This window comes from Rousettus aegyptiacus, unplaced genomic scaffold (genome assembly GCF_014176215.1).
Source record: "Rousettus aegyptiacus isolate mRouAeg1 unplaced genomic scaffold, mRouAeg1.p scaffold_m13_p_9, whole genome shotgun sequence".
Taxonomy (NCBI): Eukaryota; Metazoa; Chordata; class Mammalia; order Chiroptera; family Pteropodidae; genus Rousettus; species Rousettus aegyptiacus.
The window spans coordinates 30,651,966-30,723,281 of NW_023416312.1; the positions used below are offsets into that span (position 1 = coordinate 30,651,966).

The following is a 71,316-nucleotide window of genomic DNA, read 5'->3' on the forward strand; positions in this document are numbered from 1 at the left end:
GGGACTACATCAAACTAAAAAGCTTCTGCTCAGTAAAAGAAATTGTAACAATGTAAAGAGACAACTATCGGAATGGGAAAATATATTTGCAAGCAATGCCTCCGATAAGGGCTTAATATCCAAAATATACAAAGAACTCATACAACTCCACAACAACAAATAAACCAACGATCCAATCAAAGAATGAACAGAGGGCCTGAACAGACACTTCTCCCAAGAAGATATACAAATAGCCAACAAACATGTGAAAAGATGCTCAACATTGCTAGCTATTAGAGAAATGCAAATCAAAACCACAATGAGATATCATTGTACCCTTTGAAACCTGTATAATTTAATGATCTAATGTCACACAAATAAAATTAATAAAGAAATCTTTATCAAAATAAAGAAGACGATAAGTAGGCCACCCAGTTGGAAAGAAGTTGAGGTAACTTCCCAATTGGGAATACTAAACTGAGTCTTGAAGGGTAAGCAGGAATTAGCAAAAGAGAAGGACAGGCCTGAGCAAAAGCTCATAATGTAGAAGCCCATGCTGGATTGACAAGTGAGTTAATATCCAGGATGCCCTAAGTGTTCAACACCTGGAAGGCCTGGGAAGGGTACTTGTCTGTCATAGGAAATTAGGGCCCTTTTCATGGACAACTTTGAATGATATAACGTAGAGTGGAGGACTGATTCTGAACACCTTGGGTTTCCAAGGAAAATTCCCAAGGAGGATGGTGGACATATTCCTTCATCTGTGGCCCTTTGAGATAACAACCCTGGAGCAAAATTGATTGGCCAGCCACATTTCTGTGGCAGGAGTTCATTATAATGTAAAATATGGGAAACTTAAACTAAGGATGTGGAATTGGGAATAAAAGAAAACAGCAGTAAAGAGACATGAGACATTGGAGAAGTAGGTCTGAATACTGAGGTAAAAAAAAAAGCAAAAAGCTGTCCAATACTCATTTGGTTGGGCCACAGTGATGAAAAATAATTCAAAGGGAAGTTAAAACATTATCTTGGACACCACAAGTAGTAATTATAAACTTTCATGGCCATAGAGAGATAATGCTTTTTTTTAGAATTCACAGACTACCTCTGAGTTGAGCTTGGATTTCTCACCTCCCGCCTCAATCCCTAAACTGGATTTGATATAAACTGTGAGGATTCAGCTAGGGAGATTGTCATTAGATGCCAGGTTTGAATCAGGGAAAGCAGCTTCCTAACAGGAAGATCTTAACATTTTTTTTTTACTTTGCTTTTCTCGTCAACGATTAGTTAAATGTAACTAATGTAAATTACAGCATATATTTGCATTTATCTTCAAGAACTAATATGGAGCCAGATATGGTACCATAATTTGCCGTTTTGCAACAACACCAGAGGGGCAGGGTCCCTGATGTATTCTTTTGATCACCAGTGGCTACTGGACACCCGTGTGTGTTTGGGAGTAAACTGGCATTAGGAAACCAGCAGTGACCAAGACCATTATTGTCTCTGTCTTTATTTCTAGTGCATAAGATAGATACAAAGCATGTGTGAGGGGGTCAGACAATGTCCCCATTTCCTTCTTAATTTCAAGATTAAAGTAAAAGGAACATCCTTGCTATTATAATTATGTCCATAAGTTCATTCAGAAGAGAGACCTGTTATCCAGATAGAAAGTAAGCAGAGCAAGCTTCCCAGATGATTGCAAAGCTGAGTCTTGAAGGTTGAGTGATATTTAAAGGAGCAAGGGGATTTTAATCTTCCACAATGAAAATGTTTTTCCTATTTTAGTTTTTGTTCTAATATATTTTCTTTAGATTTTACACCATCTAATTGAGTGTAAGTTTGAAATATTTATATATTCATGATAAATCACATCATTATGGAATGACTCTTTCAATCCCAATTAATGTTTTTTGGTTTAGTCCTTTTAGTCTGATATTAATATAACTGACCTTGCTATATTTTGATTAGCATGCGCCTAGAAAATTTTCTTACATTCCTTTATTCCAAATGTCTCTGTATAATTATTATTTGCTGGGTTTGGCATAAACAGCATATGGCTAGACCGTCTTTAACTTTAACTGGAGGGTTTACCCCATTAACAATTTTTATCACTGATTATGTAATAAAATATGAACTTATCCTGCCGTCTTACGTTTTGCTATTTTTTCTTCCCTTTCTATAAAATTTTTCTACGTTCTTGACTTTTAAAATGGATTTATGTTGTTTTTCTCATTGCCTACCTTATGTTTAAAATAATAGCAGATAGTAAAATAGCAATAATATGAAATTATTCAAAATAATTGGAAATGATAAGAGGATCAATTTCCTATCATATTCAATAATGCGATGATCGATCACTCTAATATATAGAACAGTGAAGTGCTAACTGCAAGAGACAAGAGTACCCATGTAAGCCTTTGGTAGTGTTCTGCAAACTGGCACGAGCTTATATGGTTTCTCTGTAACCAATTTCTTTGAACTTTGGGAGAGTTCAAAGCTCTGCAGGAGGTCTTGAGCAAGCGCAAACGCAACACATTTAAGACGGGGTGGAACTAGGATTGATAGAAGAGCAGAAGTAGTTCGGCTAGCCTTTTCACAGCACTTGATACCAGGCTCTCCACAGGATAGTGCCTCCATGTTGAGAGCAGAGGTAATGTTTTTTAAATGACTTTGTCAGAGACTATGGGTTTTGTGATCAGAGGGGTGGGTGAGGAGATTTAGGTGGGGATAATGGGGGTCTTTGGAGTCAGAATAGGGACTTGTTCTAATTTGAGTCGAATGCTCAGGTCAGTAATTTCCGTCTTTCTTGTCTCATATTCTCATCTTGAAGTTCCATCTAATACCACAGTTGGGTATGCATTATTTCCATTCTTGTTACGTTCTAAGTGTTTTCAAATTTCTGTTTTCTTTTTATTGAGTTATTTAGACATGCCTTTTCAATTTTAAAGTTAAGCATTTTTTTTAAATTTCTAATGCAACTTATCTGTGCCATGTGTGATACTTATTCATTGGAATGTGTTTAGACTCCTTTAAGGCTAAGTCCATGGTTTTATTAATATTACATTTCTAGCTTGAAAATAGGATCAGCTCTTCAGTTGATAACTGTCATTGAAAATGGATATATTCTTTCGGTGTGTATGTATACACACATTTTTTAAAAATGTGTATATTTATATATTTTACTTGGTGTTATTGGGTGAGTGAGTCAGGGCAAACACAGCACAGCCTGGTATATGCAAGCGGGGAGCAGGGACAGGGCTTGGCACAGCGTAACACGGGGAGGGTAAGGCAGAACTGGCTACATGCAGGAAAGGGGGAGGGGCATCTGAGGCTGCGCATCTGAGAAGGGGGCAGGGCCTGGCACGGGGCGGGGCTGGGTATGCCCTGGTGCAGTGTATCGGTGCCACAGGGCTGGAAATGTAAGGCAAGACAGACTGTGTCCAAGAGGCACAGTCAGGCAGACGGAGCCTGGAGAGACTAGGAGCGCAAGTGGGCAGAGCATGTCTGAGCGACAGAGCCATCCATGTTTGGGTGGGCTGGGCCGAGGTGGCTTGACTGGGACCATGGTGCAGGACAAGCAGTTAGTAGGTATGTTCTGGAGGGTGGGGCAGGGCAGGCTCAGCCAAACAAGTATAAAGGGGTGGAGTCTAGCTTTTCTGGGCAGATAGGCAGGGCCATATGCATTTAGGTGGGCAAAATGGGGCCAGGTGGACCAGCCAGATGTATCTGGATAAGGTGGGAAAGCAGGGCCAGATAATGCCAGGCATTCCCAGGCAGGCAAGACCTAATGTATCCAGGCAAGTACAGTGGGCCCTCAACGCACTGGCCAGAAGGTGAAGCCAGTAGTGTTAGACAAGGGAAAGCATGTCCCCATCCACTTAGTACTGACCCAGAGCCCTCCTCCCACCGGCACAGGAATCTTACTTGTAATCTCTTGTCTCTGATGAGTCCAGGACACAGGGTAGATGGGGGAGTGGAGCTGGTGTGAGGGTCTGCCCCTCGGCACTTGCCTATAATATCTTCAGAGACCTTGCCATGGTCCCACTGGCAACTACTCACTCAACCACAGTTGCCTCAACTGCAGAAGTCCATGCTATCCCAGAAGTACAGATGGTGACAGTGCCATTGGCAGTAAAGGAAGCACCTCAGACAACAGCCACACCCCAGCTATTGTCTGAAAAGGACCTGCCTCAGGAGTGAAACCTATACCAGGACTTTTCCACAGGGGACTTTTGACAATCAAAATTTGATGAGTGTCTGGCAGGGCCCCTGGGTAGAAGGATGGAGACACTGAAGACAGAAGGATGGCCAGCAATGAGGAGAGAAGAGGTAGGGAGCATCCAAAGACCAATTAAGAAACAGGTTGAGAAGACCTGTCAGCATTTTCATGGCCTGTAGCCTTGAGTGACTGACACTGAGGAGTTCCTGTTCCTGGATCTTGCACTGCAGAAGCAGACAGGAAATGCGAAGAAAATGGAGAATTTGAAGAAAAAAGTGGAGTGGAAAGTGACATAAATGGTGGAATGGGGGGCATGGAAATAGAGGTCAGAAGCAGAATGTAGGGCAGGGATGCAGGGTTAGGGGACTGATATTGACTCCTCTACCACTGCCCTGACTACTCTTGTCCCACAGAATAAGAAGCAGAGGCAGAGGCAGAAGCAGAAGCTCATGGAAGATTGGAAACATCCAGAGCAGATGGATGCCAAAGACTCAGTCTCACTGCAGCAGTGCCTGGGACCTGGCTGTGTCTATCCTACCCGGCCAGGCTCCAAATACTGTTCAGATGACTGTGGCATGAAGCTGGCAGCTAAGTAAGTGGACCTGGGGGTTAAGTGACAAGAGTTAGAGTAGGCCATGATCCATGCCATCTGTAAATCCATCCACTCCCTACCCATTCATCCACCATTCATCCACCCACTCACTCTTACAGCCACCCACCCACTGAACCACCCATTCATATTCCATCCACCAGACCACTTATCCACCCTTAAATTTACCCACCCAGCCATCTACCTACTCATCCACCATTCAATCACCCATTTACCAGCATTCACTAATCTACCATTTATTCTGTATGTTCACCATTTGGTCACTTATCCAATTCTTCTTTTATTACTTCCACCTACCCATTCCCCTTCCAGTCGCATTTATAAGATCCTGCCCCAGCGCATCGAACAGTGGAAGAAGAGCCCCTGCATTGCTGAGGAACATGGCAAGAAAATGCTTGAGCGCATCCACCGTGAGCAGCAGGACACCCAAACCCACCTGAAGGACATGGAACGTCATTTCCATGAACTTGAGGCCATCATTCTGCGTGGCAAGCAGCAGGCTGTGTGCAATGATGAGGAGGTGAGTGGGAATAGGTGGGGTATAGTAGAAAGATATCTGCCCATCCTACTCTGCACTGCTTCACTAACTCCTCCACTGTCCTGTGCAGAGCACCAAAGGTGGCAGAGGCAGCAGCTGCCTGCAGATCTTTTGTGTCTCCTGTGGGCAACCCACCAGTATGCATGCTGCCCTGCGTCACATGGAGCGCTGCTTCACCAAGGTTGGATCATTGGCAAGGGGCAGATGGGGCAAGGATGCTTTTGGCTGGGTACAGTTCATGGCGAAAGGGCAGGTTTGGTGCTTGGGTGTTTGTTGTAGAAGGGAATAAAAGATAACATCCATGGTTCTACCCATTTGTGCTTTTATTGTATCCCAGTATGAGGGTGAAGATTGGGACATCAGCCAATGGTGGGGGGCGGGGCACTGGCTGGGCAGACAGGAGCAAAAGGTCCACAGGGGACAAATGTGTTATTTGGGGATTTATCATGGGAAGGCATGCAGCGTACACCCAGTTTCTCCCATTTGTAATCTTTTTTTCCCCCCAGTATGAGTGCAAATCGTCCTTCGGGTCCTTGTACCCCACTTGCATTGAGGGGTGAGTGTGGGTGCTAGTCAGTGTCAAAGGCATGATGTGGACAGGGTCAGGAGCAGGTGGGCAAGATCAGAGGCAGGATGTGGGTGGGCTCAGGCCAAGGTGGGTGTGTTGAGGGCATGGTATTGGTGAGGTTGGGGGGAGTGTTGGCAGGGTTCAGGGTGGGACCTCATTCCTCCTGACCCTTTGCACCTCGCTTTCAAACTCTCCCCAGGGCCACAAGGCTCTTCTGTGACATTTATGATCCACAGAGTAAGCGATACTGTAAGAGACTCCAGGTGCTGTGCCCTGAGCATTCGAGGGACCCCAAGGTGAGACTCTTCTTTCCATACCTAATTACCCTCCATTCTTTCCTTCTTTGCCTGACCACCCTATTCCTCTCTTCCTCCCTGCATGACTGTCCATTTCTTTCTTCCTTCTGCCTGACTGCCTTCATACCTCCTGATCAACCCCTATGTGTTCCCTCCACCCTTTATGACCACCCCACATTCCCTCCTCCTCACTGGCCAATCACCTTCCATTCTTTTCTTTCCTCTGCCTGACTGCTGTTTATTCATACCCTTCTTGCTTGACCCTACCCCACATTTCTCTCTCACTCTATGCCTGATCACCCTCTATTTCTCTGCTCTTCACTACATAATTATTCCCCATTCTTCTCTTTTCCTTGCTTTACCATTCTGCATTCCTTTCCCACCCCCTGACCGACTGCCCCATATTCCTCCCTTCCTTTCTGTATGGCCACCTTCAAATCCTCACTTCTTCACTCTCTGACTTCCCTCTATTCTTATTCTCCCTGCCTCATTGCCCTAATGATCTTGTCCCTGTCATCTCCTAAATCTTTTCTTCCTCCTCGTTTAACCAGCCCCCATCCTTCCCACCCCCTCTGCCTCATTCTTCACCTACTCCATACCTTACCAACCCTCATTTATCTACTTTTCTTTGTCAGACCTCCCCTACACTCTTCCTTTCCTTCTTGTTTCTCTATTCTTCTGTCCTTTCTGCCCAATCATCTCCATTCTTCCACTGCTGCTTGTTTAACTTCTTCCATTATGCTTGATCATACCTTTTTGCCCCCTCTTCTTTACTTAATCAGTGAATTCCTCTCTTCCTCCCTGCTAGGTCACTCTCCATTTCTCTCCTTCCTTCCTGACTGCCCTCCATTCCCCTATTCCTCTTATCATGACTGCCTGGTCACCCTCCATTGCTATCCTCCTCCATGCCTCATCATCATCCTTTATTTTTCCCCACAGGTACCAGATGATGAGGTATGTGGTTGCCCACTAGTGCAGAATGTCTTTGAACTCACTGATAATTTCTGTCACCTCCCCAAACGTTTGTGCAACCACCACTACTGCTGGGAGAAGCTGAGGCGTGCTGAGGTGGACCTAGAACGCGTGCGTGCGGTAGGCTACAATGCTGAGTGGGGCTGAGGGGCGGGATAGGACCCCAGAATCCTCTTTTCATGCTCATCTCCCACAGTTGCAGAAGCTGGAAGAGCTGAATGAGCAAGAGCACAAGGTACGCACATCTATGATGAACCGAGCAGGTCTGGTGGCCCTGATGCTTCATCAGACAATCCAGCATGACCCACTCACTACTGACTTGCGCTCCAGAGTAGACAGCTGAGCCATGTTCGACTGAGGTCCTATACCCAACACCCTGTGTAAGGGAGAAACTCCATGAATTCCTCACACACCTGTTTCTTTAGCCAGTTCTTTCTTAGGGCATCTCAGAGTGTCTCTGTGCTTCTCTGTTTACTATTTGGTTTCCTATATTTGCCTGCCTCTTCTTGAGAGAGAGGTCCTCAAAATTCTGTTTTCGTCTATTCCTCCCTGAGCCTGGGAGAGGCCAGGGGATCTGCTCTGCTCTCATCTCCCATTGCCCAGAGTTTTGTTAATAAATTTTGGAAGAACAAGGCTTTTAATATCCACTGATGGCCTCTAAACTCATCTTTCTGGCCGCAAATCCAATTACAAACCTCCAATAATGGCGGGTGACAATGCAATCACATTTAGGAGTAGGCTTTATTGCCCATGCAGGGGTGGCTATGAAGTGATGCCCACTCAGTGCTCCATGGACTTCTGTAAGGGATATGAGACTTTACAAAGGGGATCCAGCAGTCCTGACTCTTGTTCCTTACAGTCCCTCATCCCAGGCCATCAGGTTGGTGCTTGATTAGTGCACAGCCAACTCACCAACTTCTGTATAATTGTTAATATTCCTGAGTCCAGAGATGTTGGGAAAATGTTGGGATGGGGGATAGGGGTGTGTGGGATAGTCCTTCCTGATATTTACACTTTGGGATGCTGAGGAGAATTCAAGGTGTCATTGCAATCATGCCCTGCCTCCACCCACCTTATCCTATCCTTGACCATGAGGTCTCAGCCCTTTCTGTTAGCCTTGACCACTGCCAGTCCAGTCCTGGTCTATCTGTCTCTCCCTCATCCCTGTCCATCATATCCTGTCCTCCTCTGCCAACACCCTGCTCTGGGTATCCTTTCCAGCCTTCTCTGTCCATTGAGTCCCTGTGCGGTCATGTCCATTTCACACTTACAGAGTTGCTAGCAGGGGACTGGGACCTCTATTATATCTGCCTTTGTAAACCCTAGCCAGTTCTATTGTCAGTAGAGGTGTGTCTGGTAATGCTGCCTGTAGTACCGGTATGTCTCAATTGATAGACTTGGACTACTTTTCCTATACTCACTGGTCCCTTATGAGCTTTTACATTAATTTTCACAATTATGTTTTCCCTACTTATATATTTCACCTAAATGTTTCAGTTTGTTGCTCTAGACTTATACCTCACATTCCACTATAAGTAGTTTATATGACTAACTATCTGGTGCAACATTTCCTTTTTTATTATGAATATATAATTTTCCCTTTCAATTTGATCAGATTTCTTAGGTTGCTGATCCATGTAATGAATTATTTGAAAGAACCAGCTTTAGTTTTACTTATACTCCTTAAGTTTATTTTATGTATTTAAGCTTTCGTTTTTGTGAGTTCTCACTTCTCAATTTTTTGTTTTGTGTTTCATTTTCATGTATTTCCTTAAGTTTGCTCTTTTTCTAATTTATTTTTATTTTTATTAAATTTGTTGGGGCAACATTGGTTAATATTATATAAATTTCAGGTGTACAACATTATAATACAACATTTGTATACTCTATTGTGTGCTCAACATCCAAAGTCTAGTCCCATTCCATCACCAGATATTTGACCCCTTTTCCCTCTTCATTCTCCCCCCACCTCACCCCTCTGGTAACCACCACTCTGTTATCTCTACCTGAGTTTCTCTTTTGTTTGTTTTGTTTGTTTGATTGTTCCTTTTTGTTTTATATTCCACATATGAGTAAAATCCAAACTTCTAACTCAATTATTTTTGGTTTTCCGGTTTCTTTTATAGCAATGGATTTGGGGCTATACAATTTCCTCTAAATGTAGCTCTATCTCATAAACTCTGGAGTGAAAAAATGCAACTTTAGAATTGATTTCTCACTTTGATCCTAGCTATTGAGAAAAGTTTCTTAGTTTCTAACTGATTAAGGTAGTTTGACTGTCTTTTCTTTCTTTTTTTTTTGTAATATGGTTTTAATAAGATGAGAGAACGTAACTTGTTGAATATGAACTTGTAAACATTAGTCAAAATTTTCTTTGCAAAACCTTAATGGACACAAGAGAAGAAAGTATATGCTCTGTTAAATACAGATTACTCATCAGGACATATTATTTTTAAAAATAAAGTATTGGGGTGACATTGGTTAATAAAATTATATAGGTTTCAAGTGTACAACTCAGTATTGATTAAGGTTTCTTTACTCTGATTTTTTTTTATTTTTGTCTACTTCACCTACTGTATTATCAAAGATACAATAAATTTCTCCCTGTGGCTCTATGTTTTACAGGGGAATGGGGGCATCATAAAGTGTATTATCTTAGGCCATTTTGCACAGTGCCATTAATGAATTTTCTTTGTTCTCTCTGTTGATCTATATTTCAGGCATAGAGTAAAAAGGCACATTTGAGAATCGATAAATCTTTTCCTTTCATTTTAATTTTATTTTTTTACTAATTTATTTTTTATGGTGACATTGGTTAACAAAATTCCATACGTTTCAGCTTTACACTTTGACAGTAAGGCATATATATATTTACACTGTGTTGTTAACCTCCCATAATTAGATTTCTTTCTGTCACCACATATTTAACCCCCTTTACCCTGTCTACCTCTCCTCTCCCTCTTCCCTTTCCCCCAATCCTCTCGTAACTACTAGTCTATTGTCAATGTCCATGAGCCTTTGTTCATTTGACTGTTCATATGTTGCTTTTAGGTTTATATCCCACGTATAAGTGATATATGCATTTCAACTATTTCTCTCTGGGTTATTTTGCTTACCATGATTATCTTGAGGTTCGTCCATGTTGCCATAAATGGCAGTATTTCATCTCTTCTTATGGCTGAGTAATAGTCCATTGTATATATGTACCACAGATTCTTTACCCAGTCATCTACCATAGGAAACTTTGCTTGCTTCCATGTCCAGGCCACAATGAGTACTGCTGCTATGAACATCAGTGTGCAAATGTCTTTTTGGATATATGTTTTCAAGTCTTTGGGGTAAATACCCAGTAGATAGACTGCTGGATTAAATGGTAGATCAATTCTTAGTTTTTTGAGGAACTTCCATACTATTTTCCATAGTGGCTGTACCAATTTGCAGTCCCACCAGCAGTGTATGAGGGTTCCTTTTTCTCTGCATCCTCTGAAACATCTATTATTACTTGTCCTGCTGATAACAGCTACTCTAACAGGTGATATTGATTTGCGTTTCCCTAAGTAGCTAGTGATGTTGAGCATCTTTTCATATATTTGTTGTCCATTTGTATGTCTTCTAAGGGGAAATGTCTGTTCAGGTCCTCTGCCCATTTTTTCATTGGATCATTTGTTTGTTGTTGTTGTTGTTGTTGTTGTTGTTATTGAGTCGTATGAGTTCTTTGTATATTTTGAATATTAGGCCCTTATTGGACTCGATACTTACAAATATATTTTCCCTTCAGATGGTTGTCTCTTTACCTTGTTGACGATTTCTTTTGCTGAGCAGAAGCTTTTTAGTTTGGTATAGTCCCATTCATTTATTTTTGCTTTTATTCCTCTTGCCCTTGAAGTCAAATTCATGAAATCCTCTTAAGTCTAAGGTCCATGAAATGTGTTCTTTGGTTTTCTTCTATGCAGTTTACTGTTTCAGGTCTCATATTCAGGTCCTTAACCTATTTTGAGTTAATTTTGGTGTATGGTGATAGACAACAGTCTAGTTTCATTTTTTTGCAGGCGGCTTTCCAGTTTCCCAGCACCCTTTATTGAAATTTTTTTCCTTTCACCACTGTATGTTTTTGGATTTTGGTCTAAAATTATTTGCCCGTATAAATATGGGTTTACTTCTTGACTCTCAATTCTGTTCCACTGGTCCATGTGTCTGTTTTGCTGCTAACACCATGGTGTTTTGATTACTGTCGCTTTGTAGTATAATTCGAAGTTGGACAAAGTGATGCCTCCATCCTCATTCTTTTTTCTCAGGATGGCTTTGGCAATTCAGGGTTTTTTATGTCTCCATACAAATCTGACAAATTTTTTTTGTTCTATTTCTTTTGAAAATGCCAATGGGATTTTGATGGGGATTCCATTAAATCTGTATAATGCTTTAGGTAATATGGCCATTTTAACTATGTTGATTCTTCGAATCCAAGAACACAGAATATCTTTCCATTTCTCCGTACCTTCTTTGATTTCATTTGGTAGGGTCTTATAGTTTTCATTAATAGATCCTTCACATATTTCATTAGGTTTACTCCTAGGTATTTTATTCTTTTTGTTGCAATATCAAAAGGAATTATTTTTTCCACTTCCTTTTCTGATGCTTCATTATTAGAATATAGGAACACAAAAATCTTATGATCATATCGATAGATGCAGAAAAAGCCTTCGACAAGATACAGCATCAATTTATGATCAAAACACTTAACAAAATTGGCATAGAGGGAAAGTACCTTAACATAATAAAGGCCAAATATGACAGACCCTCAACCAACATTATACTTGATGATGAAAAACTAAAAACTTTCCCTCTAAGGTCAGGAACAAGGCAAGTCTGTCCACTATTGCCACTGTTACTCAATATAACATTGGAGGTCCTAGCAAGTGCAATTAGGCAAGAGAAAGATATAAAAGGCATCCACATAGGAAAGAAAGGTGTTAAACTGTCACTTGTGGATGACATGATTATCTATATAGCAAACCCTAAAGACTCCACAAAAACACAACTAGAAACAATAAGCAAATATAGTAAAGTCTCTGGATACAAAGTCAATGTTCAAAAATCCATACTCTATACTCTAATAATGAAGCGTCAGAAAAAGAAGTGGAAAAGAAAATTCCTTTTGCAATTGCAACAAAAAGAATAAAATACCTAGGAGTAAACATAATGAAATATGTGAAGGATCTATTAATGAAAACTATAAGACCCTACCAAATGAAATCAAAGAAGGTACGGAGAAATGGAAAGATATTCTGTGTTCTTGGATTCGAAGAATCAACATAGTTAAAATGGCCATATTACCTAAAGCATTATACAGATTTAATGGAATCCCCATCAAAATCCCATTGGCATTTTCAAAAGAAATAGAACAAAAAAAATTTGTCAGATTTGTATGGAGACATAAAAAACCCTGAATTGCCAAAGCCATCCTGAGAAAAAAGAATGAGGATGGAGGCATCACTTTGTCCAACTTCGAATTATACTACAAAGCGACAGTAATCAAAACACCATGGTGTTAGCAGCAAAACAGACACATGGACCAGTGGAACAGAATTGAGAGTCAAGAAGTAAACCCATATTTATACGGGCAAATAATTTTAGACCAAAATCCAAAAACATACAGTGGTGAAAGGAAAAAAATTTCAATAAAGGGTGCTGGGAAACTGGAAAGCCGCCTGCAAAAAAATGAAACTAGACTGTTGTCTATCACCATACACCAAAATTAACTCAAAATAGGTTAAGGACCTGAATATGAGACCTGAAACAGTAAACTGCATAGAAGAAAACCAAAGAACACATTTCATGGACCTTAGACTTAAGAGGATTTCATGAATTTGACTTCAAGGGCAAGAGGAATAAAAGCAAAAATAAATGAATGGGACTATACCAAACTAAAAAGCTTCTGCTCAGCAAAAGAAATCGTCAACAAGGTAAAGAGACAACCATCTGAAGGGAAAATATATTTGTAAGTATCGAGTCCAATAAGGGCCTAATATTCAAAATATACAAAGAACTCATACGACTCAATAACAACAACAACAACAACAACAACAACAAACAAATGATCCAATGAAAAAATGGGCAGAGGACCTGAACAGACATTTCCCCTTAGAAGACATACAAATGGACAACAAATATATGAAAAGATGCTCAACATCACTAGCTACTTAGGGAAACGCAAATCAATATCACCTGTTAGAGTAGCTGTTATCAGCAGGACAAGTAATAATAGATGTTTCAGAGGATGCAGAGAAAAAGGAACCCTCATACACTGCTGGTGGGACTGCAAATTGGTACAGCCACTATGGAAAATAGTATGGAAGTTCCTCAAAAAACTAAGAATTGATCTACCATTTAATCCAGCAGTCTATCTACTGGGTATTTACCCCAAAGACTTGAAAACATATATCCAAAAAGATATTTGCACACTGATGTTCATAGCAGCAGTACTCATTGTGGCCTGGACATGGAAGCAAGCAAAGTTTCCTATGGTAGATGACTGGGTAAAGAATCTGTGGTACATATATACAATGGACTATTACTCAGCCATAAGAAGAGATGAAATACTGCCATTTATGGCAACATGGACGAACCTCAAGATAATCATGGTAAGCAAAATAACCCAGAGAGAAATAGTTGAAATGCATATATCACTTATACGTGGGATATAAACCTAAAAGCAACACATGAACAGGACAAGTGAATTGAGACTCATGGACATGGACAATAGACTAGTGGTTACCAAAGGGTGGCAAGGAGGATGAAGGTGGAGGTAGATGGGGTATAAGAGATGAAATATATGGTGACAGAAAGAAATCTAACTTGGAAGGGGAAAACAAGATATATACATATATATATGAAAGAAATGTTTTTTAAAATAAATTACTGCTTATAATGAAATATACCCAGAAGAAAGAAAGCAGTAGACATTTCTCCAAAGAGGGTATACAGATGGCCACTAGACATATGAAAAGATGCTCAACATCACTAATCACCAGGGAAATGCAAATTAAAACCACAATAAGATATCACTTCGTACCTGTCAAAATGGCTTTATCAAGAAATCAAGAAAAAACAAATGTTGTGGAGAAAAGGGAACCCTCATGCACTGTTGGTGGGATTGCAAATTGGTGCAGCCACTATGGATAATAGTAAGTAGATTCCTCAAAAAATTAAAAATAGAACTACCATATCACCTAGAAATTCCCATGCTGGGTATTTACCTGAAGAAATCCAAAACACTAATTTGAAAAAAATAAATGCACCCCTATGTTTGCTGCAGCATTATTTACAATAACAATGATATGGAAGCAACCTAAATGTTCATTGATAAACAAATGAAGAAAGAAGTTGTACATATATACAATGGAATATTACTCATAGAAACAAATGAAATCTTAAGATATTCAGGAACATCTATGGACCCAGAGGGTATTATGCTAAGTGAGATAAGTCAGACAGAGAGAGGCAAAATCATATGATTTCATTTATATATGGGATCTAAAACAACAAAATAAATAAAGAAACGACACAGAAACAAACTCACAGATATGGAGAACACATGGATGGTTGAGAGATGGGACGAGAGTTGGGGGGATGGGTGAAAAGCGTGAAGGGTTTAAGAAGTACAAATTGCCAGTTAAAAAAATAATCAGAGGTATAAAGTATAGCATAAGGAATACAGTCAATAACATCTTAATAACTATATATAGTGTCAGAGGAGTACTAGACTTATCGAGGTGATTGCTTTGTGAATTATATAAACGTCTAATCATGGCATTGGATACCTGAAAATGACATAACATTGTATGTCAACCATAACTGAAAAGTTGTAAAACTTTTTTTAATTTAAAAAGAATTTTTCCTCAGTTGAGTAGTTGAGTATAACTGATTTCAACTGAATATAACATAAATGTAAGAATTCTTCATTAAAATTTTTTAATTAAAATATAGCTAACATATATTAGTTTCAAGTGTATACCCTAGTTATTCAAAATTTTATTGATATAGGTAAGAGGAAACTTATGACAGGAAATGCAGTTGCCACTGCAGAATTAACAGGAAATCTCTGGAGAAGACTAAAGGAAAGCTGTGATATGTCAAGAATACATCTGAGATGGCATTGTCCAAAAGCCTGGATGCTCAGTTACTAAGGTTGTATGAAAATACCTTCTCCCTAGAAAACACACAAGCACAATGGAAAAAATGACTGATGACCTTTAATAGTAACTAAAATCAATGCTAAGTGAATACCTGATAGATTTTGTAAGCACGTACCAACCAACTATTGCCCTTGCATAATGTTATGTATACTGGCATTTTGCAAGTATTTGGCACTTGAAGATTTAGGCAGTGTTGTACTAAACATATACTGATTTTTAAAACATTCTTTCCTTGAATAATAAATTACTACTAACTTCCCAATTTAATAGTGTGTTGAAGACAGAATGGATCCCTAAAACAGAAGACAGGAAACTGTGCTCTGGTATTTGAAGAAACAAGGTCAAAAGAAACAACCATATCTGCTCAACATTTCCCACTGTGCACCAATAGAAGTAAGCCATTTCAAACATTTTCAATGTTATATAACCTTAGTTTTCAAAACAGATTAAAATAAATATTTCTTACCATTTGTAGCATCACAATCATGCTCATAATGACGTGATCGCCACAGTCCATTTACCTGCAGTATGCTTTCTGGGATAAAGGTCAATTTATCCCAGACATCCTAAATACGGCCTAAGAATAAGGGATGGCAAAGAAATTAAAACACACACACACGCACGCACGCGTGCGCGTGTGCATACACACACACACACACACAGAGTTTAAAATTTTTAATTTACAAGAGAGGTCCCAGGAGGTCCTAGGAGAGACCTCATAACTGCGTAAGTAGGGGATGGATCGGAAGGATACATGACGGTGCCCCACATATAGTCCACTTATTCAAACTAGACGAGCGCACAGCAGACGGAAAGGAAGAAGTAAGCCGAGTGAAACGGAACATGGAGCATGCCTGCTGATGAGACCACGGAAATGGGAGTGGTCAATTCTGGCGGAGGGAAACCTTGCTTCATGCGGCCAAATCGTTGTCTCCACCCACTTTAAGAAGACGGTCCTGGCTCTGGAGCCTGGACGGTAGACCCTACCAGCCCCCCTCTGCTCTCCTCTGACTTCCGTTGGCCCCATCAAGCTCAGTAACTCTTCCGACTGGTCAAAGGTCCTCGGGTAACTGAACCGCGGGTTTTCTTCTCCGCATGGATCGACCGAAGTTCACAACCGCTTCATTTCTGAGGTAGGTTCTCTCTCACGGTTACCCTGGACAGGTAAAGGGGCGGTGGGGGTGGGAGCAGGTGGAAAAGCTGGGGGCCTCTGCAGATTGCTCAAGCGGTTGGGTCTTCGCTGTGCCTCCTGATAATCCTCGAGAACCGTAGGCTTCAGGGACGATGGAAAGCCTTCCGCGGTGATCCCTTTCGGGCAGAGTTAAAACTAAAACTATTGCCAGTTTGTAAGACTGCCTAACTGCTCTTCCTCAGGGAGACAAACCCCCCTCAGCCTGAGAAACCCTCAGTTCTACCAGACGCCCCGAGATTTCCTCAACCAGAAATAATAGCCTGCGCCTGATGGACTCCTTTATTGCCTCCTCTGGGATAAAGCACCAGTCTTTGTGGCCTCACAAACCCTGAAACATCCTCTCCCTAAGAGACACCCGCTGCCCCCAGTTTGGGGAGCAGCACATTGCTGCGTTAAAACTCCCCACATTCTCAGCGGGAGCGGTGGCTGCACCTGTATTCTCAGAGATTCCAACTCTCTTTAATAATTATCAAATAACCAAGAACTAGCCTCTAAATCCACTCATAATAGCGATCCTCATTTCTTTTCAACAGAGAAAAACCCCACATCCCTCTTCCTGAAAACCCGAAACATAGGATCTCTGGGCCTTTCCTCCCATCCCCCTTCTTGAGTAAAAACACCCCCCCACCCCATCAGGAGAACTACGCCTGCTTGTGACTGCATTCCCAGCAAGGGTTTTTATATGTTTCCTTCAGGATAAGGCAAACCCCAGGCTTAACTACTAACAACAGCAGCCAACCCCCTTCAAAGACTCAAGGCTTCTATGATCATGCCCACAGAAAAGCTGCCCTCCTAATCAGTTCTTCTCCCAGAGACCTCTGGCCCCTGTTCTCATCTGACCACCCCTCTGTTTCCCTCCTCCACTCACTCCCCACCCTGTTCTTCCTCAGGGAGGGATAAGCCAAGGATGGAGAAAAGCAGAACCTTCCTTTCAGGTGACAGTCTGAGTGAGAACTTCCCTCAGTGCTTTCTCTCCACCCTGCCTGCAGGATCCTAGGTCTTAGGACCGGAAAGACTCAGGCTGTGTCCCATCCAGTTCAGACCGATCCCACCGCCATGAACAGAGGCAGCTCCTTTGCAAAAAGCTCCGGGAAGGATTCCCAGAAATCGGAGGAGAAATGCAAGGTGAGGTCATCTGGAGGGGAAGAGTTGTGGGCAAGGGGACAGCGTAGGGTGACTATATTTCTGAGGAGGTAAAGTCAGAGGCAGTGCGACAAGAAGCAAGGTGCCAGGGAGATGCAGAGCCTCAGGAGCTTCCCATATTCACTCAGAACTTACCTCTCATCCCTGGAGAAAACAATATCTGCGACCTTGTACCTTATCTGATGACTCTCGGTTTATTCAGGAAGGAAAGAAGAGAGCCTGCCATAATCGGTAAGCACCAGTGCATGCCAGGGGATTGGCTAAGAAACATTACTCTTGTTATCTCAGTTAGCCATGACATCGACCAAGAAGAGTTATTATCTGTAGTTTATAGATCCAACACAGTGGTGGTGGAGGAGTCTCAGCTGAAGGTCAGATATGGTTACCTGAGTTGCTGCCTGGATTCATTTTTCTTTGTTTTCTAGGCCTTCAAGGATATTTGCAAATACTTCTCTAAGGAAGAATGGGCAAAGCTGGGAAACTCACAGAAATACACCTATGTGTACATGAAGAGAAACTACGACACCATGACTAGTCTAGGTAACAACAAGTTCTGGGTCCACACAGGCCTGGGAACACATAGCCATCCCTCTTTCCCTCTATAGGCCATGGCTTCTGATTAGGCTGCAGCAAGTGTCCCCTTATTTCCTTTTGCATGGGGATAAGTCCCAGGGAAGCTTCCCACCTTCTGCTCCTGTGCAGGCATTAGGGGCGGGAGTGGCCACAGAGGTGCTCAGACTTGGATCCCGCGAGTTTCTCTCCTTCCGGCCCTTGTTCAGATCTAACAGCCGGCTGACGAGCTTGACTGTCCCTGCTGCTTTCCAGCATCCCACCCACTTCTCATGCTGTCTCTTAAAGAACAAATATTTTGCTTCTTTTAGGTCTCAATGCCACCCTCCCAGCTTTCATGAATCCTAACAAACAGACCGCAAAATCTCCTGAGAATGAAGATCAGAACCCCTGGAATCAGGGTGAGTGACAGGAAGGGCCTGGAAATTGTCCCCTGAAGCGCGACTGTTTCAGGGTTCAGCCGCTCAGGAAAGATTCTCAGGAGTTTCTCTCCTAAAGGGATCATGGCTGCATGCAGAAGGTTTAATACAGTCAGAGGCCATTCGTATAAAATCCTAAATCACGCAAAACAGGAACATATATATTTTATGGATAAGTTATTGGCAGGTGTATAAAAACCTGAATGAGAATACAACTCATCAGATTCAGGAGAGAAAAAGGAGGAGGGCAGGCATCCGTGAGGGCTGTGCAGATGCCTTCAATTGTGACTTGGTTAGAATGTTTTGTTATATTCGAATAAAGATCTCAGAGTGATATGAACAGTTGTCAGATTGTGTTTGGTCTGACTAGAGCCAGTGGTAGATGGGCACAGGTGTCTAATATTATTCTCCATAATTTTCTGTAGTTTGAGTCACTCTTTATTGAAAGGAGTTATTTTTCCTGCTGAACATCATTAATGAATCACAGGAGAATTAAGAAAACTTTGATTCAAGTGCAAATCTTCCCAAAACAACCAGAGCCAAATTTAGAGTAGTGAATAGGTACCTTAGGATAAACATCTTATGAGACAAAGCGATTAAGGCATTATGTGATGACATTCAGTTGTTTTCCTGTGCTTTACCAAACAGAATCGTACTCTCACTCGTAAATGAATCTCATTCTATGGGTTGACCTTGGGAGAGGGTTTCAGAGAGAAATCCCACACACGCACGCACACACTGAGTTTTTTCAATTGTCAGTGAGCAGATGCAACATGGGGTGAAAAAAGCAACAGATTTTAGAAATCTTTGTGCCTGCGAGCAGTGTGTTTACTCGCCAAAAAAGGGATGGGATGTGTTCAGTGGTCCTCTGCTCTGACAGCACAGTCGTAAGACCAGGTCAGAATGTTCCTGCTGTCTCCAACAGACCTGTGACTCCCCAATTCAACAGGCCAGATTCCACAAGCTCCCAAAATTACTGTCAGAGGTCTCAGAATCCAGAGCTTGCCTATAGACAAGGTTTTTGACATTGGGGAATGTGTTTAGACTGCAAACTTTCCAGAATCGCTGACTAAATCATTCCTTGTGTAACACACACTTAACAGCTTCGTTGAGGTGTTATTGACATGGTATAAAATTCACCCGTTTTAAGTCTATAGTGATTTTTAGTTGTCACACACCTTTATGTGGATACAGTTCAAATTCCTAAACAACCCATTTCATTCTTTGGGTAAAAAGTAGGAAGCGTGTAATGTAACAGGATGAGGCATTTGATGCGATTTAGCTCACATTTTGTAAATCATCAGAAGGAAAGTGGTGAATTTACACCATCAGTAAATGCCATAAATAAGTCATTATTAAATAATTCCATAGCCAGGCTCAAAATAAGCCCTTGACACTGAATGGATTCATACCATCTGCTGCAGAATTCCCTGATATTCCAGGATAATCTCTGGAGTTTGGGATTATTCAGCAAAAAGAACACTTCTGCTGTATCACTTTCTTTTAGATGGGTGTCCACAGGAAACTTCCGACCTGCAACACCTGAAGGTGAGTATCTCCCAAATCTGAAGGACCACAGGGCCTTTCTCCCTCCACTGATGTGAATTTGGTAAGAATGGGAGAACTTCGAAACTGGCCTGGTCCTCCCTGCCTCTCTTTCCTTGTCTATCACAAAGCCAGATTGAGCATCAGTAGTTTAATAATTAGCATCTGTGATACCTGATACTACTTATGCGTTCATAGTTATGTCATATATTCCTTTAGCATTTCACATGCAATAATTTACTCCTTCAGGAAAACCCTATGAAGTTGTTACTCTTAGGCATAATGATGAAAATATTAAAAATGATAATAGTGACTGATAATAACAATGGTATATTACAAAGTTGTTAATTAATTTGTCTGAGGCCATGGTGGCAGTGATCGCAGCCTAATCCAAAACCCCAAACAATTTCCAAGCTTATGAATATTTCATATGTTTATGAAGTTCAGGTTTTCTCTCTAGTGCTTTACTGCAAATGTGCTCATGTTGCTTTTCTTTAGACATTCATTATCACATTAGGAAGTACCGGTCTCCTCTCCTCTGTCACAGAGCCACTCTCACATGGCTTGGGGATGGCTTACACCAGCGATCCCCAACCTTTTTGCATGAGGCACCGGTGCTCCTATCAGAATCAAATGCCTGATGACCTGAGGTGGACCTGAGGCGGTGATGCTAGTGCTGGGTACGCCTGCAAATGCAGATGAAGCTTTACTTGCTTGCTTGCTTCTCACTTCCTGCTATTTGGCCTAGTCCTTAACTGGCCACTGACCAGTAATAATCTGTAGCCCAGGGTTTGAGTACCCTTGGCTTAGAGCGCCTTCGGGCCTTGTCAGAACCTGAGGCATTTCTAAAGCGTTAGATTCACTCAGGGACCCTTAGAGGTGTCTGAATGTGTATTGAATAAATGTTTTCACAATTGTAAAATGAACCATTTGAAAGGGGAAAGCGATCTGGGAGTTGGGTTGCCAAGGCGGAGACAGTTGAGGAGAGAACTCAAAGAAGGGTCATAAGAGAAAGTATTCCTCTTAATTGTTACCACGTTGCAAGTGTTTACAAGCTCAGAGTGTTATGTTCACCTACTGTCCATTTATTCACTGTTCCCTGAGTGAGGGAGCCGAATGAAAGGCAACTGAAGTATGCTGGCCATATCACACCCTGACACAAGGAAAATTGATGTGGGAACCACCTCCCTATTAAGATTAAATGATCTTTCCAGGGTAGGACAGTATATCACAAGTGACACTCCTTTCTTTAGCGTCTACATTGATTTCTGTGAACCATCCTTTCCTCTCCCTCTCCACATTCATCGTCCACATACCATTTCTCAGCAATGTTTGTTCCTCTTTGTACACTTTTATAGGTTCTCTCCTAGCAGCTGTCTACTCACTTATATGTGATCACTTATCACTCCTTGTTACTTTCCAGATTCTTGTTACTTTCACATATTCTTAGAATGCTATTTTCCCCCACATCTTCCATATAAAATAGAACTGTTTACATGGAGGCTTCTCCTGTTTGCGAGAGTGTTGGTCTGGAAAGTTCTGCTCTTGCAAATGCCTTTCTTCTAGGCCATTCCTTTCCCTTTTGACCTCCCTGTTTCCTCATAATTGAGGTATGGGTCCTGTGGTGATCTCCTGGAGTTGTTGAGAACATTGATTAAGGTACTGCATGTGAAGACACTGTGTAAACCCTAGTACTAGTGTACTAGGGCAATGGCATTGATACTGTCTATATGTGACTTTTACATGAAAAGGAGATGCCCAAGAAGCCAGGAAGCAAAGAACACGATTTGAAAACACTTCCAGAAACACATTGCTCAAAGCCAGCTCAGAAACAGCTGTGTCCCTCAGGAAAAGCAAATGCCTCTGGTCTGCAGACAGAGAAGTCAGCAGGTAAGGGGAAACCATTTGGGAACAACTCCTCTGGCCCTCCTAGAGTGGGGAATAGATCCTGGACATGATTGAATCCAGGCTGGACTTAGGGTGTCACTCAGCTTCAGCCGAGCCATTAATACATGACTTCCAGAGTCACAGATTAAGTTGTCATTGATATAAAAGCCATGTATTCATGGGTAAGCCTTCTGAATTCTCTGAGCTATAGAGTCCTAGTCCATAAAATGGAAATAAAGAATCATAGTTCATAAGTTGTCTGAAGGCATTAAATGAAATGGAGAAGGTTAATGACATGAAAGGTGGTTAAATAATTTCATCTGTAATAACCCGGGAACATACTGTACTCAGAGTTGTATCTGCAGCCCTCAGCTCAATATCTGGCACACAATATGACCTTAAAAATATATGCTGAAAGAAAGAAGGTCTGAGTAAATGTGCTGGTAAGTTAAGAGTTTGAGAATCTAACCCTGACAATGGAGGCACCAGAAGCTAAAACCCTAAATGGCATTTGATATGTACTTGTGCAGGTCTAACATCTCAGCCTCTCTGAGCTGGCAGATGTGGAAGACAAACTATGTAGAAGGTCCATGGGCACTTGGCATAAAAGAGGCAGCTCATCTGTTAAAAAGAACCCAATGCTCCACAACCCACCCATCCCCCATTGACCAACTCTTTGCCACCACAGGACCCAGGACACTGAAGACTAATGTCTGGGCCTACAGGCTGCGGGAAAGAAAGAATACAGTTGTGTTTGAAGAGATCAGTGACCCCAAGGAAGATGACTAACTCTGTAAGTGACACTTCATTCCAAGCCACATCCCTGCAAAGCACAGTCTTCTTATGGTACTGGTATCACATTTTGTCACTCTTTCCCAAACCATTCCTTCCTCAGAAACCCTTGGGGTACAGCACAGAGGCTAAATATGAGGCTTTACACACTTTCTATTCCCTCTTCTGTATATCTAGGGATCTTCCCCATCAAGGGTTCCCTGGGCAAACCCAGTCAGCTCCTGATGTATAGGCCACACTGTCAACTAACCTAGGAATTCATAGCACGGTTAGGGAGTCTCTGGGGCATGAGCATATGGTTCACCTTGAGAAGTAGTGGGAGGTGTGTCTAGATCTTGAGGTAGGGTGGAATATGTGTCCTTGAGGCCCTGCAGGTCAGCACGAGGGCCTGGGTATTATTGGCTCCAGCTATGGGAGCTCACTGCCTCTTATTTTCCTTCTCTCTCCTTGTCTCCACCTCAGAAATGTCACAAGTGCCCATGATAAGAAGCAGACCTGATGGCCTTTTACGGACATGGGCCAGGCTGTGAATTCCTGGCCATCAGGTGTACAGCAAGTGAAAAAAAGCGTTCACAACTGTGAAAAGTTAAACATGATTGTTTTTACTATGTACAAATATTCTATTAGATGTTAGAGTTTCGTTGATGAGTAACATATACTGAAGGTATATTTCTGTCTTGTGTCCATGCACTTCCCTCAGGAAACAAGTGCTGTCAGATATCTCTGTACAAAAGAGCACAAACCTCCCCTCTCCAGATGTGACTCCTCAGGGCAGTTTTGGGGGTTTCAGACATTTATCTCTGCATTTATGCACACACACACACACACACACATGCACACGCACATGTATACACACACGCACACGCACGCAGTACTTGTATGAGCATCTCTCACCTGCTTTTTCCCACTAACATCATGTTCCGGGGATGTCCTCCTCATTCTGCTCCCTGTTCAGTCAGTGCTCCATGCCGCAACCCCCCTATTACTCAAACTCTGGTATCAGTCCCTGACAGTTAGTAAACACAAGTTTTTCCCAGTTGTTTTCTCCTCTCATTCTTGTGCACACAACCCTGTGCACATGTGTGAGTATCATATTAGCACATATTCCTAGAGGTGGAATTGCCACATCAATGGGCTCATTCATTCAACAAAGACCTAACGGGTTTGTATTGTGTGCTGAGTGCTGTTCCTAGTGCTGGAAAGATATCATGCAATAAGACATACCTGCGTGGACCTCAGGTTCAGTGGAGGATGTTTCCTGTCTTTACTTGATAGATCTTGTACACTCCAATCCTGGGGCTGGATCTGCAGGTGTTTGTTAACCTTGGACTTTGCCTTCGGTCAGATCTTTATGGTCAGCAGCTGAGATCATCCATTGGGGAGTGTGGAGAGGAGACAGAGATGGGGGAACATGGAGGAATAGGGAAGGAGCAGTCCATGGGGCACCTGGTGGACAGGAATTGAAGGGTCCACTTAGCCATGATGCAACAGATGGAAATGTCCACTGGACAAAGGCATGTAACTGTCTATCCATGGTCTCTTGATAAAGGGCTCAGGGCAGAGGTGGGGATGAGAGTTAATGGGATAGTCTTCTGCCAGTCATAACTTTGCCAGCCACAGACATGGAACAGTCAACTTGTGAAAGGCAGAGGGGAGTCTATTTAGAACAAACCATTTTCATGTTGGGGGTCATTAAGGCCACCAACATAGGTCACCAAGGTGAATTGCAAGGAATATCAAACACTAACCCCAGATGGAGGCAGGATGGTACTCTTTTGACCATCCACTGCCCATCACCTGGGCCTCCTGGCTTCCATCTAGCCTTACAGGGTCTCTATGCTCTTGCTGAAGGCACTGTCTCCATTGCCTATGCCTTTATCCCACCTCTAGATGTGTCCTCTTGTCCAAATAGATTTAGATTAGAGACAGGGAGCAACTGTAAACTAGCAGATAACTGGCTCCTGGAAGAGAATGTGGGATTCAAGTCTCTTTTTTGGTTCTAACTGGTCACTGTGACTCTGAGCTTGAGCCATGGTTGGTAGGCAAGAATTGTGACTACCCCCTCTTACCTACAACTGTGACAGGGTTGCAAAATCATGGTCTACGCATCAGCCCTGAAGCTGGCTCTGGGCCTCGGTATCCTAAAGCCCTCAGGGATGGAGGGATCCCATCCAGGAGGATCTTGCCCTGGGCAACTGAAAATTACCACACTGTAGCACTCTGGACCTGGGGGTGTGCAGAGAACAAGGCAAACTGGTAGGGAAGGAGGCATGGCAAGGTGTGGACAGATGTGGACACCTACATAAAACCTCTCCAACAAGAATATTCCTTAATCACAGCCTTCCTCATAGGGTTGACTCTCCCCAAAAGAGCCAAGTTTACATGAGTCCTCACCTACTCCTCTGAGTATAATAGCTTGTCACTCTAGACAGGTGCCAGGCCCAGGTGGTTGCATTCCAGGCCAGGAAGAACATCTGCAGGAATGGGGAAGTTTTGGCTCACCGGGGTTCCCTTGCTCAGCCCACCTTTCATAATAACCATAGAAAGTGCAATTAATGTTCATGTTGTGTTTGTGAAGCACTGCAGCTGATGTTAAGCATCTTGTATGGGTCTAGCAACTGACCTCAACTTCTCAGTGCAGACATTGTGATTATTATCATAGCATAGACACTATATAGAGATATATAGAGATATGATAGATGAGACATGGAGGCACAAATAAATGGCATGTGCAGGAAGGGCTGGGTTTGGGACTCAAGGTGACATCACAGACCTTAAGGAGGCCAGGTATGTATGGAGGGTGAGGGAACATGAATGAGTTCGGGGTTTTGTCCCAAATCTCAGGGTAGAAAATATGGAGTCATTTTTCCAAGACTGGGAACCCACAGAGGGACAGCATGCAAAGGAGAGAAAGTATCCTGGTGGTAGTAGGGGCAAAAGAGGACACAGATGCACAGAGTGGGTGCAAAATGAGCTGGCATAGAAGAAAGAGAACCCAAGGCAAAGTGTGGGCTATCACAGGCACTGAAGGGAAAGGGCACCAAGAAGAAGGGTGTGAGGGGTGAGGTGATCCAGGGAAAGAGGTCCCCAGAACTGGGAGCACACCCTGCGTAGTGTTGCAGGGAGAGGCTAGTGCTGTCTGGGTCAGCGAAAACACTACTCTACCTGAGGCTCAGCAAACGAATTCTATTTTATCCCAATATTGTTCTGCATTCCTCAGATTTAATATTCTGCTAATAGACACTGCGTACCTTTTCTCCATTCTGAAGAATTTGATTTTATTTTCTTCCAGCGAAGATGGGACCCACTGACTGGATTCCCAGCACAGGAGACAGGTGCAAGGAAGAGCAGTTTGAAAACACTGTAGGTCATGACATGGAACATTTTTCCTTAGGTCCTATGGGAAGGTAGACCTTCTATTCTCCTCCTCCTCCTCCTCCTCTTCTTCCTCCATGTGACAAATGCAAAATTTGAAGGTCATTTGAGATAATGCTTTTGCTCAACACCAGAAATTAGCCTGTATGTGGCTCCAAGTACACCTCCAAACAACCTTCTCCCCCCACCAAAACTCGATCTCCTTGTTACTGCATCTGCTCTTCTGATGTGTCCAAATGATTCTTTTAAGCTTCCTGTTTTGTTTCTCTTTCAATCATTTTAAAACTGGTTCTAAAGCTAATCCTTATTCCTAGTATAGAACTTGTAAAATGCAGGGACATGTGAGAGAACAGTACATGCATCACAAGGAAAGACTTCTGAGCTTTATTCACCAAGACCCACAATAAAGAAAAAACACGCACATTTTGAAAGTGACTCTAAAATGTTTCAATAAACAATACTGAGACTTTATACATGTGATACACTCTGGTATTTTCTATTCTATTTTATGATGTGTTATGTTATTTCATTGTAATTCATTAAAAACATGAAATCCTGTTTAGGGTCTATACAATATTCTCAGTACCTGTTCATGAGTCACAGCCTACAGCTTGGCAAGCCCTTCTTCATGGTCCCAATGTGAGTCTACCAGGTGACCCTTGCTCTGAGTCCTGCAGAGAAGGTTCAAGGAAGTCTCATGAGATGGTGACCTGGAGTCCAACTGTCTGTGACCAGAGTGGAATCCTGGCAGGAAAACCTGGTACAGGCACACCACGACATATGATCGGTCCTGTTTAAGTGAGCTCTGGGCAGGGCAGCCTGAAAGAGCTTCGGTAGCCTTTCGGTTATGCCATAGCACCTGGATAGAGCTCCTGCTGGTGCTATCCTGGCAAGGGTAAAATGTAAACAATGGGACTCAAAGGAACCTATGATTCCAGATAGTTTTTTCAGATCCTAGAGGGCTCTCATAGTATCCATCCTTTTCTATATAGTCTCTTGCTTGCTCACTTGCTTTTTATGCAGAGATGTTCAATTGGCCTTCAGTTGAGTCTCGGGAGAAAATGCTTTAAATGTAGGTGTGTATTCAGTGCATTTGTAAGAGAGCAGGAGATCAGCATCCTCCTAGACTTCAACCTTGGAAACCCAGTTTCCCCACAAGATTTGTGAGGATATTATATTGTCAAAAACTTCCAAATAGATTGAAACAGATAGAGCCAGGATAAAATGCAGAAAGGCTGCCAGACTTCCAAAATTATACAGGCATAAACACTCTGTTAAAACTCTTCAACTGCAATCATGTGCTACACTTCAACAGAAAGGAAGAATGACTCTGAGGGCAGAGCTGTAGGCACATTGGGCAGAGCCTCAAGCCACAGAAAATTATTCCCAGGCATTGAAACCTAATGGACTTTGTCTCTACTCCATTTCAACAATGATTGGGACCAGTGACTCCTTCCTTTCTTTCATTTTCTCCTTTTGAATTAGGAATGTCTATATCTATTATCCTATGCCTGTCCCACCACTGTAGTTTGGGAATAAATTACTTGTTTTCTACTGTCCAAATCTAAAGTGGAAGTTTTGACAGGATAGATCATTTCCTGAGTTCCACCCATACCTGTTTTAGGCGATAAGATTTGATACTTTTGAGCCGATGATATTTTTATTAGATTTTACACTTGAGTTGATACTGTAATGGATTCAGAAATTTTGAGATAAAATGCTTGTATTTTGCATGTGGTTTGAACGTGAATCTTTGGAGACCAGTGGGCAGACTGAGCTAGAGTGAATAATTGTCTCCCCAAAAGTTAGCCACATCCTAGTTTTTGGAACCCATGAGTATTACTTTACACAAAAACAAAAAAGACTTTGCAGATGTGATTAAGTTAAAGATCATGAGATAGGGTGATGTCCTGAATGATCTGAATGAGTCCTAAAAGTATCTGTCACAAGTGTCCTTAACTGAGGGAAGCAGCGGGAGATTTGACAGAGGCAGAAGAGAAGAAGGCAATGAGACCCTGCAGGCAGAGATGGGAATGGTGCAACCACAAGCCCCAAATGCTGTCTGCCACTAGAAAATGGAAGAAGCAAGGAGTAGATTCTCTCCTAGAGCCTATGAAAAGAAGGCTGCAGGCCACTTGACACTTTGATTTCAGCCAAGAGAAACTAATTTTTGGACCTCTGGCTCCAGAACTGTGAGACACTAAATTTCTGTTATGTGATGCCATAAAGCTGGTTAATTTGTTACAGAAACCACAGGACATTATGAGTGATTGTAGGAGATCATGTAGATTATGTTAAAGGTCCCTTTTAGTTTTAAGGTGCATTCATTCATTCATTCAACCAATTGACAAATATTTGAGGCAATAAAGACAAGTAATTAAAACACAGACTTTGAACTTAATACAACTTGGAGGTGAATGCTAACTCCACTACCTGCTGATAGTATAACTGACCTTAATCAGGTTGCTTAACTCTCTGAGCCTCAGTCACCACATCTGCACAATGGAGATGATAACAGCCCTTACCTCAAGGGGAGGTTGTGAAAATCGAATGAGGTAATGCACAAGAAGCATTTTGTGCTAGGCACAAGGGCCATTGCCCTGTCCCTGCCCTCAGAGAGCTCCCTGTCATTCTGGGTGAAGCAACATAGATCAGGGCTGTGAATGAAAAGCCCAGCGAGAACTGGGGACCCATTGGAGGCACTGGGGGTGGGGGGAAGTATGAGAGACTTCTTAGAGAAAGTAACTTCTGAGCTCCCTGAGGAACAGAGCAAGCCCTAATCACATGGATACCAATTTTAATACTAGTGTTGTAAATATTTGTAGTAAGGGGTAAAATATGTTTCCGGTTATTGCGACTTCTAGAAAAAAATGTTAAAAAATCACATAACAAATGCTGATTTTAAAACCATGCTTTCAAAACTGCAAGTTACTGCAAAGGTCCCAGGAGGTCCTAGGAATGACTTCGTACCTGAGAAAGCTGGAAACTGAAAAAAAGAATTTGAGATGGAGACCCACCTCATATGTTCCATTAAAAAAAAAAGCACAGCAGTGAATAGGGAGTAGTAGGCTGAAGAGAAAGGGAGCATGTGTGCTGATGGGTCTATGGAAATTGGAGCGGCCAGTTCTGCTAGAGGTAAACCTTGCTTCCAGCGAGAAAATCTGAGTCTCCACCCACTTTGAGACGACATTCCTTCCCTGGACTGATAGACCCCATTCCTGCCTCGCTTGCCCCGCCCACTCTCTGACCTCCAATTGGCCAGATCAGGTTCGCTAACTGTTCTCATTGGTCGAAGGTCCTTGGACCGTTGAATTGTGGGATTTCATCTCGTCAGACAGCGATCCTTCGACACCACTCCGCTTCTGAGGTAGGTTCTCTGTGCAGGTCCTCTTGGAGAAGTTAATGTGGGGCAGGTAGACAAGTGCAGGCAGCTCAAGCAGTTGGGTCCTGGCTGTGCCTCCAGGCATCCTCAAGATCCTTAGGACTAAGAAATGACTTAAAGCCTCTCGGTATGCTTCTCCGTCAGGGAGAGCTAAAACTAAAATTGGTCTCATCGTGTGAAGCTAATTGCTCTTTTTGAGGCAAGCAAAGCTCCCCTATTCCTGAGAACAACCCCTGAAATTAGCCAGACACTCCCTATATTTCCTCAACCATGAATAGCCTCTGCATGAAGGACTCCTTTAAGCCTCCAGTGGGATAAAGTAGCAATCTTACTGGCCGCAGCAGTAAGTGTCCTCTTTTCTGAGAGATTCCTGTTGCCCTCAGATTGGGGAGTACCACATTGCTGCATTAAAATTCCCCACATTTTCTGTCTCAGTGATGGCTAGTCCTATGGTCTCAGAGATTCCAACCCTCTTCACTCAGAAATTTTCAAAAACCTAGTAATAGCTTCTTAATCTACTCATAGTAGCAATCCTCACTTCTTTTTACAGCGGAGGCAGGGCTGCAGCAGGGGCGGGGGTGGGAATAAACACCTAGCTGTGCCTAAACGCCCAAACCTTATTATCTCTAGGAATTACCTCCAGTCTCCTTTGCCTCAAAAGACCCACTCAATAAAACTGTATCTTAACTTCACTGTTTTGACAATTATGGTCTTTATAGCTTTCCTTCAGGATAAGCCAAACTCCAGGCTAACTAACAATAGTAACGAACCCACACCCCCCCTCCCCAAGATTCACAGCTGCTTTGATCATGTCCACAGAAAACCTGTCCTCCTAATCAATACTTCTCCCAGATACCTCTGCCCCTTGTTCTCATCTGACTTCTCGCATGTCCTTCCTCAGAGACAGATAAGCCAAGGATGGAGAACAGCACAATCTTCCTTTCAGGTGACAGTTTGAGTGAGACCTTCCCTCAGTGCTTTCTCTCCACCCTGCCCACAGGATCCTAGGCCTCAGGACTGGAGAGACTCAGGCTGTATCCCATCCAGATCAGACCATTCTCGGCACCATGAACAGAGGCAACTCCTTTGCAAAGAATCCCAGGGAAGAATCCCAGAAATCAGTGGAGAAATGCGAGGTAAGGTCATCTGGAGGGGGAGAGAAGTGGCTCTGGAGACAATGTCAGGTGACCTAGATTTCTGTGAAGGTGAGGTCAGAGTCAGTGGGGACAGGTAGCATGGTGTTGGGGGAGATGGAGAGCCTCAGGAGCTTCCCATCTACACTCGGAACTTGCCTGGCGTGCCTTATCTGTGACCTTGCACGGTATTTGCATCCTCTCAGTCCATTCTGGAAGGTGAGAAGAGAGCCCACCACTAGCAGTAAGCAGCACTGCATGCCATGGGAGAGGCAAAGGAATATCACTCTTGTTCTGTTAGCTAGCCATGACATCAATCTGGTGGAGTTATTACCTCCAGTTTACAGATCCAATACAGAAGTCCTGCAGTGGAGCAAGAGGCTAGGCTCAATGTCAGAGATTTTTACCGAGTCGCAGCCGGGATTGATTTTTCCTTGTTTTCTAGTCCTTTGAGGATATTTGCAAATACTTCTCTAAGGAAGAGTGGGCAAAGCTGGGAAACTCACAGAAGAGCACCTATGCATATCTGAAGAGAAACTACGACACCATGACTGGTCTAGGTAATGGAGTTCTGGGTCCAGACAAGCCCAGGAACACGTGACCATCCCTGTTTTGCTCTACATGTCATGTCTTCTGCTTAGGCTATAGCACGTGTTCCCCTCTTTCCTTTTGTGCAGGGAGAAATCTCAGGGCAGCTTGTGTACCATCTGTTCTTTTGTATCCTGCACAGAGCTTAGGGCTGGAAGTGGCCATGGAGATGCTCAGACTTGGATCCTGCATGTTTCTCTCCCACTAGTCTTTGTTCCAATACCTCCTCACCTTGCAAATGAGTTTTATTGTCCCAGTTGCCTCCCAGCATCCCACCCACCTCTTATGTCTCCTAAGAAACGAATATTTTGCTTCATCTAGGTCTCAATACCACCCTTCCAGCTTTCATGAATCCTAAGAAATGGACCACAAAATCTTCTGAGAATGATTTCGATGAAGATCAGAACCTCAGGAATCAAGGTGAGTGACAGAAAAGGCCTGGAAAGAGGCTCTTGAAGCCTGACTGCTTCGGGGTGCAGCTGCTCAGAAAGGTTCTCAGGACTTTCTTCCCGCAAAAGCATCACAGCTGTGTGAAGAGTTGGGTGCAGAAGGTTAAGTATAGTCAGAGGCCATTCATATAAAACCCTAAAACATGCAAAATGACAATATATGTCTTATGGATAATAAGTAAATGGCAAATGTATAAAAACCTGAATGAGAATCAAACTCATCAAATTCAGGAGTGGGGAAGGATGGGGAGCAGTGATCGCTAAGAGCTGCACAGTTGGCACCAGTGGTGACATGTTTACAATGTTTTGTTGTGTTTTGAATACAGAACTCAGAGCGATCTGAAGCTGTTGTGGGATAATGTTGGAATTGACTAGACATGGTGGTAGATGCACATGTGTTTCCAATATTATTTTCTGTAATTTTCAGTATGTTTTAAAATTTTTTTATAGAAAAGAATTATCACTTTTGTTAAACACTGTTAATGAATCACAGGACAATTAAGATCAATGTACTTAAAGTGTAAATCCACTACAAATTTCCAGAGTCAATCTTATGATAATGGATCACTATAAAATAAATCTCTTAAGAGACAAAGGGATTAAAGCATTATGTAATGACATTCAGGTATTTCCCTGTGTTACCCAAACCGAATAGTCTTCTCACTCCTAATTGTTCCTAATTCTAAGTCTTGGCCTTAGGAGAGGGTTTGTGAGAGCATTCCCCCCCCACACACACACATATACACTGAGCTTTCTCGTTTGTCAGTCTGCTTAGGCAACATGAAGTGAGAAATGGAACAGATTCTAGAAAACTTCGTGGATGTGGACAGTCCGTTCACTCACTATAAAAGGGACAGGATGTGTTCACTTGCTTTTCTGCTCTGACAGCACAGTTGTAAGAAGATAGGATAAAAGTGTTCCTGCTGTCTCCAATAGACCTCTGACTTCACAGCTCAAGGGGCCAGATTCCATAAGCTCACAGAAGTATTGTCAGGAGGCTAAAAATCCATGCTTGACTGTCTACAAAGCTTTTGACATTAGTGAAGTATTTTTAGACTGGAAACCTTCCAGAACCACTGACTAAATCATCCATGGTGCATTACACACTTAACAGCTTCATTGGGGGCATAACTGACACACTATAAAATTCACCCTTTTAAGTCTACACTGATTTTTAGTTGCCACACACCTTTATGTGGATACAATTCAAACTCCTAAGCAATCCATTTAATTCTTTGGGAAAAAGTAAGAAGTGTGTCGTGGAATAGGATGAGGCAGTGATGGGATTTAGTTCACATTTTATAAACCATCAGAAGGAAAGTGATGAATTTATGTTATAAATAAATGCCATAAATAAGTCATTATTAAACAAATCCAAAGCCAGCCTCAAAATAACCCATTGACACTGAGTGGATTCATACTGTCTGCTGTAGAATTCCCTGATATTCTAGGATTCTCTCTGAAGTTTGGGAATATTTAGAAACAAAGGACAGTTCTGCTTTATCACCCTCTTTTAGATGAATGTCCTCAGGAGGCTTCCAACGTGCAACAGGGAAACCATCCAAAGGTGAGTATCTCTCAAATCTGGAGGACCACAGAATCTTTCTTCATCCACAGATGGGAATATGGTAAGAGAAGGAAAACACAGAAACTGTCCTCATCCTCACTGCCTCCCTTTCCTGGTCTCATATGACACAGACTGATTTAGCATCAGTGCTTAATAATTAAATTTTGTGATAGCTGATATTTCTGTCTTTGTAGTGACATTGCTAGATATTTTTCAAGCAATTCACATGGATTAATTTACGTAATCTTTAAGAAAACTTCTATTGCTTCGTTACTATTATTAAACCCAAAGAATAATGAAGATATTAGATTATTATTATTATTATTATTATTATTATTATTATTATAAAGATGAGGATACTGTGGTACAGAGATGTTAAATAATTTGCCTGACACCACAGTGCCAGAGATAGTAGTCTCATCCAAAGGCTCAAACCCTATCTAAGCTCATGAACATTTCATATGTTTATGAGTTCGGGTTGTCTCCCTAGGGCTTACTCCATAGGTGCTGCTAATGCTTCCATTTAGACACACACTCTCACGACAGGAAGTACCAGTCTCCTCTGCTCTGTTGTAAGGCCACTCTTACATGGCCTGGGAATTCCTTAGACTGGGTCCCTCACCACTGTGAGCTCCTCGAGGCCTAACCTACGCTTTAGGCATCTCTGAAATGTCAGGTCAGCCAAGGACCTTCAGAGGTCCCTGAATGTCTATTGAATAAGTAAGTGATGCCACAACTGCAGATTAAACTAGTTGTGGAGGCAAAGGGATCTGGGTGTTTCATTGCCAGTGTAAAGACAGAGGAGGAGAAAATTCAAAGAAGGGTCATAAGATAAAGAATTCCTTTTTGTTATTACCACTTTGAAAGAGTGTTTATAAGCTCAGAGTGTACTTTCACCTAGCTCGTTTTCCATTTATTGTTCACTGTTTCCTAAATGAGGGAGCGAAATAAAGTTATCTTATGATTGTTGGTCACAACATACCCTAACACAAGCAGAATTGATGCAGGAACCTGCTCCCTAATTCTAAATTAAAAGATCTTTCCAGGGTAGGACAGTATGTCACTCACAGAGGGCACTCTTTTCTGTACTGTCTCCATTGATTTCTGTGACCCATCCTTTCCTCTCGCTTTCCCATATCGATGTTCTCCACACCATTTCCCAGCAAAAATTGTTCCCCTCTGTACACTTATATAGGTTCTCTCCCAGGAGCTGTTTATTCACTTATTCGTGATCACTTATATTTCACAGAAGCCCCTTGTTGCTTTTATAGACCTCACAGATTCTTGGAACGCTATTCTTCCCCAGATCTTCTGCATAAAACACAACCATTTACATGGAGACTTCTGCTGTTTGAGAGATTGTCAGTCTGAAAAGAGCGTGAAGACTAAGTGTTCTGGTCCTGCAAACACCCTTCACTTAGGCCATTCTTTTTCCTTCTAAACTCTCAGTATCCTCATAATCGAGGTGTTGGTCATGTAATGCTCTCTGAGGGTTGGAAAAATTGCTAATTAAAGTACTGCATATGAAGACACTGTGTAAGCCTTAAAGCACTAGAGCAATGGCATTGATACTGTTTGTATGTGACTTTTACATGAAAAGGAGATGCCCATGAAGCCAGCAGGAGAAGAAAATGATTTGAAGCCACTACTAGTGACACCTGGCTCAGAGCCAGCTCAGAATCAGCTGTGTCCCCTGGGAGAAAAGAGTGCCTCTGTGCTGCAGAACGAGAAGATGTCAGGTAATTGGAAACCATCTGGGAACAACTCCTATGGCTTCCCTGGTGTAGGGGATGGGTCCTGGACAAGCCTGGTCCTGCAGGTCAGAGGAGGTCACCCAGCTACAGCTAAGTCAGAACATGACTTCCAGAGTCACAGATTGAGTTGTCATCAAGATAAAAGCCGTGTGGCTCTGGGCAGGTCCTCCAGATTCTCTAGCTCCAGATTCCTAGTCCATAATGTGGAAATAAAGAATCATAATTAATAAATTATAGGCATTACATATATAATTACATAATTAATAGATACATTATAGGCATTACATTATGTGAAAGGTGCTCAAGACATTCCATCTCTGATAACCTGGGAATGTATCATACTCAGAGTCATTTCCCGAACCTTCAGCTCATTGCTCAATACACAATATACCCTTTAACATATATACAGAAATAAAGAAGGTCTGAATGTATGTGTTGGTAAGTCTGAGAATCTAACCCTGACAGTGGGAGGAACCAAAAGCTAAATCTCTACCTGGCATTTGGTATAGATCTGTGTAGTTCTAACAGCTCTGCTTCTCTGAGCCAGAGGATGTGGAAAACAGACCATGTGGAAGGCCCATGGGCAATGGGAGAGAGGAGGCATTCTCTTACCTGACAAAACAGGGTCCAACACTCCTTAACCCATCCAGCCTCCATTTATGAATTCTTCTCCATCTCAGAATCTAGCACAGGGGAGACTAAAGTCTGGGACCTTGGGCTACAGGAAAAAGGGTGCCTTCTAATATACGAAGATATCAGTGAAACCGAGGAAGACAGCCAACTCTGTAAGTCACATTTCAGCCCTGTCCCGTGCAACAACTCTGCACTGTTCTGTTATACTACTGGTATTGAACTTGTCACTCTTTCCCCAAATCATTCCTTTTCCAAAACCACTGGGTGCAACATTCAGGTTAAATGATTGGGCTTCCCACACTCTTACTACCCCAAGCTCTGTAGATCCAGGGTTTCTCAGCACCCAGATGCCCTGGGCTCCCAAACCCCTGGTCATCTCCCAATATATAGACCACACTTTCCACTAGCCTAAAAACTCATAGAACTGGTGAGGGAATCTCTGTGGCATGAACATAAGGTTAACCATGAGGGGCAGTAGGAGATGCATCTAGACCCTGAGGTAGGGTGGAATCTGAGTGCTTGGAGCCCTGCAGGAAAGCGTGAGGGTTTGGATGTTGATGGATCATGCGATGTGAACTCACTGTCACTTATTTTCCTTCTTTTCCTTTGCCTCCACCTCAGAAATGTGACAAATGTCCATGATAAGGAACAAAACCTGTTGGAATTCATGGACATGGGACAGGCCTTGAACTATTAGCCCTCAAGTGGACAGCAAGTGAAAGAAATTCACAACAGTGAAAAAAGTGAAGCATGATGGTTCTTACTATGTGTCAAGTATTCTTCTAGATGTTATAGTTTCGTTAATGAGTAACACATATCGAAGGTATATTTCTGACTTGTGTCTACACTCTTACCTCAGGAAACAAGTGCTGTCAGATATCTCTGCACAAAAGAGCACAAACCTCCCCTCTCCAGATGTGACTTCTGAGGGAAGTTCTAGGGGTTTGGTTCAGACAGTTTTCTCTGCATTTACACACACAGGGCACTACCATGAGCATCTCCCACCTGCATTCCCCCACTAACATCTCGCCCTGGGGATGCCCCCCTCATTCTCTTTCCTACTCAGCAGGTGCTCCATGCTGCAGACCTCCATTATTCATACCCTGCATCAGTCACTGACAGTTAATAAACACTTTCAAGTATTTTCAAGTTGTTTGCTCCTCTCATTCTTATGCACACAACCCTGTGCACATGTGTGAGTGTTACATTAGCACATAACCCTAGAAGTGGAATTGCTGCGTAATGAGTGCTGCTTCTGGGGCTGAAAAGTCATCAGGGAATAAGACAAACAAATGCCCTGCCCACGTGGACTTGACATTCTCGTGGGGGATGTTTCCAGTTTTTATTTGATGGGACTCTATACTACAGTCCATGGGCAGGATTCTACAGGCAGTTGGATGCCTTGCCTTTGTTCTCTGTTAGATTGTCAGGGTCAAGGGCTTGGATAGTCAATTCGGGAGCCTATGAGAGGAGACAAAGATGCTTTGGGTTCTGTCCTAAATCTCAGGGAACCCCCACAGTGGTTAGCATGTAGATAGGGAGAGGCGAGGTCCTGGTGGTAGTGGGGGCAGGGGAGGACACAGATGTACAAGGTGGGTGGAAGAAGGGCCGACATAGAGGCAAGGCAGACCCAGGGCCTAGTGTGCCCTGTCACAGCCACTGAAGGGTGAGGGCACCAGGAAGGAGGGAGTGAGGGGTCTGCATATGCAGGGGCATAGTCCGCCAGAACTGGTAGTACACCATGTGTGGTGCTGCAGGGAACGGTAAATTGCTGCTTGGTCCTTGGAAACGCTAACCTCCCTATGTGTCAGAGGAATCAAATTCTATTTTACCCCAATATAGTTATGTATTCCTCAAATTTAATATTCTGCTAATAGGCATTGCATACATTGCTCCTCATGCAAATACTGGAGAGACTACCCAAATGGGATCCTGAAGGATTTGATTTTCCTTTCTCCCTGGGAAATTGAGACCCCAACGACTGACTGCATCCCCAGCAAGGGAGACAGATGCAGGGAAGGGCGGCTTGCAAATGCTCTAGGTTGGACAGGGAATGTTCTCCTTAGGTTCCATGGGTAGATGGAGCTTCCTTCCTCCTCCTCCTCCTCCATGTGACAGATCCAAATTTTGACATGCAGGGAGACGATGGTTTTGCTCAACACGAGAAATAAGCCTATACTTGGCACCAAGTACACCCCCAGCCTTCTCCACGCACAAATCATGGGGCCTGATGCAGATGCATGTGCTCTTCTGATGAGGGTCAAAAATGACTGTTTTAATGTTGTCTCTGTTTTGTTTCTCTTGAAATACTTTTTTAACTGGTTCTAAAGCTATTCCCTGTTCCTAGTAGAGAACTGGGAAGATGTCTAAACATGTGAAAGAGAACAGTACATGCATCACAAGGAAAGACATCTAAGCTTTATTCACCAAGGCCCACAGTAGAGAACACATTTTGCAAATGACTCTAAAATAAATGTTTCACAAAACAATACTGAGACTTTATACATCTCACACACTCAGATGGTTTACATTCTGTTTCGTGATGTGCTATGTTATTCCATTCTAATTCATTAAAAACATGAAATTCTGTTCATGGTTCATGTAGTACTCTCGATACCTGTCATGAGTCACAACCTGCAGCTTAGAAAGCCCTTCTTCATGGTCACAGTGTGTATCCGCCAGGTGATTCCACATTCTGAGTCCTACAGAAAAGGTTCAAGGAAGACTCGTGATGTTCCTCTGGACCAGGGTTCCCTAAGAGATAGTGATAGACAGACTGGTTGTCTGTGGACAGAATGTGGTCTAGGCAGAACAGGTAGTGTGACTTTTGGTCCTTCTGAATGGAGCTATGGCTCTGGCTACCCAGTGTGGGCACCCATGGTGGCACCCTGTTGTTCCAGTTGTCTGTGTCTGAAGCAGACTGTGAGTGGAGGACCGTACATGCACCTGCTCTGACAATCTGTTGATCTCACCAGAATGGGCTCCAGCAGGGTGGCCTGGAAGCAGTGCAGCCGCAGCTTTGCAGGGCAACCAGAGTACCTAGATATGGCGCAACCCTGTGCTACCCCTGTGAGGGGGGAATTCTATCCATGGTGCTCACTTGTAGTTCTGATCCTGGAGAGTTCTCTCAGATCCCACAGAGCTCTTGAGGTTCCTGAAACATCTCTCTGCAGTCTCTCACTTAATTGGCACAATCTCTTCAATTGGCATTCAGTCGTCACTCAGGAATTACTCTAAATGGCCATGTATGTTTGTTTTTTTTTGCTGGAGGGGGTGAGTTCAGCATTCTCCTATGCCTCAATCTTGGATATCCAGCACCCCACAAGGTTTTTGAGAATTCTGCATCATCTGAAACATTGCCAGATTAAACTGAAGTAGACAGAGGCAAGAGAGAATGGAGAAATGCTGTCAGACTCCCAAAATACCAGGGCATAAAAAGGTTGATAAAACTAGTCAACTGCAAACATGTACCAACCTTCAAGACAAAGAATGACTCTGAGAACAGAGCTTTAGGCCCATAGTGCAGAGCTTCCAGTCCTCAAAATTTAATGGTATTTGTCCCACTCCATTTCAACAAAGCTTGGGACTACCGACATCTTTCTTTCTTTTTCTCCTTTTGAAATAGGAATGTGTATACCTATTATTCTATGCCTGCCTCACCACTGTATTTTGGGAACAAATTACTTGTTTTCTAGTGTCCAAGCCTAAAGTGGAATATCAGTCAGGATGGATCAAACCCTGCATTCCACTTATACTTGTTTTAGATGTTAAGATTTGGTACTTTTGAGCTGATGATTTTTAGTTGAGATTTTACACTTGATTTGATACTATAATGGATTCAGGAATTTGGAAATTCAGGGATGAAATGCTTGTATTTGCCTGTGGGTTGAACCTGCATTTGGGGACCAGAGGATAGATTGTGCTAGAGTAAATAATGCCTTCCCTAAAGATAGCTACATCCTCATTTGGAGCACCTGTGATTGTTACTTTACAACAACAACAAAAAGACTTTGCAAATGTGATTAAATTAAAGTTCTTGAGACGGGGAAATTACCCTGGATTATCTGGCTGGGCCCTAAATGTATCACACCTGTACTTAACAGAGAGAGGCAGAGGGAGGACTGACAGAGACAGAAGAGAAGCAGGCAGTGGGACTGTGGAGGCAGATATTTGAATATTGCAACCACAAGCCAAGGAAAGCTGGCCGCCACCAGAACCTGGAACACACAAGGAGCAGATTCTCTTCTACAACCTCTGGAAGGAGGGCAGCCCTGCTGACACCTATATTTCAGCCCATCAAAACTAATTCCAGACTTCTGGCCATCATAATTGTGAGAGAATAAATTTATTTTGTTTTATGCCAGAAACATTTTAGCACCTTGTTAGGGCAGCCAAGGAAATTATGGGTGATAGTCGGAGACCACGTACGAACATTATATTAAAAGTCCCCTGTAGTTACAAGATTCATTCATTCACTCATCCATTCATTAATCTAACTGACACACTTGAGGTAATAGAGAAGAGAAATTAAAAGCACAGATTTTGGACTCAATTCAACTCAGGGGTGAATTCCAGCTCTGATCCCTGTGGATTTTGACCTGGAACAGGTTGCTTACCTGTCTGAGCCTCAGTCTCCACATGTGCACAATGGTGTTGATAACAGTACGTACCTCAAGGGGAGGTTGAAAGTGTTTTGTGCTGGGCACAAGAATTAATGCACTCTCCCTACACTCAGGGAGCTGTCTGTCATTTGGAAGAAGCAATGTTACAGAGACCAAGGCTGTGCCTGAAAAGCCCAGGGAGTATTGGGGACCCATCAAAGATACTTCCAGTGAGGATAGGAGAAACTTCCTAGAGAACATGAATTCTCAGCACCCGCGGGACAGCAAGCCATATGTACATGAATATTCTTTTCGAGACTAGTGTTGTGCTGGCTGGAAAATTACTTTTTGGCTATCGCCCATGGGAACATAATGCTCTAACAATAAGCTTTCTGCTTCTGTACCTCCTGCTTGCACAACCAACCTGTGGGTTGACAGTTAGTAAAAAGAAGAAAAATAGACTTGTGTGTTCAAACGGGATGAAGAATGGGGTTTAGAGCTTAAAAACCCTGTACCTCTACATTTTGGGGCTGCTTAATTTGGGGTCCGCGTACCCCTGGCAGACTCAGCTGGCTGAATAAAGAGTGTGTTTCCTATAACTCACTGATTTCTGGTGGTCCGTGTGTCTATTGCGGGCTGGCGGCTACAACAGTGTAAATATTAGTATTCAGGGGTAAAACGTGTTTTTTGTTATTGGGTCTTTTAGAAAAAGCACACATCAAAAAATTCATATCGAACATTGCTTTTTAAAACACGGTATATACTTCAAGTCAAATGGCAAAGTAGGTAACCGCTGTGCTTGCCTCCTCCCATAACCCCATCAAAATTACAACTAAATTACAGAATAACCATTGTTGAGAAGACTAGTTGAACAGGATTCCCATAACTAAGGATATAAAGAAGAAGCTACATCGGGACTTGTAGGAGGGGCAGAGAAATGGAACAGAGAGGTCCCATACCCATGGTGTGGCGATTAAGAATCAGAAGGGATGCCTTGGCTGAAGTACAAGGGATCCCATTCCCACACTGGGCTTCCCAGCCCAGAGCACCAGTGCTGGCAAGAGGAGTCCCTATAGCATCGGTGGGTGAAAACCAGAGGGGATTGCATTTAATTGAGTCACAGGGTTGCTGGTGGCCTAGGTGCTCCTGTTCTAAAGCCCTCACATGGACTCACTCCCTCACAAACTCGCTCATTCTGGTCTCCAACAAAGGGGCAGCAGCTGAAAAAGTGATAAGGTCACACCAGAAAGACCTGAATGACTAGCTTCAGAAGGAGGGGTAGAGGGACAGAGGTCAGGGCAGCTCTTCCAGGGACAGAAGCACTGGCAGGAGCCATTGTTTCTTTATGGAAATCTCGTCCCACACAGATGGCAGGTACAGGCAGGCACCAAATCTGAGCTCTCCTAACCTAACACTGTCCACCACGCCCCTGGTGATTCCCTGAGACCCGACCCGACTTGCCCGACCAGCTCAAACCTCTTCCATGGTCTTTTCCACACAAGTGGCCTGTCTCGCCTCACTCTGAAGACTTTCCCCAAATCTCTCAAATGTCCATAAGTCCCAAACAAACAGCAGCTGGCCTCACCGTGCCCTGAACCTCCTGCTAAGTGGTTCCAAGCCCTGCACCCAGTCACGACTGGCACTGTAACGCCCATCCGTTGGTCACAAATCACATATATAGCAGCCTGTCTTGGTTTGGAACGTAGCTTCAACTAAGTAGCCACAAACCCACTCGCAAGTGGTGGCTCATATCATAGTACCCACCAAAAGGTCCTGAGCCCAGCAACATAGCAGACAGCCTCGTTTATATGCACCAACATGCACAAGCACTTCCCAGAACAGCACAAGGGGCAATCAACTACACATCACTTTGTAGCTCCGATGAGGCGGCTCCAAGCCAGGCACAAGTAGCGGCTGACATTGATCTGCATTGGAGGCCCTCCCTGGAAACTCCAGAGCCAACAAACCCTTTAGCCTGCTTCAGACCACATCAGAGCACCACTCGTCCAACTCCCTATATGATACACTCGACAGGCAGACTCTTAGCTGGCACCAGAACCCAAAAAGTGGCTCCTGCTTCATGAAGTCAGTCCCTGAACAACAGTTTGTCCGCTGTAGTCATGAACAGCCCTCACAGCCAGTCAGCCAGAAGATCGATCCCACTCACAAGGATACAGGGAACACATCTCAACATAATAAAGCCATATATGACAAACCGACAGCTAATATCATACTCAATTGGAAAAAGCTGAAAGCTTTTTCTTTAAGATCAGAAACAAGACAAGGATGTTCACTTTCACCACTTCTGTGCAATGTAGTATTGGAAGCCCTAACCACAACAAAGAAAAGAAATCAAAGATATCCAAATTGGAAAGGAAGAAGTAAAACTGTAATTATTTGTAGATGACATGATACTATAGAGAGAGAACCCTAAAGATTCCACCACGAACCCGTTAGAACTAATAAATGAATTCGGTAAACTAGCAGGATTCAAAATTAATATTCAGAAATCGGTGGCATTTTTATATACCAGTAACTAACTACCAGAAAGAAAAATTAAGAGAATCTCATTTACATTTGTATCGAAAAGAACAGAAAACCTGGGAATAAAATTAACCAAAGAGGTAAAAGACCTGTACACAGAAAACTATAACACTGAAGAACCTGAAGAAGATACAAATACATGGGAAGGTATAGTAGTGCTCACAGATAGGAAGAATTCACATTGTTGAAATGTCCACACTACCCAAAGCAATCTACAGATTCAATGTCATCCCTATCAAAAAACCAATGGCATTTTTCACAGATTGAGAACGAATAATCCCAAAGTTTATGCTGAACCACAAAGGCCCATTAAACAAAGCAATCTTGAGGAAGAAGGAGAAAGTTGGAGGTATCATGCTACCTGATATCAACATATACTACAAGGCTATAGTAATGAAAGCAGCATGTTGCTACCATGAAAACAGACACATAGTTCAGTGGAACAGAATACAGAGCCCAGAAATAAACCCACATCTACGTGGTTAATCAGTCTGTGACAAAGAAGGCAAGAATATTCAATAGGTAAAGAGAGTCTCATCAATAAATATTGTTGGAAAAATGGGACTGATACATGCAAACAAATGAAACTGGACTACATTTTTACACCACATACAAGAATAAACTCATAATGGTTTAATACTTAAATGTAAGATCCGAAACCATAACACTCCTAGAAAAAACCAGAGACAGTAAATTCTCTGATATTGTTCTTAGTAATATTTTTCCTAATATATCTTCTCAGGAAAGGGAGGCAAAATAAAAATAAATGAATGGGACTACATCAAACTAAAGAGTTTTTGCACAGCCAAGGGAACCATCGGCAAAACGAAAAGACAACTTACTGAGTGGGAGAAGATATTTGTCTATGAGGGGTTAATATCCAAAACATATGAGAATTCATAAAACAACACCGAAAAAACTAAACAATTTAATTTAAAAATGTGCAGGAGACCTGAATAAGCATTTTCCCAAAGAGGGCATACAGATGGTCAAAAGACATATGAAAGGATGTTCAATGTCACTAATAATCAGAGAAATGCAAACAAAACCACAATATGATATCATCTCACATCTGTCAGAACGGCTATCATCAATAAATAAAAAAACAACAAATGTTGGCCAGGATGTGGAGAAAATGAATCCTCGTGCACTGTTGGTAGGACTGAAAATTGCTGCAGATACTATGGAAAACAGTTTGGAGGTTTCTTGAACAATTAGAAATAGGACTACCTTATGACCCAGCAATAGCCCTTCTGAGTATTTACCTGAAATAAAAACAAAACACTAATTCAAAAAGATGTATGCACCCCTGTGTTCACTTCAGCGCTATTTAAATAGCCAAGATACGGAATCAACCTAAGTGCCCATCAATAGACAACTGGATAAACAAGAAGTGGTAGATATATACAACGGACTAGTACTCGGGTATAAAAACTATATAAAACTTACAATTTGCAGCAACACGGATGGACCCAAGAGTATTATCCTAAGTGAAATAAGTCGGAGAAAGAAAAATACCATATGTTTTCACTTATATATGGGATCTAAAGAACAAAATAAATGAACAAACAAAATAAAAATAGACTTATAGATCCAATGAACATATTGGTGATTGCCAGATGGAAAGGAGGTTGAGTGGGTGAGTGGAAAAGGTGAAGGAAATAATAAGTTGAAGTGGATAGTTACAAAATACTCATGGGGATGTGAAGTACAGCATGGGGAATATAGTCAGAAATATTTTAATAACTATCCATAATGCCAGGCGGGTGGGTACTAGACTAATAGGGGGTATCATTTCATAAATTATGTAAATGTCTAAGCACTATGCTGTACACCAGAAACTAATATAATAATGAATGTCAACTCTAATTGAAAAAAAATTTTTTTTAAAGTCTAAAGGAAATTCGTGATATTTCAAGAACACTGTCTTTTTATCTGAGATGGCATCGTCCAAAGTCTGGATGCTACTGAGGCTGTGTGAAAATCCCTAGAAAACAAACATGCAATATCGAAGAGCTGATAAATGATTTACAGCTAATAGCAGTTAAAATCACTAAGTGAATAACTGATAGATTTTGTAAGCACGTACCAACCAACTATTGCCCTTGCATAATGTTATGCATTTTGGCATTGGCAGGCATTTGGTATTTTTAAGATTTACTAGATGTACTAAACATGCAATAATTTTTAAAAAGCATTCTTTCCTTGAATAATAAATCACTGCTAACTTTCCAATTAGGTAGTGTGCTGAAGACAGAATGGATCCCTAAAACAGAAGACAGGAAACTGTGCTCTGGTATTTGAAGAAACAAGGTCAAAAGAAACAACCATATCTGCTCAACATTTCCCACTGTGCACCAATAGAAGTAAGCCATTTCAAACATTTTCAATGTTATATAACCTTAGTTTTCAAAACAGAAAAAAAAAATATTTCTTACCATTTGTAGCATCACAATCATGCTCATAATGACGTGATCGCCACAGTCCATTTACCTGCAGTATGCTTTCTGGGATAAAGGTCAATTTATCCCAGACATCCTAAATACGGCCTAAGAATAAGGGATGGCAAAGAAATTAAAACACACACGCACGCACGCACGCGTGCGCGTGTGCATACACACACACACACACACACACAGAGTTTAAAATTTTTAATTTACAAGAGAGGTCCCAGGAGGTCCTAGGAGAGACCTCATAACTGCGTAAGTAGGGGATGGATCGGAAGGATACATGACGGTGCCCCACATATAGTCCACTTATTCAAACTAGACGAGCGCACAGCAGACGGAAAGGAAGAAGTAAGCCGAGTGAAACGGAACATGGAGCATGCCTGCTGATGAGACCACGGAAATGGGAGTGGTCAATTCTGGCGGAGGGAAACCTTGCTTCATGCGGCCAAATCGTTGTCTCCACCCACTTTAAGAAGACGGTCCTGGCTCTGGAGCCTGGACGGTAGACCCTACCAGCCCCCCTCTGCTCTCCTCTGACTTCCGTTGGCCCCATCAAGCTCAGTAACTCTTCCGACTGGTCAAAGGTCCTCGGGTAACTGAACCGCGGGTTTTCTTCTCCGCATGGATCGACCGAAGTTCACAACCGCTTCATTTCTGAGGTAGGTTCTCTCTCACGGTTACCCTGGACAGGTAAAGGGGCGGTGGGGGTGGGAGCAGGTGGAAAAGCTGGGGGCCTCTGCAGATTGCTCAAGCGGTTGGGTCTTCGCTGTGCCTCCTGATAATCCTCGAGAACCGTAGGCTTCAGGGACGATGGAAAGCCTTCCGCGGTGATCCCTTTCGGGCAGAGTTAAAACTAAAACTATTGCCAGTTTGTAAGACTGCCTAACTGCTCTTCCTCAGGGAGACAAACCCCCCTCAGCCTGAGAAACCCTCAGTTCTACCAGACGCCCCGAGATTTCCTCAACCAGAAATAATAGCCTGCGCCTGATGGACTCCTTTATTGCCTCCTCTGGGATAAAGCACCAGTCTTTGTGGCCTCACAAACCCTGAAACATCCTCTCCCTAAGAGACACCCGCTGCCCCCAGTTTGGGGAGCAGCACATTGCTGCGTTAAAACTCCCCACATTCTCAGCGGGAGCGGTGGCTGCACCTGTATTCTCAGAGATTCCAACTCTCTTTAATAATTATCAAATAACCAAGAACTAGCCTCTAAATCCACTCATAATAGCGATCCTCATTTCTTTTCAACAGAGAAAAACCCCACATCCCTCTTCCTGAAAACCCGAAACATAGGATCTCTGGGCCTTTCCTCCCATCCCCCTTCTTGAGTAAAAACACCCCCCCCACCCCATCAGGAGAACTACGCCTGCTTGTGACTGCATTCCCAGCAAGGGTTTTTATATGTTTCCTTCAGGATAAGGCAAACCCCAGGCTTAACTACTAACAACAGCAGCCAACCCCCTTCAAAGACTCAAGGCTTCTATGATCATGCCCACAGAAAAGCTGCCCTCCTAATCAGTTCTTCTCCCAGAGACCTCTGGCCCCTGTTCTCATCTGACCACCCCTCTGTTTCCCTCCTCCACTCACTCCCCACCCTGTTCTTCCTCAGGGAGGGATAAGCCAAGGATGGAGAAAAGCAGAACCTTCCTTTCAGGTGACAGTCTGAGTGAGAACTTCCCTCAGTGCTTTCTCTCCACCCTGCCTGCAGGATCCTAGGTCTTAGGACCGGAAAGACTCAGGCTGTGTCCCATCCAGTTCAGACCGATCCCACCGCCATGAACAGAGGCAGCTCCTTTGCAAAAAGCTCCGGGAAGGATTCCCAGAAATCGGAGGAGAAATGCAAGGTGAGGTCATCTGGAGGGGAAGAGTTGTGGGCAAGGGGACAGCGTAGGGTGACTATATTTCTGAGGAGGTAATGTCAGAGGCAGTGCGACAAGAAGCAAGGTGCCAGGGAGATGCAGAGCCTCAGGAGCTTCCCATATTCACTCAGAACTTACCTCTCATCCCTGGAGAAAACAAAGTCTGCGACCCTCTACCTTATCTGATGACTCTCGGTTTATTCAGGAAGGAAAGAAGAGAGCCTGCCACCATCAGTAGGCACCAGTGCATGCCAGGGGATTGGCTATAAATGTTACCCTTGTTTGTTGTGGGATTCTCGAATGGAGAGATGGACACTGAGGCTCTAAACAGGAGGCAGCGTTTATTGATGCCGGCACTGGCTCAGCAGATTCTTATCCAAAAGCTGAGCTCCTATTGTAATATAATGCGTAGTTTTATACAGTCTTGTAATTCCTACACAGCTACAGATATAAGGAAGATCATTGATTCATTGGCAAACTATGAGAAAACTGATTTTAGCCGGAGAGTCCTTGAGATTGGGGGACAGTCAGGAATGAATTTGTTGGAGCAGGAAATAGCCAGGCAGGGTCAGGCTGCCACATTCCCCACTTTGATACTGAGACCCAGGACTGGGTCAGAGAGCTTCATCTCCTTCTAATTTTTGGTTTAGAGGCTGGTACCTCCATAGCATGAGGACTTTTGCTGCTGTATTATTGGCCCAATACCAGGAATGAGCCTTGGGCCACCAGTTTAGGTCCGTGTGATTTAAAAATAACATTCTTTACGTGGAGTTTCTCCAACCCACTGAGTGTATCCTGGACACATCTGACCAAGACATTCTTCCCCTACCACTTCGGAGGAGAGGACCTACCTCTGAGGTAGACCCTCTTCGCAGCGAGCCACCGTGTGGTTCCACTGGAGGAGGTAAAAGGCATCTAGACTAGTTTCCTTCCAAGGCCAATATTCACTCATGAGTGCTCCTCCACAAACGCAGCATTTAGTAATGCCAAGTTCATGGGCTGTCTTCTCAGCAAGATAAACAAATTGGTTCTTCCCTAGGTTTGGAAAGTTTACGTTTTGGCCCAAGGCAGCCTTTAGCTTATCATACATTTGTGGGCTTTGGGGTCTAGGAAACAGTGTAAGCTTAGGTGTGGTTGAATTACACAGCCATTGGACAATTTCTCCGACTGATGGGCCCTCTGCATGGTTATGGAACTTTCTCCTACTTGAGGTCCATCGCTAACATGCCCAAGTTTCCTCTAATTTTTCAGGCTCTTGGTAGGATTGGCCACTCTCAGATTTAACCTTTATGTACCCCATCCAGTATTGGAATCCCCAATGAGTGCAGATTGTGGCGTTTAGGGCACACCCTTCAGGTAGGCCAGTTACGGAAGTGAAGCTGGTGGTGGTGTCAGAACCTATCCTATACCTTTGCACGCAATGGATACAAGGGGAAGAAGAAGTGGGGAGACTGGCACCACACATGTGGCGGAGTAAGAGGAGAAGGAAAAGGGTCTTCAGGGGTCCCATCCTGATGAGACATTGTCCTCAGGCTTCTGCCGTGCGTAGATTGGTCAGCTTCCGGTATGACCAAAGCAAGGCTGATGTCTTACCCTTGGTCTGTCGGCATAGCCGGTATTTTCTTCCAAAGGGTTGCCTTGATGGGCTCAGAATAGTCCAGAACACATTCCCACTCTGCAGCTGTGGGTTTAACTCTACTGTGGTGTATCCAGAGAGCTATTTCAGCAACTTTAACTGCAGTGGGGTTAGACAAACTAACAGTAAAGGGGCCTCTCCACAGGGATTTTAGGAGCTGAATGTTCCACTCCTTTACCCAGAGTCTTCTGGCTTAAAGGAATGGACTTCAGTGGTTAAACTGACAGGGAGCCTTTCCCTAACCCATTGGCTGAGAGTCTGTAAGGTGGTCCCTGGGGCCTGAAGCTGTAGTTTCAGAGTCAATTCACCTATTTCCTTGAGGTCTCCTCATAGTCCTTTGATGAGTGGTGGTGGCCACCCATACAGGATCTTGTAGGGGGAGAACCCAGTCTTCTAGGTTGGGGCTGACCTGATTCTTAATAGTGCCATGGAGAGGACTTTGTCCCAATGTAGATGCGTCTCCTGACATAGTTTTCCCAACTGAGTCTTAAGGGTCCTGTTCATGTGTTCCACCTGTCCCAAACTATGTGGTCGATAGGCAGTATGCAATTTCCATTTAATATTTAAATTCTTGGCTAGTGGCTGCACTATTTCTGCTACAAAGGCTGCCTATTATCTGAGCCAGTGGTAATTGGTAGGCCAAATCATGGAACAATTTCTCAGAGGAGCAGTCTGGCTACTTCTCAGGCCTTCTCAGTCTGGGTGGGGTAAGCCTCTACTCAACCAGAATAGGTGTATACAAAGACCAAGAGATACTTGAGGCCCCGTGATCAAGGCATTTCAGTGAAGTCTACTTCGAGTTTCCTCAAAGGAGGTGCCGCTGACACTTTGGACCCCCACTAGGGCACACAGCCCTTGCCTGGGATTGTTGTAGGCATAGACTTTGCACTATTCACACACCGCTCGGGAGATGCTAGAGAGCCGGGGGACATAGAAGTACCAACCCAGAGTAGTTTCTAGGGTAGTGCCATCAAGATGAGTCCTTTGGTGAAATTGCTTGACAAAGACTGGGTTTAGGGTTCCAAGTACTGCAATTCTCCCATCCTTGAACTTCCACCATTCACCGGGGAGGAGGCTCCCCTCTTCAGTCTTAAACCGGGCTTCTTCTTGATGCGAGCACTTGGGTCCCATTTAGCTAATGGACAGGGAAAAGAGGAAGCAGTTAGAGCTATAGGGCTGGCCGTCTCCTTGGCCACGGCCAGTTTGGCAACATAGTCCACCCTGTGGTTGCCCCGGGCCATTATGGCGTCCCCTTTTTGATGTGCTCTGCAGTGCACGACTGCTACTTTCTTGGGGGCCCATGCAGCACCTAAGAGTTCTAGGATTTCCTTTCCATGTTTTATGTTTTTCCCCTGAATTGATTAGACCCTTCTCTTTATACAAGGCTCTGTGTACATGGAGGGTGGTGAAGGCATACTTAGAGTCGGTATATACATTAGCACACAGTCGTGCTGTCAGCTGAAGAGTGCGGGTCAAGGAGAAGGGCTCTGCCTTCTGTGCTGAGGTTCACTTAGGTAGAGGTTTTGCCTCAGTGGTGGAATATAGAGTCACCACAGCATATCCTACAAGGTGTTCTCCTCCCCTCACAAAGCTGCCACCATCAATGTAATATTCTACAACAGGGTCCTTGAGGGGCTGGTCTATCAAGTCTGGTAGTCTGGAAAACACTTCATCCATGACTTCAATGCAATCGTGGTCTGCCTGGCCAGGCCCCACAGATAGCAAGGTGGCTGGGGTCAAGGTTCGTACTACCTCTAGGTGGATGCGTGGATTCTCGCACAGCATTCCTTGGTATCTGACCATCCGGACATTACTTAGCCAATATTGTCCCTTATATTCCAGTAATGTTATTATTGAATGTGGTACTCAAACTGTCAGTTGTTGCCCCATAGTCAGTTTGTCTGCCCCTGACACAGGGAGGGCCATGGCTGCGAGTCCTCACAAGCAGGGTGGCCAGCTCTGGGCGACAGAGTCAAACTGTTTGGAGAGATAAGCCATGGGATGGTGCCAAGATCCTAGCAGTTGGGTTAAGACCCCTACTGCGACACCCATGAGCTTGTGTACGCACAGAAAGAAAGATTTGGTTAAGTCTGGGAGTCCTAGTCTGAGGACGTTAGTGAGTGCCCATTTGATTTCCTCAAAGGCCTTCTGTTGTGTAGATTCCCAGAGCAGGGGCTCCCATTCTCCTGACTTTGTGGCTTCATAAGAGGTTTGGCCAGGATGGAGAAATTAAGTGTCCAGATTCTGCAGAAGGCAGCTGCTCCGAGGAATTTGCAGATTTGTCGCCAGGTGGTAGGGACAGGAATCGAGCCGACCGTTTATTTCCTTGCTGGGCTGAGTTGGCATCGTCCCTGCAACAGGTGGAAGCCGAGGTATTTGACTCTTTCTTGGCATATTTGAGCCTTTCTTTTAGAGACCTTGTAACCTGCTTCCCAGAGGAGTTTGAAGAGTAGATGCGTTCCTTCCATGCATTCCTCATAGGATTTTCCTGCTAAGAGGAGGTCATCTACATACTGGAGTAATGTACATCTGTTTAGGTTTGCCAGGAAAGCCTTTAAATCAGAGGCTAGAGCTGTCCCAAAGATGGTCGGGGAATTCTTGAACCCCTGAGGCAGCCGTGTCCATGTCAACTGGCCCTTGTCTCCTCTTTCAGGGCTTTCCCATTAGAAGGCAAAAATAGGTTGCTCTGAGGAGCCAAGTGAATGGAGAAGAAGGCATCCTTGAGGTCCAGACAGGTGAAATAGGCTGCCTCAGCAGGGATGAGGCCCAGGAGGGTATATGGGTTAGCGATGACAGGGTGCAGGGTGACAGTTGCCTGATTGACTGCTTGTAAATCTTGGACTGGCCAGTATTCATTGGTTTGTGGCTTCTGAACCGGCAGGAGAGGTGTATTCCAGGATGATTGGCAGGGACAAAGAATTCCATACTTCAGAAATCTCTCTAAATGTTTTTAGATCCCCACTTGTGCCTTATGGGGGATGATATGCTATTTTTGGCGGGTTGGCTCAGCTTCTGGTTTTAACTCAATTACCACTGGAGGAATGTGTTGGGCCAGCCCTGGAGAGTTGTCTTCAGCCCACACTCTGGGCACCTTGAAGGGCAGCTCAAGTCCCCATTGGGACTCTTCTATGAGACTATAGAGGCACCATTCTTCTCCTTGGGGAACCATGAGCGACATGATCTTTGCTTCTGTCCTCCTCAAAGTTAGGACTGCTTGGCCATATGCGTCAAAGGTAATCTGAGCCTTTCGTTTTCCTAAAAGGTCTCGTCTCATCAGTGCTACAGGGCAGTCTGGCAGATATAGAAATTCGTGGATGACTTCTCATCCTCCTAGGTTGCACCAGCAAGGCTGCTCCCATAATGGTAGCTTGTATTTGAGAAAAGGGGCCCACAGGCCGAGTTACAACTGAGTGTTCAGCACCAGAGTCACTCATAAAGTCAATAGGTCGGCCCTCGACTATCATTTGGACCATAAGCTCCTGGGAGCCTAGCAGAATGGAGCCCGGTATGGCCTAGTGCTGGCAACACAGGCTTCTTTTCCTTCAACTGAACTTGGGAGGGCACCAAGTCTTGAGCTAGGAAAACCTACAGCTTTCCTCTACGCAGACTCTCAACCAAGGGGTTCAGCTGCAAACTATCGCCCCCCAGGAACCCATATAAGGGAATTGATCTGAGTGGCCAGGTTGACTGGTTATGACTTGAGAGAACTTCGTAATGATTTCCTTATCGAAGCTCCCCCTGCTGGCCACCCAATGCCAAAAGAGGGCCAGTTGATCTCACAAAGGGTGAAGAGTTTCTGTGGGGTGAGTTTAACTCCATAATCTTTTGAATAACCCTTTTTGAAATTCTTAAGCATACAACCTAAAAGTGTCTGTTTACTCTGTTGTCCACCCATCCTTCCACCTGTGGTCAGTGACACACATGCACTCAGAGATTCCCCTCAGCCTCTCCGGCCACGCCCCTCTCAGGGATCTGTCAGGCGCCTCTTAGCAATTGGTCGGTCGGTGTAAACCCCTAACACAGATCACTGGAGTAGACTCCTCACAGAGATCCAGTGACACCACCCTAAGCTGTATGAGGTTCCTCATGGAACCACGGATAGGGGCTCAACTCTTGCTTCATTGTCAGGTCACATCTCAGTCACACGCAATCACACACCACAAACACTCCGCCCTCCTCCCTATATACCTGAGAGGTCACGGTTTCCTCTAACAAATGTAGAGTACTCGGGTGACCTCGAGAGTTGATCAGACTCCCCTTCCGTCCTCTAATGGACAGGCTATTCCTGGGACCCGGGTCCTTACCATTCAGTCGGGCGGTGCTCCAGGGCCGGTTACTGCACCTCTCCGGGTTCCGTTGTGTTCTCGGAGCTGCCACTCAGTTCTGGAAGAGTCATCTTTCCCTACAGACAATAGGTCCACTGGCGCACCAGGTGAAATGCACTTCTCCCAGCATCCTGAGGGCCAGACCCCAAAGACAAGGGAGGCAAAAGACTGCCATCTCTGGATCCTGGACAAGCACCACAAAATGTTGCAGGATTCTTGAACAGAGAGATGGGACACCAAGGCTATAAGCACGAAGCAATATTTATTGATGTTGGCACTGGCTCAGTGGAATCTTATCCAAAAGCTGAGCCCCAATTGTAACATAATGGGCAGTATTATATGGTCTAGTCATTCCTACGTAGCTACAGATATAAGGAAGAACATTGATTAGTTGGCAAACTATAAGAAAACTGATGTTAGCTGGAGATCCTGAGAAGAGATGGGGAGGCAGTCAAGAATGAACTTGCTTGAGTTGGAAATGGCCAGGCATGGCTAGGATGCCACAAGTTCTCCTAGATAGCCATGACATCAACCAGGAGGTGTTATTATCTGAAGTTTACAGATCCAGCAAAGGTACTGTGGCGCAGGAAGAGTCTCAGCTGAAGGTCAGATATGGTTACCTGAGTTGCTGCCTGGATTCATTTTTCTTTGTTTTCTAGGCCTTCAAGGATATTTGCAAATACTTCTCTAAGGAAGAATGGGCAAAGCTGGGAAACTCACAGAAATACACCTATGTGTACATGAAGAGAAACTACGACACCATGACTAGTCTAGGTAACAACAAGTTCTGGGTCCACACAGGCCTGGGAACACATAGCCATCCCTCTTTCCCTCTATAGGCCATGGCTTCTGATTAGGCTGCAGCAAGTGTCCCCTTATTTCCTTTTGCATGGGGATAAGTCCCAGGGAAGCTTCCCACCTTCTGCTCCTGTGCAGGCATTAGGGGCGGGAGTGGCCACAGAGGTGCTCAGACTTGGATCCCGCGAGTTTCTCTCCTTCCGGCCCTTGTTCAGATCTAACAGCCGGCTGACGAGCTTGACTGTCCCTGCTGCTTTCCAGCATCCCACCCACTTCTCATGCTGTCTCTTAAAGAACAAATATTTTGCTTCTTTTAGGTCTCAATGCCACCCTCCCAGCTTTCATGAATCCTAACAAACAGACCGCAAAATCTCCTGAGAATGAAGATCAGAACCCCTGGAATCAGGGTGAGTGACAGGAAGGGCCTGGAAATTGTCCCCTGAAGCGCGACTGTTTCAGGGTTCAGCCGCTCAGGAAAGATTCTCAGGAGTTTCTCTCCTAAAGGGATCATGGCTGCATGCAGAAGGTTTAATACAGTCAGAGGCCATTCGTATAAAATCCTAAATCACGCAAAACAGGAACATATATATTTTATGGATAAGTTATTGGCAGGTGTATAAAAACCTGAATGAGAATACAACTCATCAGATTCAGGAGAGAAAAAGGAGGAGGGCAGGCATCCGTGAGGGCTGTGCAGATGCCTTCAATTGTGACTTGGTTAGAATGTTTTGTTATATTCGAATAAAGATCTCAGAGTGATATGAACAGTTGTCAGATTGTGTTTGGTCTGACTAGAGCCAGTGGTAGATGGGCACAGGTGTCTAATATTATTCTCCATAATTTTCTGTAGTTTGAGTCACTCTTTATTGAAAGGAGTTATTTTTCCTGCTGAACATCATTAATGAATCACAGGAGAATTAAGAAAACTTTGATTCAAGTGCAAATCTTCCCAAAACAACCAGAGCCAAATTTAGAGTAGTGAATAGGTACCTTAGGATAAACATCTTATGAGACAAAGCGATTAAGGCATTATGTGATGACATTCAGTTGTTTTCCTGTGCTTTACCAAACAGAATCGTACTCTCACTCGTAAATGAATCTCATTCTATGGGTTGACCTTGGGAGAGGGTTTCAGAGAGAAATCCCACACACGCACGCACACACTGAGTTTTTTCAATTGTCAGTGAGCAGATGCAACATGGGGTGAAAAAAGCAACAGATTTTAGAAATCTTTGTGCCTGCGAGCAGTGTGTTTACTCGCCAAAAAAGGGATGGGATGTGTTCAGTGGTCCTCTGCTCTGACAGCACAGTCGTAAGACCAGGTCAGAATGTTCCTGCTGTCTCCAACAGACCTGTGACTCCCCAATTCAACAGGCCAGATTCCACAAGCTCCCAAAATTACTGTCAGAGGTCTCAGAATCCAGAGCTTGCCTATAGACAAGGTTTTTGACATTGGGGAATGTGTTTAGACTGCAAACTTTCCAGAATCGCTGACTAAATCATTCCTTGTGTAACACACACTTAACAGCTTCGTTGAGGTGTTATTGACATGGTATAAAATTCACCCGTTTTAAGTCTATAGTGATTTTTAGTTGTCACACACCTTTATGTGGATACAGTTCAAATTCCTAAACAACCCATTTCATTCTTTGGGTAAAAAGTAGGAAGCGTGTAATGTAACAGGATGAGGCATTTGATGCGATTTAGCTCACATTTTGTAAATCATCAGAAGGAAAGTGGTGAATTTACACCATCAGTAAATGCCATAAATAAGTCATTATTAAATAATTCCATAGCCAGGCTCAAAATAAGCCCTTGACACTGAATGGATTCATACCATCTGCTGCAGAATTCCCTGATATTCCAGGATAATCTCTGGAGTTTGGGATTATTCAGCAAAAAGAACACTTCTGCTGTATCACTTTCTTTTAGATGGGTGTCCACAGGAAACTTCCGACCTGCAACACCTGAAGGTGAGTATCTCCCAAATCTGAAGGACCACAGGGCCTTTCTCCCTCCACTGATGTGAATTTGGTAAGAATGGGAGAACTTCGAAACTGGCCTGGTCCTCCCTGCCTCTCTTTCCTTGTCTATCACAAAGCCAGATTGAGCATCAGTAGTTTAATAATTAGCATCTGTGATACCTGATACTACTTATGCGTTCATAGTTATGTCATATATTCCTTTAGCATTTCACATGCAATAATTTATTTAATCCTTAAGAAAACCTTTATGAAGTTGTTACTGTTATATACAAATAATGGTGAGAATATTTTTAAAAATAATATCTAATAATAACCATGATGTTATGTTTACAGAGTCATTAATTTTCCTGAGACCGTGGTGGCAATGACGGTAGTCTAATCCAAAGCTCCAAAACATTTCCAAGCTTATGGATATTTCATGTTTATGAAGTTCAGGTCGACTCCTTAGGATTTTCCCCCAAAGCTGCTGCTTCTGCTTCCCTTTAGATTCTCTTATGACAACAGGAAGTACCGGTCTCCTCTCCTCTGTCACAGAAACACTCTCACGTTGCTCTAGAATGGCTTAGACCCTGGGTCTCTCGCTAATGGGAGCTCCTTCAGGCCTTACCTGCACCTCAGACATCTCTGAAGAATCAGGTCAGCCAGAATGTGTATTGAATAAGTGATTCCACAATTACAGATTAAACCAGTCGAGAGGGGAAAGGGATCTGGGAGTTAGGTTGCCACAGTGGGGACAGTTGAGGAGAGAACTCAAAAGAGTCATAAGAGAAAGTATTCCTCTTTGTTATTACCACATTGCAAGTGTTTACAAGCTCAGAGCGTTGGGTTCACCTGTTGTCCACTGTTCCCTGAATGAGGGAGCCAAATGAAAGGCAACTGAAGTATGCTGGCCATATCACACCCTGACACAAGCAGAACTGACGTGGGAACCCCCTCCTTATTTTCACACAAATGATTTTTCCAGGGTAGGACAGTATGTCGCAAGGCGCACTCCTTTCTTTACTGTCTCCATAGATTTCTGTGCACCATCCTTTCCTCTCCTTTCCCCACATTCATGTCCCCCACACCATTTCCCAGCAGTGTTTCATCCTCTCTATGCACTTTTATAGGTTCTCTCCCAGAAGCTGTTTATTCGCTTATATGAGATTACTTACATTTCATAGAAAGCCCTCCTTGCTTTCACAGATGTCACAGGTCTTAAAAGGCTATTTCTTTTTTTTTGATTCAACATAGTTTATTTCCTTTCTTTTAGCGTTTTATTTTATTTTATTTTATTATGAGTTTTAAGTATATAGCACATTGGCTAGACATTTATATAATTTATGAAACTATCCCCCTGATTGCTCTTACTGTCCTCTGACTCTACGCCTAGCCATTACCTTACAGCTGACTCTATTCCCTGTGCCGTGCTCCCCATCCCTGTGATCATCTATCAATTACTAATTTGTACTTCTTTAACCCTTTATCACTTTCTTCCAGCCCGACAACCCCCTCCCCTCTGGCTCTCACCAGGTTGTCCTCTATATTTCTGAGTCTCTTTTCAATTACTTTGACATTTTTCCCTTAGAGTCCGCATATAAGTGAAATCAAATGGTATTTATCTTTCTCTGTCTGACATATTTGACTCAGCATTATACTCTCTAGGTCTATCCATACCATTGCAAATGTTAGAATTTCATTTTTTATGGCTGAGTAATATTCCATTATATTTATGGACCATAACCTCTTTTTTTCCAACTATTTTTTATTTGTTTATTTTTTATATTGACATTGGTACTATCATTATCATTTATTTATCAATTTTGTTTATCCTTTCAAAGAACCAGCTCTTGATTTCATAAATCTTTTGTACTGTTTTTCTAGACTCTATTTCATTTACTTCTTCTCTGATCTTTATTATTTCTTTCCTTCTATTCACTTTGGGCTTTGTTTGCTGTTCTTTTTCTAGTCCTTTTAAATGTAAGGTAAGATTGTTTATTTGGGCTTTTTCTTGTTTCTTGAGGTAGGCCTGTATTGTCCTGAATCTCCCTCTTAGGTCTGCTTCGCTGTGTTCCACAGATTTTGAGTCATATTTTCCTTTTCATTTGTCTCTAGGTATCTTTTGATTCCTTCCTTAATCTCATTGTTGACCAATTCACTGTTGAGTAGCATGTTATTTATCCTTCACGTGTGTGTGTACTATCCAGTTTTTTTCTTATAGTTGATTTCTGGTTTCATACCATTGTGATCAGAGAAGATGGTTGACATGATGTCAATCTTCTTAAATTTATTGATACTTTTTTTGTGGTCTAACATGTGGTCTATCCTGGAAAATGTTCCATGCGCACTTAAGAAAATTGTATATCTTGCTGCTTTGGGGTGAAATTCTCTGAAAATACCCATTAAATCTATCTGGTCTAGTGTATCAGTTAAGCCTACTGTTTCCTTGTTGATTTTTTGCCTGGAAGATCTGCCCATTGGTATCAGTGGGGTTTTTGAGTCTCCTACTTTGAGTGTGTTACTGTTGATCTCTCCTTTTATGTCAGTCAATAATTGCCTTATATATGTAGGTGCTCATATATTGGGTGCATATAAATTTACTAGCACTATGTCTTCTTGGTGTATTGATCCCTTTATCATTATGTAATGCCCTTCTTTGTCTCTTATTATAGGCTTTGTTTTAAAGTCTATTTTGTCTGATATAAGCATTGCTACCCCAGATTTTTTTTTCATTTGCATGAAATATCTTTTTCTATCTCTTTACTTTCAGTCTTTGTGTGTCATTTGATCTGAAGTGGGTCTGTTATAGACATCATATACATGGGCTTCATTTTCTTATCCATTCTTCTACCCTATGTCTTTTGATTGGAGCACTTAATCCATTCACATTTAAAGCGATTATTGATAGGTACATATTAATACCATTTTATTATTCATATTTGTTTGTTTATTCCCCTTTTTTTAAAAAAAGTCCCTTTAACATTTCTTGTAATACTTTTTGTGTGTGTGTGATGAATTTCTTCAGTTTTTTTCTATCTGGGAAACACTTTATTTCACCTTCAATTTTAATAGGTAGCCTTGCAGGGTGGAGTAGTCTTGGTTGTAGGTTCTTAATTTTCACCACATTGAATATTTTCTGTCAATTCCTTCTCCCCTGCAAAATTCCTCTTGAGGTGTCTGCTGACATTGTTATGGGAGTACCCTTTTAGTAACTAGCTGCCTTTATCTTGCTGCTTTTAGAATTCTCTGATTATTAGCAACCTTGAGCATCTTTTCATATGTCTGTTAGCCATGTGTATTTCCTCTTTGGAGAAGTATCTGTTCAGGTCTTCTACCCTGTTTTACTTGGATTGTTTTTTTGCTGTTGAGTTGTATAAGTTCTTTATATATTGTGGATATTAACTCCTTATTGGATGTATGATTAGCTACTATCTTCTCCAAATCAATCAGTTGTCTTTTTGTTTTGTTGATGGTTTTCTTTGCTGTACAAAAACTTTTTAATTTAATGTAGTCTCGTTTGTTTATTTTTTCTTTTGTTTCTCTTGCCCAAGGAGATGTATCCAAAAAGAAATTCATATTAGTAATATCAGAGAATTTACTGCCTATGTTTTCTTCTAGAAGTTTTATGGTTTTATTCTTACACTTAAGTCTTTAACCATTTCAGTCTTTTCTTGTATATGGTGTTAGAAGGCGGTCTAGCTTTTTCTTTTTCTTTTTTTTTTGCATGTCCAATTTCTCCCTGACATCATTTATTGAAGAGACTGTCTTTACCCATTGTGTATTCTTGACTCCTTTGTCTTATATTAAGTGAATAGGCATAAATTTATTTCTGAGCTCTCTATTCTATTCCATTGATCAATGTATCTCTTTTTATGCCAGTGCCATGCTGTTTTGATTACAAAGCCTTGCAGTACAGTTTCATATCAGGTAGTATGATACCTCCAACTTTGTTCTTTCTTAAGATTGCCATGATTATTCGAGGTCTTTTGTGGTTCCATATAAATTTTAGGATTATTTGTTCTAGCTTCCTGAAAAATGTGTTTGGTATTTTGTTAGGGATTGCATTGAATTTATAGATTGCTTTGGGTAGTATGGCCATTTTAACAATGTTGATTCTTTCTACCCATGAACAGGGTATATGCTTCTATTTATTTGTATCTTCTTCAATTTCTTTTTCAATGACCTATAATTTTCTGAAAACAGGTCTTTTACCTCCTTGGTCAATTTGATTCCCAGATATTTTATAGTTTTTGATGCAATCGTAAATGGGATTATTCTCTTAATTTCTCTTTTCTGAAAGTTCATTATTGGTGGATAACAATTCCACTGACTTCTGAATATTTATTTTGTAACCTGCTACTTTACTGATTTCATTGATCAGTTTTAACAGTATTTTGATGGAATCTTTAGGGTTCTCTCTATACAGTATCACGTCATCAGCAAATGACGAGAGTTTTTACTTCCTTTCCAATTCAAATGCCTTCTACTTCTCTTTCTTGTCTTATTGCGATGGCTAAGATTTCTAGTACAATGTTGGAGAGGAGTGGTGAAAGTAGGCATCCGTGTCTTGTTCCTGATCTTAAGGAAAATACTTTTAGCCTTTCCTCATTGAGTATGTTAGCTATAGATTTGTCATCTATGCCCTTTATTATGTTGAGGTATATTCCCTCTATTTCCACTTTGATGAGAGTTTTTATCATAACTGGATGCTGGATTTGTCAAATGCTTTTTCCTCATCTATGATCATATGGTTTTTATCCTTTGATTTGTTAATGTGGTGTATCACATTAATTGATTTGTGGATATTGAACCAACATTGCATTCCAGGAATAAATCCAACTTGATCATTGGGTATGATATTTTTAATGTATTGCTGAATTCAGATTACTACTTTTTTTATAATTTTTTATTTTTTAGGCAAGGAAACCCTCGGTTGACTTCACAGATTGCAAGGAACTTGTCAGCTTACAATCACTTTTTTTATTCCTATAGCACCTGATCTTCGTAGGTGGTCTCCCATCAAAGTACTAACCAGGCCCAACCCTGCTTAGTTTCCAAGCCAAGACGGGTTCGGGCTTGTTCAGGGTGGGTTGGCCATAGACCAGATTGCTAATATTTTGTGGAGGATTTTTGCACCAGCGTTCATAAGAGATATTGGCCTATAGTTTTCTTTTTTGTAATGTCTTTGCCTGGTTTTGGAATCCAGGTAATAGTGGCCTCATAAAAGGAATTAGCGTGCCTTCCCTCTTCTTGAATTTTTTGGAATAGTTTGAGAATAGGTGATAATTCTTCTTTGAGTGTTTGATAAAATTCGCCTATAAAGTCATCTGGTCCAGGACTTTTGTTTTGGGGAGGTTTTTGATTACTGATTCTATTTCATTGGTGGTAATAAGCTGGTTCAGATTTTCTGTTTCTTCTTGATTCGGTCTTGGGAGATTGTATGTTTCTAGGAATTTGTCCACTTCTTCCCAATCATCCAACATGTTGGCATATGATTGCTTGTAGTATTTTTTTTATAATACATTGTATTTCTGTGGAATCCGTGGTTATTTCTCCTCTTTCATTTCTGATTTTATTTATTTAAGTCCTCTCTCTGTTTTCCTTGAAGAGTCTGGCTAAGGGTTTGTTAATTTTGTTTATTCTTTCAAAGAACCAGCTCTTGGTTCTTGGTTTCATTAATCTTTTGCATTACTTTTCCAGACTCTATTTTGTTTATTTCCTCTCTGATCTTTATTATTTCTTTCCTTCTATTCACTTTGGGCTTTGTTTGCTGTTCTTTTTCTAGTTCTTTTAGTTGTAAGATTAGATTTTTCATTTGAGCTTTTTCTTGTTTTTTGAGGTAGGTCTGTATTGCTATGAATTTCGTTCTTAGGACTGCTTTTGCTGTGTCCCATAAATGTTGAGTCATTGTGTTTTCATTTTCATTTAGTATCTTCTGGTATAGGTATCTTTTGATTTCTTTCTTGATTGCATTAATAATCCATTCATTGTTTAGTGGCATGTTATGCAGCCTCCATGTGTTTGTACATTTTCTCATTTTTTTCTTGCAATTGATTTCTAGTTTCATGCCATTGTGATCTGAGAAGATGCTTGATATGATTTCAGTCTTCTTGAACTTGTAGAGACTTAGTTTGTGTCCTAACATGTGGTCTATCTTTGAGAATGTCCCATGTGCACTTGAGAAGAATGTGTATTCTGCAGTTTTGGGGTATAATTCTCTGTCAATATTTATTAAGTCCACCTGTTCAAGTGTATCTTTTAGGCCCATCTGTTTCCTTGCTAATTTTTTGCCTAGAGGATCTATCCAGTGCTGTCAATGGGGTGTTGAAGTCTCCTGCTATGATTGTGTTACTATCGATCTCTCCTTTTTTGTCACTCAATAATTGCTTTGTGTATGTAGGTGCACCTATGTTGGGTGCATATATGTTTACTAGGGTTATGTCCTCTTGATTTTGATCCCTTTATTATTATGTAATGTCCTTCTTTGTCTCTTATTATAGCCTTTGTTTTAAAATCTATTTTATCTGATATAAGTATTGCTACCCTGCCTTTTTTTTTCATTTCCGTTTGTGTGAAATATCTTTTTCCATCCCTTTACTTTCAGTCTATTGAGTGTCCTTTGATCTGAAGTTGGTTTCTTGTAGACAGTATATGTATAGGTCTTGTTTTCTTATCCATTCGGTTACCCTATGTCTGTTGATTGGAGCATTTAATCCATTTACATTTAAAGTGATTATTGATAGGCACATAATATTGCCATTTTATTAACTGCATTTATTTGTTTTTCCACATTTTTTTATAGAAGGCCCTTTAACACTTCTTGTAATACTGGCTTGTTTGTGATGAGTTCCTTAAGCTTTTTCCTGTCTGGGAAGCTCTTATCTCACCTGCCATTTTAATTGAAAGCCTTGCTAGGTAGATTATTGAGGTTGTAACATCTTGTTTTTCATAGCTTTGAATATTTCTTGCCAGTCCTTTCTGACCTGCAAAGTTTCTGTTTAAAATCATCAGACATTCCTATGTGAGTACCCTTGTAAATAACTAACTGCCTTTCTCTTGCTATTTTTAAGATTCTCTCTTTGTCTTTGACCTTTAGCATTTTCATTATGGTGTGTCTTAGTGTGGGTCTGGATATTCGAATACCTCTTGGTTGGGACTCTTTGTGCTTCCTGGACCTGTATGTCTAATTCCTTTGCCAGGTTAAGGAAGTTTCTGTCATTATTCCTTCTAATAAATTCTTAACCCTTTGCTCCTCCTCTCTCTTCTTATTCTGGTACTCCTACCTGCAGATATTGTTACACTTCACGTTGTCCTAAAGGTCTCTTAAACTATCCTCAGTTTTTTTTCTTATTTTTTCTTTTGCTGTTCCAATTGGGTATCTTCTGCTACCTTGTCTTCCAGTTTGCTAATTCGACCTTCTGCTTCATCCAGTCTACTGTTGAATCCTTCTAGTGTATTCTTCATTCAGCTATTATATTCTTCATTTGTCTGGTTCTTTTTATGGTTTCTGTGTGATTTTTTATGCTTACTATTTCTGTTGAGGCTCTCATTGAGCTCATCCATTCTTCTCCTAAGTTTGTTGAACATCCTTATAACCATTATTTTGAAATCTGTCTCTGGTAGATAGCTTGTCTCCATTTCATTTAGCTTATTTTCTGGAGTTTTATCCTGTTCCTTCATTTGTGGCATGTTTCTTTGTTTTCTCATCTTATTGGCCTCTCTGTGTTCATTTCTATGTGTTAGCAAGATTTGTTTCATCTGTCAGCCTTGGCCAGATGGCCTTATGTGGAAGGCATCCTGTGTGGCCCAGTGGTGCACTCTCCTTGATTCCCTGTGCTTGGGGCTCTGGACGTGTTCTTTCTGTAGGTTGTTTGCGATCTTCTGCTGTCACCAAGCCTTTATTGGTATTAGTACATCAGTGATGGGATTAACGCTTGGACTGACTGTCGGAATTGTCTATGCCCACAAAATATGAGATGCTATGTGCAGGCTAACCCCACTGAGTAGGATTAGCCCCTAGTAGGCTGTGTACTTGTTGAGACCACTTTTGTGTATACTGCTTATGGGGCTCGTCAGAATTTCTCTGTTGTGTTCTAGTGCTAGTCTCCAAGTGTGTTAGTTCTGTGGCCCCTTGGGAGTGGCTCTCCAGTAGGCCACTGCCTTTGATTGTTTCTGGCTACCTAATGAGAGCTACAAAGAAATTCACAAATGGTTGCTGCCTATGCTGGATCTAAAGGTAAGTGAATGAGACAATGCTGTTGGCAGCAGTCCTGTTATACCCCATCCCTGGCCTAAGGCAGTTCAGCAGAAGAACCAGTGTGCCTCCGGGCATGAGGATGCCTGTCATTTGCCCTTAAGACTCTGCAACTGGAAGAGCCTCTGGGTGATTCGTGGATTAGGTGGTACAGGGACCCTGGGAGTCACCTTGATATATGGAGGAAATTTCCCCCTTGCCACTGCAGTGTCATTTTATATGCCAGCACTGTCTCCATGGCACCCTCTAAGTCTCAGATCACAGCAAGGTCAGCCACTGCCCACCTCGAGCCGATAAACGCCAAGGTCTGTTCAAGAATTACTGAACCTCATGGGCACTGGTTTGTGGCCCGACACCGAAAGTTTCTCTCAGATGCACAGGCTTTGTGTGGGCCACACAGTGCTATTGTTTGCTGTTGAATTCATGTCCCAAGGAAAGAACAGAATGGGACTGAGTTGCCTGGGAACAGGCTTTCCACAAGTAACTTGTGGGTTTGTTGGGGTGACGCCTCAGTGAGGTATGGGGCCATCAGGCCTATACAGCACCAGATTTGCTGCCAAATCTGGGACATCAGGGTCCCACAAGTGTCACAGATCACTGTGAGACCTACTGCCATCTGGGATAGGCCCACAAACCTCTGCGGTCTGCTCAAGCGATATTGTATCTTGTGCTGGCAGCAGTGATCTCTCTGCTGTTTTCCCCGAAATTTGAGCACTGCAGTACTGAAGTCTGTTGCCTGAGCAGAATGTGTAACTCCGGCTAGGGGCAGGGCAGGGGCAGCTGCCTGTCAATGGGCCACAGGCACTTTGTGGATTGGATGGGGCAAGATCTCAGGGAGACAAGGGCCCTCAGGCCGATACAGCCTCAGTTTTGTTGCAACTTTTGTGTTCATGTGTTCCCACAGGAGTCACGGGTCATAGTAAGACTAGCTGCCATCTGGGGCGGTCCCACAGACCCCTATTATCCCCCCTAAGCGATATTGCAGCTCTTGCAGGCAGCAGTGGTCTGCATGCAACTGATTTCCCAGAAATGCATGCACTGTGCTAGCAAAATTCTTTCGCCTGTGCAGAATGTGTAGCCGTGGAAAGGGGCAGGGCAGGGATGGTTGCCTGTCAATGTGCTACAGTGGGCAATTTGTGGGTTGGGTGGGGTGGAGTCTCGGGGAGACAAGGGCCATCAGGCCAATACAGCCTCAGTCTTGCTGCAGCTTCCATGTCCACCCACGCATTCCCACAAGTCACAGATCACGGCAAGACCAGCTACTGTCTGGGACTGGCCCACAGATCCCGTGATCCTCCCAAGCTCATCTTGGCAGTAGTGGTCTGCCCGAAACTGTCCCTGAAATGCACTCACAGTACTGGCTGAGGTCTGTTGCCTGCGCCAAATGTTCAGCCCTAGAAAAGGGCAAAGCAGGGGCAGCCACCCAGCCACAAGCTGCCCTGAGCAATCTGTGGGTTGGGTAGGATGGGCTGATTTTCCCAGGCCAGCACAGCTTCAGAATTGCCTGTGCAGGTAGACGGTTCAGTACAGTCACACCACTGCTCATATATAGACTGCCCGTAGGTGGGCCCTGACTAAGGCACAATGGCGGCTGTCTGTCCGGCCCGCGTTCCTGTGCTACTCAATGCAGTCTTTCCCCGTATGACTCCTGCTAGAGCCTCTGTCTCTCTGCTGGTGCCCAGGGTGTGTGTGTCTATAGGTGGGAGTCTGCATGAGCCCTTTAAAAGGATGTCTGAGATTTCAGTGTCCTTCCATTTCACCTGGCCGGACAGAATCCTCTCTGATTTTTATAGTCAGAATTTTTGGAGACTTCTTTATCCTGGGCTGGGGAGCCCCTGTATGGTGTGAGGACCCCTCTCTTCTTTGAGGGGGCCCACTGCAGCCATGGCCTCACTCTCGGTGCTCCACCACCACCCACAGGTGCGGGTCCAGCCTGAATTCTGACTTAGCCCCTCCTACCAGCTTTGATGTAGCTCCTTCTTTATGTTATCAGATATATGTGTTATGATCAACTGGACTTCAGGTGATTCTCCATGTTTTTTTTTTAAATTAAGTTTATTGGGATAACATTGGTTAATACAATTATATAATTGCAGTTGTACATTACAATTTGACGTCTGTGTATTCTATTGTGTATTTACCACCCAGAGTCCAGTTTCCTTTGGCTATCATATATTTGATCCCATTTACCCACTTCACACCCTCCCCCTGCCCCCCTATGTTTGACCCCCTGTAACTGTCTACCTACCCCCTCCTCTCCCACCTCCTACCCTCTGGTTCATGTCCATGAGTCTCTATTTGTTTTTCCTGCTCGTTTGTTGATTTTAGGTTTATATCCCACATACAAGTGATATCATATGATTTTTCAGCTTTTTCTGTCTTTATTTCGCTTAGCACGATTATCTCAAGATCCATCCAGGTTGTGGCAAATGGTAGGATTTCATCTCTTCTTATAGCTGAGTAGTATTCCATTGTATATATGTACCACAGCTTCTTTAGCCAATCATCTATCGTAGAACACTTCGGTTGCTTCCATGTGCTGGCCACTGTGAATAATGCTGCTATGAACATCGGTCTCCACATTCTTTTACAATATGGTTGTAGTTTTAATTTGGTCCTAGAGGAGGTGAACCCTGCTTTTACTTAGTCGCAATCTTGACCCTCTCTCTCTCTCTAGAATGCTATTCTTTTCCAAATCTTCCATGTGCCACACTCTCGCTTACATGGAGACTTCTGCTGTGTATGAGAGTGTCGAACCAGAAACTGTGAAGACAAGCATTCTGGTCTTGCAAACACCCTTCACTTAGGCCGTACCATTTTCTTCTGACCTCCCAGGTTCTTCACAATTCATGTTCGAGTCATGTAGTGATCTCCCAGAGTTGTGGAAAATATTGATTAATGTACTGCACGTAAAGACACTTTGTAAGCCCTAAAGCAGTAGATCAATGGCATTGATAACGTTTCTATGTGACTTTTACATGAAAAGGAGATGCCTAAGAAGCTAGCAAGCGAAGAACATGATTTGAAACCACTACTAGAATCACCTGGCCCAGAGCTACCTCAGAAACGGTTGTGTTCGCCAGGAAAAGCAAATGCCTCTTGTCAGCAGATGGAGAAGTCAGCAGGTAAGGGGAAATCATTTGGGAAGAACTCTTCTGGCCCTCCTAGAGTGGGAGATGGATCCTGGACATGACTGGGTCCAGGCTGGACTGAGGATGTCGTTCAGCACCAGCTGAGCCATTAATACATGACTTCCAGAGTCACAGATTAAGTCGTCATTGATATAAAAGCCATGTATTCATGGGCAAGCCTTCTGAATTCTCTGAGCTCCAGATTCCTAGTCCATAAAATGGAAATAAAGAATCATAGTTCATAAATTGTTTGAAGGTGCTAAATGGAAAGGTTAATGACATGAAAGGTGCTCAAAAAATTCTAACCACAATAACCTGGGAAAATACCATACTCAGAGTTGTATCCCCAGCCCTCAGCTGACACACAATATGACCTTAAAAATATATGCTGAAAGAATGTTTTAATGAATGTTCTGGTAAGTAAAGAAGTGTGGAATCTAATCCTGACAGTGGTAGGAGACAAAACTAAAACTCTTAGGTGGCATTTGGAGTGTACTTGTGCAAGGCATATTTCAGCCTCTCTAAGCAGATGTGGAAGGCCCCAGGGCACTTGGCATAAAGGAGGCAGCTCATCTGATAAACAGAGCCCAACACTCCACAACTCCCCATTGACCAACTCTTTTCCACCACAGGATCCAGGGCAGTGAAGACTAATGTCTGGGCCCACAGGCTGCGGGAAAGAAAGAACACAGTTGTGTATGAAGAGATCAGTGACCCCGAGGAAGATGAATAACTCTGTGACACTTCAGTCCAAGCCACATCCCTGCAAAACACACTGTTCTTAATGGTACCAGTATCCAAATTTCAGTTTCCCTAAAACCATTCCTTTCTCAGAGACTCTGGGGTGCCACATGGATACTAAATGATGAGGCTTTCCAGACTCTTTCTACTCCATCCTCTGTATATCTAGGGATCTTCCCCACCAAGGGTACCCTGGGCTCCAAAACCTGGTCAGCTCCCGATGTATAGGCTACACGTTCTCCTAGCCTAGGAACTCATAGGACAGGTGAAGGAGTCTCTGACATGAGCAGAAGTTTTGCCTTGAGAAGCAGTGGGAAGTGCGTCCAGATCGTGAGGTTGAGCAGAATCAGGGCCCTGCAGGTCAGCATGAGGGCCTGAGTATTGATGGATCTGGCTATGGGAGCTCACTGCCATTTATTCTCCTCTCTCCTTGCCTTTACCTCAGGGATATGACAAGTACCCATGATAAAAAGCAGAACCTAGTGGCCTTTCATGGACATGGGCCAGGCCGTGAACTCTTGACCATAAGGTGGACAGCAAGTGAAAGAAAGAGTTGACAACAGTGAAAAGTTAAGCACGATGGTTCTGACTAGGTGCCTAACATTCCACTAGAAGTTAGCATCTCGTTAGCACTATAATGAAGGTATAATATTTGTCTGTGTGTCCATGCACTTACCTCAGGAAACAAGTGTTGTAAGGTATCTCTGCACAGAAGAGCTCTCCCCTCCCCTCTCCAGATGTGACTCCTGAGGGAAGTTCTGGGGGTTTGAGTCAAACTTTTTCCTCTACGTTTTGAAAAACACACAGGCTACCACCATGAGCTTGTCCCACTTACTATTCTCCAGTAACAGTATGTCCTGGGGATTTCTCCCTTGTTCCATTCCATGTTCAACAGGTGCTCCATGCTGCCAACCCCCATTATTCATATGCTGCATAGTTTGCTGACAGTTAATAAACAAGTTTTTCTCAATTGTTTGCTCCATCAGTCTTGTGCACATAACCTTGTGCACATGTGTGAGTGTTTTGTTGGCACACATTGCTAGAAGTGAAATTGCTGTATCAAAGGGCTCATTCATGCAAAAACACCTAGTAGGTGTATACTGTGTTCTAAGGCTGTTCCTAGTACTGGAGAGACATCATGGACAAGACATGCATATGTGGACCACATATTCAGTGGGAGATATTTCCAGTTTTTATTTGATGACTCGTGTATACCCCAACCCTTTGGCTGAATCTGGAGGTGTTAAGACACCTTGGACTTTGCCCTCTGTCAGATCTTCAGGGTCAATGGCTGGGATGGCCACTGGGAAGTGTGTAGAGGAGACAGAGATAAAACATTCAACTGGGGATCATAGAAAAATAAGAGGGAGAGCAGGCCATGTGGGGTACCTCGTGAACAGGATTGGAAGAATCTACTTAGCTGTGATGCAGAGTAGCAACAGATGTAAACGTCTACTTGACAAAGGTGTTGAACTGTCCATCCATGGTCTCATGACAGGGCTTGGGGCAAGGGTGGAGATGAGAGTTAAGAATGGAACAGTCCTCTGCCAGATGTACCTTTGCTGGCCACAGACATGGAACGGTCAGCTCTGGGGAAAGGCAGTAGGGAGTCTATTTAAAACAAAACATTGTGGGTGTTGGGGGGACATCGAGGCTACCAACCAGGTCACCAAGGTGACGTGCGTGGAACATCAAACACCAGCCTCAGGTGGAGAAAGATTGCATTGTTGGACTCATCCACTGCCCATCACCTGGCTTCCATCCGGCCTTGCAATGTGTCCATACTCTTGATGAGGCTGCCGTCTCCCCTACTTCTGCCATCAGCCCACCTCTGGACCTTTCCCCTCGCACACACAGATTTGGTTCAGAGGTGGGGAGGAACTGTAAATCAGCAGGTGATCAGCTCCTGGAGGAGAAGGGTGGGATTCAAGTCTCTCCTTCGGCTCTGACTGATCACTGTGACTCCAGGCTGGCCCCCAGGTTGCTGCGCCAGAGCTGGGTCTGCTTCCTCCCACCACACACTAAGATAGCTGCAGAATCACAGGATCATTGTTCACACAGCAGCCCTAGGGCCACTGGACCTAGGCCTGCTCTAAGGCCCTTGTGGATGGGGAATGCAGACCAAGAGGCCCTTGTTCTGGGAGACTGAGAAAAGCCTCAGAGTCCTGCTGCTCTGTAACCTCTAGACCTGAGGATTACTATGGGCCATGATAGATATATGGGTGAGGAGGAATGGCCAGGATGTAGACAGATGCAGCCAACTCCATTAACCCTCTCTGTTAGCATGTTTCCTGAGGCACAGCCTTCCTCACGGGGGTTAGTATCCCTGCACAGCGAGCTTCCGTGGGCTGCGTATTGAGGGAAACCCCAGTTTACCTGCTCCTATGAGAATAATAATATCTTGTCCCTTGACATCGTGCCTCTGTGTGGGAGTGAGTTCCCAGGCCAGGAGTCTGCATTCCAGGCCAGGACCAAAATCTTCACAAATGGGGGAAGTCTGGTTTACTGGGAATTTTTCCTCTCAGCCCACCTTTCCTAATAACCATAGAAAGTGCAGTTAATATTCATCTTGTGTTTGCAAAGTTCCTGGGCTGATGATAAATATCTCATATGGATTCTCTTCACAATTGAGCATGGATATTGTTATTTTGATAATATGATGTTGCATAGAGATATATATAGAAACATTATAGATGAGAGATGAAGACACAAAATTCTTTTCAGAGTTCCTACAGCTGGCATATGCAGGAAGGGGCTGGGTTTGTGACTCATGATGTATTCAGACACATTGAGGAGGACAGGTACTTGTGCAGAATCTGGAATGAGCTTTGCGTTCTACCCCATATCTCAGGGTAGAGGATGAGGAGTCATTTTCCAAGACTAGGAATCCCAAAATGGCAGGAAAGGAAAGGAAATATGCCGGTGTTAGTGACAACAGGGGAGGGACACAGATGCACAGAATGGATGGAAGAGAGGTCAGCATAGAGGCAAGGGACATCCGGGATAAGTGTGGGTTATTACAGCCACTAAAAAGAGGGCACCAGATCAAATGGTGTGACAATTCAGCTCCTCTAATGGTACAAATCACAGAACTGGGAGCATACCCTGAATGGAAGTAATGAGAGTGGAGTGCTGACCGGGTCAGCAAGGATGCTGTTCTACCTCTGCCTCAGGAGAAATAAATTCTCTTTTACCCCAATATCG

The 71,316-nt window shown here is 43.1% G+C and overlaps 4 protein-coding genes and 1 pseudogene across 5 annotated transcripts; 4 read left to right on the forward strand and 1 right to left on the reverse strand.

Moving 5' to 3' along the window:
• The first annotated feature begins 3,545 nt into the window (after positions 1–3,545).
• On the forward strand, positions 3,546–7,528 carry LOC107509346 (CXXC-type zinc finger protein 1-like). The gene is given in 10 exon segments (XM_036226526.1): positions 3,546–3,570; positions 4,067–4,242; positions 4,381–4,488; positions 4,621–4,793; positions 5,124–5,331; positions 5,420–5,530; positions 5,856–5,905; positions 6,117–6,213; positions 7,153–7,305; positions 7,382–7,528. Coding segments are annotated over 10 exon segments (1,248 nt in total).
• An 8,834-nt stretch (positions 7,529–16,362) lies between these two features.
• LOC107509349 (protein SSX4) lies at positions 16,363–26,713 on the forward strand. 2 transcript variants are annotated; one of them, XM_016141806.2, is made up of 8 exons: positions 16,363–16,513; positions 17,562–17,697; positions 18,141–18,255; positions 18,597–18,686; positions 20,212–20,252; positions 22,001–22,139; positions 22,825–22,929; positions 26,221–26,713. In XM_016141806.2, exons 1-7 carry the CDS (start codon positions 16,476–16,478, stop codon positions 22,923–22,925), a joined length of 660 nt encoding a protein of 219 aa, XP_015997292.2. In that variant the 5' UTR covers positions 16,363–16,475; the 3' UTR covers positions 22,926–22,929; positions 26,221–26,713. The 2 variants fall into 2 exon arrangements, with proteins under 2 accessions (XP_015997292.2, XP_015997293.2); XM_016141807.2 differs by lacking the exon at positions 26,221–26,713 and adding an exon at positions 23,391–23,476.
• A 2,915-nt stretch (positions 26,714–29,628) lies between these two features.
• Positions 29,629–36,942, forward strand: LOC107509350 (protein SSX4-like). Its single transcript, XM_016141808.2, has 8 exons — positions 29,629–29,670; positions 30,686–30,821; positions 31,264–31,378; positions 31,728–31,826; positions 33,373–33,422; positions 35,023–35,161; positions 35,857–35,961; positions 36,431–36,942. Coding segments are annotated over exons 2-8 (579 nt in total). The 5' UTR covers positions 29,629–29,670; positions 30,686–30,752; the 3' UTR covers positions 36,433–36,942.
• An 8,970-nt stretch (positions 36,943–45,912) lies between these two features.
• LOC107504442 (putative protein SSX6) lies at positions 45,913–68,145 on the forward strand. The gene is made up of 7 exons (XM_036226965.1): positions 45,913–46,063; positions 47,113–47,248; positions 53,884–53,998; positions 54,340–54,429; positions 55,955–55,995; positions 67,227–67,365; positions 68,004–68,145. Exons 1-7 carry the CDS (start codon positions 46,026–46,028, stop codon positions 68,102–68,104), a joined length of 660 nt encoding a protein of 219 aa, XP_036082858.1. The 5' UTR covers positions 45,913–46,025; the 3' UTR covers positions 68,105–68,145.
• LOC118607896 lies at positions 60,970–61,088 on the reverse strand (annotated as a pseudogene).
• Positions 68,146–71,316: the final 3,171 nt, after the last annotated feature.

Coding starts and splice junctions, on each gene's coding strand:
- LOC107509349 (XM_016141806.2), top strand. CDS start 16,476: ATGGATCGACCGAAGTTCACAACCGCTTCATTTCTGAG. Junction 18,687..20,211: donor TCAGAACCCCTGGAATCAGG/GTGAGTGACAGG, acceptor ACTTTCTTTTAG/ATGGGTGTCCACAGGAAACT. Junction 22,140..22,824: donor GCAGACAGAGAAGTCAGCAG/GTAAGGGGAAAC, acceptor TTGCCACCACAG/GACCCAGGACACTGAAGACT.
- LOC107509350 (XM_016141808.2), top strand. CDS start 30,753: ATGAACAGAGGCAACTCCTTTGCAAAGAATCCCAGGGAAGAATCCCAG. Junction 31,827..33,372: donor TCAGAACCTCAGGAATCAAG/GTGAGTGACAGA, acceptor ACCCTCTTTTAG/ATGAATGTCCTCAGGAGGCT. Junction 35,162..35,856: donor GCAGAACGAGAAGATGTCAG/GTAATTGGAAAC, acceptor TCTCCATCTCAG/AATCTAGCACAGGGGAGACT.
- LOC107504442 (XM_036226965.1), top strand. CDS start 46,026: ATGGATCGACCGAAGTTCACAACCGCTTCATTTCTGAG. Junction 54,430..55,954: donor TCAGAACCCCTGGAATCAGG/GTGAGTGACAGG, acceptor ACTTTCTTTTAG/ATGGGTGTCCACAGGAAACT. Junction 67,366..68,003: donor GCAGATGGAGAAGTCAGCAG/GTAAGGGGAAAT, acceptor TTTCCACCACAG/GATCCAGGGCAGTGAAGACT.